The sequence below is a fragment of the Salvia splendens genome, chromosome 14, assembly GCF_004379255.2.
Source record: "Salvia splendens isolate huo1 chromosome 14, SspV2, whole genome shotgun sequence".
Classification (NCBI taxonomy): Eukaryota; Viridiplantae; Streptophyta; class Magnoliopsida; order Lamiales; family Lamiaceae; genus Salvia; species Salvia splendens.
Genome location: NC_056045.1, coordinates 2,563,854 through 2,634,586, shown reverse-complemented (window position 1 = coordinate 2,634,586; position 70,733 = coordinate 2,563,854). Strand labels below are relative to the sequence as shown.

Sequence of the window (70,733 nt, the reverse complement as noted above, 5' to 3'; positions counted from 1 at the left end):
CTCAATAATTTTCTCAGAGTTAACAATTTGCCATCCACTTAAAACTTTTTATTGACTGATTTTAGAATTTTTAGTTTGGGTTGGTTTGGAAATGTAGGATGTAAAGTGTAAACACGTCCTCAATAAATACTCATCGATATTAATTTCGTACAAATAATTATCGGGTAAAAGTCAATTTTTTGTCCCATTATAAATTAAGTTGGATATAGTCAATATTCTTTTACAAATTTGTCCCAATCACATTGGATTTTGAATCCATATAAATTTGGACGAAATCGATTCACATGTTTAACAAACTACTTTCAGTTTATAGTAGCACTGTAGCAGTACACATATAATTGCAATTAAGAAAAGGACACCCAAAATAAATATATCGAGAACTGATTAAAAATTTTAATATAAAAAGAAACCACACATTATTTTCTGTATAAAATCATCATGATATCATAATTAACAATTAAGCTTCAAGTATTAGTAATACTGCATAACTGTAATTGCATCTTGTGTTTGATAATTTATTTTCAAACCAAAAACACTTAGTAGGATTGTTTTCGATTCAAATTAGTTGTTATTGTTTATGAGCAATATTATTTGTTTAAAAAATCATTGTGACCAAGAATTTCAATTGTAATACTAATATACGACGGAGTTAATGGGCATAATTTAATAATGCTTATAAAAATGTAACATAAAAAAAAGTTTTGAGATCATATCTTGATACGTATAAATTATAATGTAAGAAGGTCCATTCCCTAATTATTTTCGCCATTTAATTAATTGAATTTAATTGATTGCCCGACAGCCGCTGATGTTGATTAAATGTGCAACATACTGGAGGAGTATTATTTATTCTGATGGTGATCCTCGTAGGTTGGTTGTTAAATTCATCTGAATTTCTCTCTTTTTGCCATAAAGATTAAGATTTATGTCCCATAATCAAAGCAACTACATTAATGGAGTATACAACAATTAATGTAGACGACAATTCTTGGAAAATACTTCCATAATAAGTACTAAATCTTAAAACAAAAAATTAAAAAAATTAGACGACAATTCTTGGAACGAACAAGACGAACAAATAATGTAGATATATATTATTGTAATTAAATTTTAAAAGAATAAAAATCTAAAAATTAGTAACTAAATTAGATCAAAATTAAAATGCGATGAAATAGAATAGATACCATATATATGAGTTTACTAGCTAATTGTTTTAAGAAAAATAGATAGTGTAATTATCAAACAAATAAAATCAAATAAAAAACCTTACTAGTTATAAAACCATACTCCAGGATTCTGTCTCCCCAAATTTTATATGAAATCAATATTGGCTTATGAAAGCGCTCCAACTCCTCTTACCATAACACCCAAAATTAAAATTTATATAAAGAAAATATATTGATAATTGTATAAACCAATATTGCCTTATTGAAAGCCCTACAACTCCTCTCTCTATAAATACATAGCCATGCCATAATCTCTCGAGAATGGAATCGGAAATCAAATTCTCGGCGAGAAAACCGCCGCTCCATCCCGGCCTACGGTGGTCAGCCGACCGGCATTGGATCGCCGATCAACTCAGCCACGAGGCTCAAAATATAAAATCGTATCTAAGGCGTTTGTAACGGTTGTCAACATTGAGCACAAGCTGCCGCAAGAGTGGTCCTACGACCACGAGTGCATATGGCTCGGTTCGTGCTCACCAAGTTTCGTTCCGACAAACGAGACCGATATGATTCTTCTTTACTACCAAAGGATAGAAAATCTCCTTACTATTTCACCTATGCCGCTTCTAAAATCTTTGCACTGATGCCTGCAAAGTCAAGAATGCGTGGTGGACTTATGATTTTAGCGATGATCTTGTTCGATTGGTTAAAACCAAGCTTCGGGAGACAACTGCACCCTCCAAGAAGAAACGCGAGAGGCTGCGACCCATATTTGGCCTGAAGCGGATTAATGCTGCACCCTCCTAGAAGAAACGCAAGAGGCCGTGCGTTTGCGTTGATCATGGCCCGTTAGTATTAATCTTGTGTACTACCTTCTATCCACAAACACCATTGATCGAAGTTCACAATTGTTGAATCTGCACAAGTAAATTGGTTTTCTCTTCTTTGATCAGTTTCATATCAAACTTCAACTTTTGATGCATATTGAAACAACATAACAAGAGGCTGGCAAAAGACAATACAACATAACTTCCTACATTAGCTTTATTTGATATAAATATGTGATTTTATGATTGGACACCCCAGTTACCAGAAGATGTGCATTGATTTAGGAACAAAATAACGAAAAAAGAAGACCTTCGGTCTGCAGATCTCTTCCTTCACAGGGGGCAGGCAGTCATCTCCATATGCAGAAAGGGTATGAATTAAGAATCCACTGTGATCTCAGACTCCTCCCGCGTCCACAACCTGCATCATGTTCGAGAATTAGTCATATATCGTTTCTCATTCTTTTAGAAACTTAATAAACTAGTCCTGGAAACTTGATTAAGAATCAAAAGGTTTACCAGTTCAAGAATTTCTGACCCCTCTCTGCCACTTCTTCATTAGCTTCTCGAACATCTACAGTCCAGAGAGTATCCTCATCAGTTTCTATCTGAAGATAAGCAGAAGGTATACAATAAGTGAAATGATGATATATACGAAAACATGGGATAATTTAACTCTTTTCTGGCTCATTTGATGATGAAGAAGAAGAAAGAAGACAAGGACCATTTACTTGCCAGTGAAAAATCAATAGCAGGAAAGAGAGGCTTATACTCAGTTATGTTCTTTCTCTTGTCACACCAGTGAACTCCCTGCATCAGTTCAATACAAACGAAAAGATTAATGTGATGTGTTCATCATGAACCAGAGAACGGTTAGATGCCCCTCACTTGCATTTCAAAAAATTGCCTAAGATGAAATGTGGGGAGAACTATCCATTTTTTCTCAGCAAATTTCTATGTGCAGCTCAAGACTTTCATTATACTTCAAATATACTACTGGTACTTCAGAAAGATAAATGAACATATGTAATTTTTCATTCTTTTTCCTATAAAAAGGCCTTTTTCCATTAATCAGGTAGCAGAGTGATGCAGAATTTTGTCACAAGATAGAAAATCACTCCAAATATTTTCAAAACAAAACACTTCTATTGCTTCTCAAGTATTTGAACGCATGAAGAAAACCAACTGTACTCCTTTTTAAGTATCCTGTGTGACAGAATCATATACATAGTGTCGCATGATATGCAATTATAAGAAACACTTAAAACCAAATAATACTTGTACTGGCAGGAGTTGCAGTTATGAACGTCACACTTGGATACTTAAAACGTCATTGCATACCAAACGCTCTCGACAAAGTTCCATTGCCACAAATGGCGGGGCATTGAGACTTGAAATTGCTGGATGATCACTTTCACCAGCATTTTCTGTCATCAGAGGAGCTGCTTTGATGCCATCATCAAAACCTTCTCCACCAAAAACCCCAACAGTGGTTTGCATAGTCCTGCAATCAACTTGCAATGTCAGTGTTAATTCAGATGCTGTAAATAAAGATCAACACTTACTACTGTACTAGTTCTTAACTAATAACCACTCAAAGGTCTTATTAAAAATATTTTTTTATAATGCTACACTGACAAAGTACATGATCAAGATAAATGGCATGTAATAGTGTATTTCTGGAACAAACCACTTTCTCCACTGATACAATTTTCTCCTTTCACTTTTTTTATCATTTAAGTTATTAGTGAAGACCTGATCAAATGAAACTAGCTGAAATGCCTTCCAGAATACCAAAGCTACTCACTAGAGTTATACTACAATTCTAGAATGCATATATTCAACAAACAAATCTTTAATGAAAGTCTCATATTAGTATAAAGTATAAGAGACCGGAGAAGAAACAGAACTTCAGCACACTCACCTTAATAAAGGGGAAACAACTACTAATTCAATCTTCTTTGAAATACCTTTGGAATGAACAGCTTCCTCAGATTGTCTACCTGTACAGTGTGGTACGAAAAAAGTCATTTTGATTGCTTTTCTTTTGATAAGAAAAGTAAACGTATGCCAAGACCTTTGAACTTACAAGTATGAAAGTTTCCATAGATGGAGATGGTTGAAAACATAAACACAAAGTACAGAGGTTTCATTACAAGCATATCCTTTCTAACTTTTCCTACTAAACACACAATTAACATAATATGCCATCGATTATGACCTGTTGCCAGCCAAGAGGGAGGGGTAATTGCTGCATCAAAAAACTCTGGGGCCATGTATGCACTGTGGTCCATTTCTCCAGCCACATTGTGGAAACCTTGGGCAAGTCTCACCTACATGTAAGAATGCGGAGTGAATCCAAATTGTGACTCTCTAGTCTCCAAAGTTCAGAATTTATCTTAATGAAAACAGCAAGAGAAAGGAATCACCAACCAAATGGATAGTCTTACAACGGTGCAAAGGATACATGCCTTGGCCTCTTACAGCATCCATATCTACAATGATTAAAAAATTATATACATAATGACAAAAATATTCTTGAAGAAACTTAAAAGATAGGAGTATCACTTTTCATAATAAATCTGTCCTCTGGTTTCCTGAAAAGATTAATATCCAAATGGTATGGCTTGAGCCTCCTTGACTTATTCAAGTAACAACTATTCTTCTTCTCTTACTTGGACACTATTCATTAAACCACCTTACAGTGCATTGCTTAAGAGTCACTAACATCAACGACAACAGAATTAAAGCAACCTCCTCCTATGAGCAAATTCTCATCCATCAGATTAGGACTTTTAATTCAAAACAATTTCAGATGAATGAATAACCAAATTACAAGAGCAATCACTTCCGCATATGAAAATATCATTTAGAATACCATCTACTCTGCATATATTCCTTCCGCATACTTTTCCTAATGTTCATCTACGAGAGACAGAAGACGGAAGAATCACATAAGATTAACCACAAATTCATGATTTGATCGGCAGCTCAAACATTAATGCAAGTCACTACCATGCTTCTTCCTGCTCTAACTTCACATACAAACGCGGAATATTTCCGATCAAAGCACACGTATATATCAGATTAGCTATGCCGATCCATACAAAAGTTCTAACACGCTTCAAATCTGCAAACGAACCTCAAAATTCTACTCTAAAAGAGTAAAACCGCATCACTACTCAGAAATTATAATTGGATCGCATAAAATCAAAATTGAAAACGGAAAGCATAGGCATACACATTCAAATGGTGTGCGAATGAGAGAGAGATACCGGAGAGAGAAGATGAAGCGAGAATTGAAAACAGTGAGTAGAGTGTGATGAGGAGCAACGGCGCCTTGTTTGTTTGTATTTATTTATTTTTATTAGTATTTTTCTGAGAGCATGCGTTCAGTGACGAAGCCACTATGGCCAGCATATGTAATTATTACTATGTATAATGTACTGTATCCTAGTATTAATTTATATTGCAATCGAGTAGTGCTGATGGTTTGGCCCCAAGACAATACACATATTGGAACTCAAGTTCAATTCCTCTCAAGTTATTTGTTTTCACTGTTTTTATGTCCAATTGTTATGTCTACTTCTTCAATTTTTTTCTATTCATTGTTTTATGTCCAATAGTTTTATAATTTAAAATATGAATGCATTTGTATGTCCATCATTAATTTGTCCTTTGTAGTTTAATACCTAATCTTTAGGATCATTACAACTTTAGCAATCTTTGCAATTAATTAGATCCTTCTGATTGATTTCTATATGAAATTACATTTGAGTCTTCGTTTTATTCTTACACTCTTATGTTTAAGAGGTTTAATAGGACTGCTATTTATTTACATAATATCTGATTTTTAGTCTTATTTTCTTATTTACTTGCACCTTATTTTCTAAGCATGACTAACATATCTATATATAGTTTCTTAGTACGCATTCATTAATTTATTTCCTCTCATTATTCATTTATATTTCTTACAACTCTCCATTGCCGATGCTGCAACAAGTTTCGACTGTACCGATACCTAAAACTTGGACCCCCCAATATAAAATTCCTGGCTTCGTCCCTGCATGCGTTAGTTACAGCTATTGTTTATTCGACGTCGGTTGGTTACTTCCTCTCTCGTGTATGGCATAGGATCACGAGTCTTTTATATAGCCCAGTGTCAGGGCTAAATTCGTCATTGCGCTTCTCATTTTTTGAACTTTATGCCATCACATAGGATCTTGACTTTCATAAGTCTAGACCACAATGGGTAGTTCTTCCCATTGAGTTTGAATGCCACAACAACATTCTTGCTATTCTTCAGGTTCGTCAATTGTTCCGGATCGGGTTTGACATCTTCCTTGTCTGTCATGTTTTCGGTTTTGCAGGTTGGGATATTTTGGCTATTTGATTCAGGTCGAAAGGTCGGGATTGGTTTGGTCGAAAGGTCGGGATTGGTATATTAGGCTATGATGAAATAATTTCTGAGCCAATGAGCAACTCGAGCCTCCTGCTCTGATGCCATGTCGCATTGGGGTATAAACTGTATTTCATTGATATATTAAACTTTGTACATCAAGCTCTATTATATAGAGACTACCGTGTGATTATACAAGGTAAACCTAGCAATTACATTTATTATAATTGATCCCATATCTTCTATACTAGGCAAGAGACAATCACTCCAATCTTGTATGATATTACGTGATTTCCTTCTAACAAAATCTGATTTATACAATTAAAATCTGATATTACATGATAAAACAAAATACTCACAATTAAAACATGATATAATGATATCACATTATTAAAATATAATATTACCCGGATAAAAAAATGATTTTAAACCTAATTTAAACATGATTTACACAAACTTATAGAATAAAACTAAAGTAATTTTTTTTTAAAAAGAATAAAAATCATTAAATAATAATGATGTTTTTAATAGGTTACCCGAACTCAATCCGAAATTATCGGGTTCCTAACGATCAAGTTAATGACACCAACCTAATAAGACTTGACTCAAACCTAGACCTATTAATTTTATACGTGTCCGTGTCGTGTCAAAACTTCAAATGCTACTTCAGACTTTGAAGCATCGAACTTCCTAGTATCATCCGGACTTTAGAAAGATCATAACTAATTTATGATAAACATCATCTAACATCTTGTCTACTATAATGAGTTTTGAGCATTATCTCATTTGGTAGCAAATTTATAAACATCATCTCATCTTGATCTTGATATAGCATCCGGGAGCTAGAAAATGGCAGATGTTGATCCTTGATTTAAATCAAGGAGATGGTGGCATTCTGATGTGAATCATTGAGATAATATATAATGGATACTGTGTTCAACAATAAAATTAAATCAAGAAGAGAATTCATAATATTCAAGTGACCAAAAATTTCAATATTATTGCATCAAATAAGTGGGTTAAGTGTTCATGAATTAGTGGACTGATGTATTTAAAGATTGATAGTTTTTCAATGGGCTTCGTGTAATGGGCCAAACTAAAGGTGATCTTATAATGACATAAATTTGGATCATGAAATTTAAATGTTTGAAATTTAATTTGGGGCTATATGTTAAAATAGTAAGCCTATTACTATTTTGAATTTGATGCTATTAGTGATTAAATGAAGACATGTTTAACCCATCCAGTAGTTGAGCTTATAGTAAATGGTACACAATAAAAATAAGATGTGTTTAAAGCCATTGCTCTCATATCTATGTCAATTTATGTATCATTTGACATAATTGAGCGATAGTATATTGTGAGTTAGCTTATCGAATTGTTAGGTAGATAACGAAAAAGTTAACCTTCATGATTAATCCCCAAAATGTCCATCTCAATTAAACTATATAGTACACCTAAAAAATCGATGAACTGACTCACTATAAATCCAATCATCATATTGTGTCAAGAGAATATAAATAAAACTTTGCATTAAGAATAATGTAATTGTGATAAGATCAGGGATTCAAAATAATGATTAATTCTAGAAAAAAGAGCAAAGCAGCACCAACAATAGTTTGCTTATGAATTGATAAAAGATAATAATAGTATTATTTTATTTTCTACAATATTAGTTTAGATGGTGTAATGATTTGGTTTGTATACGACAGATTATATGCCTTTGAACTTTGATAAACATCAATTTTAAGTTTTAAGTATTCAAACAAGACCCACCACCTTTTTAACTATGAATTAAGGTGAGTGGAAGTTGTCGTTTTGCAATCAAATATAGGACGTGTTTTAGTTCCATCATTAAAATTGTTATAGTATTATATTATCTTTATACTTTATTATAATAGGAGTAGTATATTATAGCAAGCTGTACTTTATTACAATGTGAAAGCTTTTTTATCGAAAAGTTTCAATAACGTTTGATTTTGGGATGTTTTTAGGAAAATAGCAAATAATTAGTAGTTCAAGTGTGTATTTAGTTTATGCATACTTTGACAATGATTGCTTGTGCAATCATTGAGGTATATGATGGCAATAAAATTATGTTTAATGTTGCCTTCAATAAAAAGGTGAGCACAAAAATTTGTTTAGAGTGTCCACGATGGCCCTCAAGGGCCATTATCATTGGTCCCGGCCATCAAATGTGGCTCTCCTGGATTCTCTACAATGGTAAATAACAAGGGCCACGAAATGTAGTCCTCTTCAAAATAAAAATTAATTTGTTTGCTTTTTTTAATGATATTTTTTAATTTAACTACAATAAATTTTATTAGACTATAATTTATGATATTTATAATTTTAATTAAAATAAAACAATTTGGATTGTAAATAAAAAAATTTGCACAACCTAACCAAAAAAAAGTTCGCTCAACATCCTTCCTAGCACCCTCTTGTTTTTTCGCGAAGTAGGTTTGCCTCTGCCTAACGAGTTGTTGGATCGACTTCACAAACACGGGCCAGCGAGGGTATATCCCATCGGCCAAATAGTATCCCATGTTGTACTGCGTGCCGTTGGCCATGAATCTAACTTGCGGACCCTCACCCTGGCACTCGTCATTGAACAGGTGGGACAATCGTAGAACGTTGATGTCGTTGTTTGACCCAGCGACACCAAAATACGCATGCCAGATTCGAAAGCGGTAGTCAGCAACGGCTTCCAGGATCATCGTGGGATGTCGGCCTTTGAAACCAGAAGTGAACTGCCCCTTCCAAGCCACCGGGCAGTTCCTCCACTCCCAGTGCATGCAATCGATGCTCCCCAACATCCCTGGAAAATGATGTGCAGTCCCGTGCAAATCAATCAGTCTTTGGCAATCATCGGTCGTTGGCTTCCGTAGATACTCCCCTTTGAAGATATACTTAATGCCCCTACAAAACTGCCTCAACGTCTGTAGGGCAGTCGTTTCGCCCATTTGTAGGTATCCGTTGAACATGTCAGCGGGCCAGGCATAGGCAAGCTGCCTAATTGCCACCGTACACTTCTGATATGTCGACAAGCCGGGTCGACCGGTGGCATCATATCACAAGTTGAAGCACTTGAACCGCTGCGCCAAACAGGTCGCTATATGGACGAAGAGTTGTTGCGACTAGGGCTGGGGAAAAATATCGAAAAAATGATATATCGCTCGTATCGTATTGAAAAATATCGAAAAATTATCGGATTTTCGATATATCGTAATTTTCGATACGAAACGATACCGTATCGTAAGTTTTCGATACGATAACAATATGAATTTCCTTATATCGTGATATATCGTTTTATATCGAATATACGATATATATCGATATTTTCGATATATCATTTTATATCGAATATTCGAATATATCGTATATATCGAAACATATTTGAAATTATAATTTTCGATATACATGTATTCGATACGATATCGATATTTCGATATATCGTACCGAAATTCGATATATCGAATTTCGGTACAATATATCGATACGATAACGATATTGATATTATCCATATCGAAAGTTCGATATATCGAAACTTTCGATACGATAACGATATGAAATTCTTTCATATGGATATTTTCGATACGATATACGATACAACGCTTTCGATACGATATCTCGTATCGACCCACCCCTAGTTGCGACATTCTGAATCGCCGACGGAAAATCTCTGGCGGATAACGGGCGTTCTCGCTGAAGTAGTCTTCCATCAACCGGCGGTCAGCCCCGGCATGGTCACGGTCGATATACCGCAGATGATAGAACGGTTGAGCCGCGTGAGGGCCACGGCCGCGGCTCCCTCTCGGCTCTCGGCTCCTAGCCGCCCGTCGTGGCTCTCTGCAGTGGGGGCCGCGCACCCGAGCCACGGGTCGCGGCTCCCCCACTGTGGACACTCTTAAAGAGTAATGATTTTAATCAATGCATATTTAAATTTTTAACCAAACTAGATCCACATTATATTGGTGTTGTCTACTTAATTTCATTGGAGCAAGAATTTATAGTTCTTTAATTTCTATCTCAAGTCTCAGCCATTTATATACAGTACATAACTTGGACGTCGATCTTAAATCTTTCTTATTATGAAGATACATCGATATGTAATACTACTGGTGAGAAGTTATGAAAAAAATTGAGTTATCAAAGTAGAATGTTCATCGTGTCGTAATTGTTTGTTCATAATATGATTTAAAAATGTACTAGTACTTAATATAAAGTTGTCCTAGCTACTACGTTGAGCCATTTTTTTTTACGGATATGATGTGGGAGTGTTTGAATTTTGGACTTAATTTGTTTGAATATGTTGTGTTGCGAGATCAGTATATTTGCTAAATGAGATACTATATTGGAAAGCTTTGAGCTTTTATGCATTCATAATAAAACCAGACAAATCTCAGTACATTATGTCCAGTATTAAAGAAGTCGCCGCATTAATTTAAGGAAAATTACTGCTAAAATTATAAAATTTGATCAAATTTAAATATATCATCATGCTTCTTTCAAAATTTGAATACAATTAAGAAATTGTAGTATTTTCCAATTGTCCCATAAAATTAAAATCGAAATTGATGTAGCAAAAATAATGCTCATACGACTAAACCAAAATTATGATAAGCAAACAAAAGAACGCAATTTAATTAGTCTAAAAAATCTAACAAAACTGACTTTGAAATTGTAAATCTATCACATGAACCTTATAAATATACCATGTGAACATGTACATTGAGTGACTGCCAATCAAACAATAAAGTAGCAACTAATTCAACATTTAAATGTAACTATTAATAATGTTGTAAATATTTTACAAGAACATATAAAACTGAATAAATAACGAATATCCCCATCACTCACTAATCATAAAAATATAAATTGAACTTTGAATTAAGAGTTCTTTATTTTTTCAGTTAGTTCATATCGATATAATACCAAAATTTAGCACATTATAATTTGATCCGATTTATGTACATCCACCTTTATTAAACGATATCGAATAAACTTATATCAAGGTGAAAAACAAGTAGCTTAGCTTTTGGTCACAATCATTTCTCTCTTTTTTTATTCTTTTTCTTTTGATAACGACTTATTGTTCTCTTTAAATTCCAACCCAGCAGATTCAATAGTTACAATCAATATATAAATATTCTCCTAAATACTACCCTTCCTTTCTCAACTTAATTACTACCCTACCAATTTTTATCTTATTTTTGTCGCAAATTGCAATGAAATTCTGCAATTGCTGATATAAATACATACACCCCTAGTTTAAGGGGATTTTTTTTCTTTTGTTCTAAGCTACATTTAACATTCCTAAAAGTGTATTGGACTTTTTTTTTATTCCGCTTTTGGAAGAGACGCATGACCCTCATGCGTCTCCTTTTAATGAGACGCACATCCTTTTAATGAAACGCATGACAGAGATGTGTCTTTTATAGAGACGCATGAGGGACATGCGTCGTTAAATTATTAAATTTTTTTCTTTATTTTTTTTGAAAGGCGCATAAGCGTCATGCGTCACAGGCAAAGATGCATAAGGGTCATGCGTTTCATTAAAAGGAGACGCATGAGGGTCATGCGTCTCTCCCAAAGGCGGAATAAAAAAAAGTTCAGTACACTTGAGGAATGTTAAGTGTATTCTAGAATAAAAGAAGAAAAAACCTCTAGTTTAAGCTGCTAGGTTCCCATATTTCGTATCTTATTACGTTACAACGTCATTACAATTATGTGTTTTAAGTAATCATAATTAGCTCACAACCAACATGAGTATGACTAAAGTAATGCACACTTTTTGGTTAATTACGGAACCACAGTATGTATGTGACATAACTAATAAATTATAAGTATGACATTAGATATTAGTGTAGTGAAGTAGTATTATTAAATAAGCCACTATCGATTTACTATAATAGAAGTACCATCGACTATACTATTACTCAATCCTAATAAGCCAAGTGCAACTCAATTTCAATTGTTAAGACATCCAATTAGTAGAGTTTATATTTAGTCACCTAATATATTCATTTAACTGATACGACTATCCTTCCATAATTATGCTGTACTCTATTTTTGTCCACGATTTTGAATCATATTTTAAATCAATGGAGTTTCAAAACAAACAGAGAAAAGTTTGCATTCCACTCACTTTTATAATGAAATATGATGAGTCCACTTACTAATTTTTCCACATTAACAATAAAATTAACGGCTAAAAATGCTCTAATCAGATAGGAATAATATCCCCCGACAGCCCCTCACCTTTTCCAAAAAGCAAAGGACTCACCCGCCGTTTATCTCTCCCATAAGGGCAAATTCGTCCCATCAGTTTCAACTCCTTTTCTCCCTCTCTCTCTCTCTCTCGCCACCTTCACTCTCTCTTTACGCCTTCCCTCCACCACCGCCACCCTCCTCGCCGGCGGAGCACCCCTCCCCCACCATTTCTCCCTCCAACAACTAAAAAAAAATTACAAAAAAAAACATCACCAATCATGCCGAGGCCAACTCCAAGCCAAAACACGCCGCTTCTCCGCGGCCCGCCCCCTGCCCGGCCGGCGAGAGTGAAACTTCGGACCCTGCTCCGCGTGGCGTCGGTCTCGTGCGGAATTCAGTTCGGGTGGGCGCTGCAGCTGTCGCTATTGACGCCCTACGTGCAGGAGCTGGGGATACCGCACGCGTGGGCCAGCATCATCTGGCTCTGCGGCCCGATCTCCGGCCTCTTCGTGCAGCCGCTCGTCGGCCAGTTCAGCGACCGCTGCACCAGCCGCTTCGGCCGCCGCCGCCCCTTCATAGTCGCCGGCGCCCTCTCCATCGTCTTCTCCGTCCTCGTCATCGGCTTCGCCGCCGACATCGGCTGGTGGCTCGGCGATCGCGCCGATACCGGCGAGGTCAAAATTAGGGCGGTGGCGGCGTTCGTCATCGGTTTCTGGATTCTCGACGTCGCTAATAATATGACTCAGGGCCCCTGCCGCGCTCTCCTCGCTGACCTAACCGGTTAATTTCCATTTCTAAATCCAAAATCCCCCTTTTTTTGGTGTTTTTGCTTAATGTGAGATTAGTTGATCGATTAATTTTTAGGATTGTTGTCGATTAGCATGTGATGGAAAACAGTGTAGAGGAAAGATCTATGATTTGGCTTGGTTGCAGTTACAATCAATGATATTTTAGAAAGGTGGTGAAGTTGAGGAAGATGGGTTTTTTTTGGTCTTATTATGGGTGGAATGGAAGATTGACTTTCTAATTTCTTCTGTGGGGAAGAGTCTGAGGTTTGGTTATACTAAAATAGGTCGCTATAGAGTTGATGAAAGCCGTGTATTATGAAGTTGGGATGTACTTATAAGGTTAGTTGAAGATGGTGAAGAGCATTTCGTATCAAAATTGGATTTTGTTGAGTGATTGCAATCAAAATAGGTTTAAGAAACAAAACCTCTTTTAACTATTCGAGCATGCCAACTAGTTATGAAATTGCACTATCAGTCTTGACTCTTGACAATTGTCCTAGCTGGCCAGGGAGCTAGGTTTGCCTCGATTTTTTGTCTCCTTTCTTCAGCTTTTCTCAAACTTGCTTTATGCTCTTTCAGACTTTCCTGAGCTTCTTGTGGATCAATGTTAGTACCCTTTTCCGCATCATTCACTAGCCAAGTAAATGTAAGAAGCTTGAAGTAGCATTGTTGTTTTGGGTTTTGGTGAATGGATTTGATGCCTTGTGAGATTGCCATATTTTTCGTAAAGGCTGATCTGTGATGTTGGTGTAGTTGTTTGCTTCCTGCCCTTTTCTGGGATGCACCCTTCATTTTCCTTGTCATGTTACGGGTCTGCTGAAACGAGCACAGAGCACCCGGTTCTCTGGTTGACCTATGGCTAGTGGAGAAGGCTAGTATTCATATAAACAAATTGCTACTCATCGTAATAGGATGGCTATATTTTGGAGAAAAAAGACATTCCTGTTTTAGACCTGTTTATCTTTACGAAGTTTAGCTTCTTCTGTGAGCATCGTCTTTCATTACTTAGTACTTTCTGAATTAGGACGTCCGTCAATTATTAATGGTTTTCTTTTGTTACATTTCATGATAGGAAAGGATCACAGGAGAACTCGTGTTGCAAATGCGTATTTCTCCCTATTTATGGCTATTGGCAATATACTTGGATATGCGGCTGGTTCCTTCAGTGGCTGGTTCAAGATATTCCCTTTTACACTCACTTCAGCTTGCAACGTCAGCTGTGCTAATCTGAAGGCAGCATTCATTATTGATGTTATATTTATTGTAGTAACTACATGCATAAGCCTGACAGCTGCTCAAGAACAGCCCTTGTCGTCTCTCAATGGCTCTGCGCAAGAAGGTTCTCACGAGCGTGAAGCTTTACTCTGGGAACTCTTTGGAACATTTAGATATCTACCTGGTACTGTTTGGGTCATCCTTCTTGTTACTGCTCTAACCTGGATCGGGTGGTTTCCATTTATTCTTTTCGATACGGATTGGATGGGTCGTGAGATATATGGTGGGGAGCCTAATGATGGGAAGAATTATGACCAGGGAGTTAGAATGGGTTCGCTTGGCTTGATGTTGAACTCAGTGGTCCTTGGGATAACATCTGTGTTTATGGAAAAGCTTTGCCGTAGATGGGGTGCCGGATTCACATGGGGACTTTCAAACGTCCTCATGGCTCTTATATTTGTTGCAATGCTTATCATCGGTGCCATCAGGAGTAATATGGATCTCAACGGTGGTCTTCCTCCAGATGGTATTGTGGTAGCTGCCCTACTAGCTTTTACATTTCTTGGTGCTCCGTTGGCAGTAAGTTACTATATTCTTTCTGAAGTTTCTGCAATAAATTTTTTTTTTCTGTCAAAGTATCTGTATGATTATGTAACTAATATATCTAGTTCAAATGTTCCCGAATGCTTATCTGCCTTACAATTGATCTCATTATTCTGACGTGAGATTAATACACACTACTCCTCATATGCATCATCTAAGTTCTTTCTATTGCTTTACTTGTGGAAATTGGGGCCCGAATTTTTTTTAACCTAAGATATTTGCTATATTAATTTCTGATGTGTAATTTAATTGCAGATGACATATAGTGTTCCATATGCATTGGTATCTGCACGAATTGAAGCACTAGGCCTTGGTCAAGGTTGGTAAATCATGATCTAGATGACTGGATCTTGCTAGTTGGATGTCACTTTTGAGAAATGATTTCGATCTTGCAGGGTTATCCATGGGTGTTCTGAACATGGCAATTGTAATCCCACAGGTATAGACTGCTCCCGTGTAGTTCAATAATTAAAATTTTATCGTCGTGCCTGCTGCTGGCTTTTGTCAAAGTTGACTGTGATCACATTAATAGAGATAACCATACAAAAACAAATGGTTATTCCTTTTTCGTTTGAAACCATACCTCTTCAGTGATTTTGCCGTTTCATTCTATGTTTTCGACTATGGAATATCTGTTTCTGTTTAATTTTTTCATGTGGCAATTACAATGAGAAGTGCATACACTTGATATTTCTCTATCTGTAGAAACTCACTAGTTCCAATTTTGAGAACAGATGGTTGTGTCCCTGGGATCCGGTCCATGGGATCAACTCTTTGGTGGCGGCAACGCCCCAGCCATAGCTGTTGGAGCCATCGCTGCATTAACTGGAGGGCTTATAGCAATCTTGGCGATTCCCAGAACAAGAGTTGAAAAACCGAGGATCCACCTCTAGGTATCAGCCACTCTCGAGTTTAGAACGTGTTCTGGTTTTGAATGATTCTGCAGATGCGAATGCATGGTTTTGGATTCATACTGTATAGGAGACATGTCTTACACTTTGTCTAAGAATCGGATGATCTACCGTGGATTCAAGAAATAGCTTCTGCAGAAAATGCCCTTAGGGGTATGGGTGAAGCTTCTACCGTAGCGAGCACTGAACACTCTTATTTGGATTTACGTTTCCCACGTTTTGAATTATGAAGGCACAGAGGGACACTCGTATTAGTGAAGTTTTGTTGCCGTGTAACATATATATATATATATGTCTGGCGAGACCGGTATCAGAACATCATTGTTCTTAGCCTCGACCGATGTAAATAGCAGCCGAGGAACCTGGTGTCGTTGGAGTACAGAACTGAATATGTAATTGTGAAGAATAAATTTCTTCAGTGATCTCCTTATTATGTTCATGTCTTTGGTGTTTATGGAGAAGTCGTGTGTTTGATGTTATTACCATGGCTGCAATTGTAGTCAGTGAATAAAGAGGAGTAAAATGTGTGATGTATGATCCAGAATTGCAATAAAATATGATTTGTGTAGGGTTTTATTGGAATTTATGCATCACTGAAACCGTTTTTTGAAACTTATTTGCTGTTTCTTTCTATACAAAATAAAATTACCAATTTTCGATTTTTTCTGTTTATTGACGTGGTGAATACAACTATGAAGACAAGACACCAACATGACCTTGGTTGTTCAAACTCTTTGGAAAAAAACGCCTTACTAAAAACTTCATTGATATAAGTACATCAATACAAAATACGTACTTAGTAATTGGAAAATTGTATAAAATGATGGCGAATTGAAAATCACTATTAATCGGAAAATTGTATAAAGATGGCGAATAGAAAATCACTATTAATACTCTTTTCTAGACGTCACCACGGTTCGTGAACCGCCGGTTCACGGTTCGGAACCGGCGGTTCCGGTTCAAGATTTGTTGGAACCGGAACCGGCCCGTCGAAGACCGCACGGTTCCGGTTTATGAACCGTGAACCGCCGGTTCACTTGAACCGGCCTAACCGTCGGTTGTTACCCGGTTCCGGGCCGGTTCGGCGGTTCGGCGGTTTATCCGATTTTTTTTTTTTTTTTTGCATTTTGTAAATTGTAATTCAAGTTTAAAATGTAAAAAAACTTGCGTAAATAACATTAGAATGAAGCGATGTACAAATGTAATTTTATTGATACAAATTACAACTTCAAAATTACAAATTACAACTTTAAAATTACAAATTACAAGTTAAAATTTACAAATTACAACATAAAAATTAGAAATTACAACTTCAAAATTATAAATTACAAAAGACTTAAAGTCTTCATTACAATTTACAAAATTACATATTCGAAATAAAGGGGAGAAAAAAGAAATAAAGGAAAAGGACTTGAGCTCAACTTAAATTTAAACTTAAATTTAAAATTTAAGTTGAAATATAAGTTGAGATGCCTACGTATCCTCAATGCTCAATTGCATTTTGGAATCAAAGTCCACGTAGTTCTCTTACCTTGCTTACCTATTTGGCTTGATCGGAAGTATTGGCGCCTACTCTTCTTCGTCGGGGAAGTAGTCTTGGTCGGGTTGTACTACTAGTTTGTCCCAATCCGGTTCTTGGTCTCTAATTTCGGCGGAGCACCAATCATCAAGTAACATGGTGGCTTCCATGTTTTGTCCGGTGAGCCTACTTCTTCGGTCGTCCAAGACGTTGCCTCCAACACTAAAGGCGGACTCGACGGCGACAATGGAAGCCGGAACCGAAAAGATCTCCTTGGCCATTGATGCAAGGATGGGAAAATCTTTCTCGTGTGAAGACCACCAATCTAGGACGTTGATTTGTTGGGGAACGGGACCTCCTTCTTCCTCATTGAATGAAAAGTGTGAGTCTAAATATAAATCTAACTCACTTACCGAATGAAAAGTGTGAGTCTAAAACATATTAAAACATACTAACATATAAATCAAAGGAAGGACCACGCTGAGGCATTCCACAATAGGCCATCTTGCACAAGCATATAAGAAAAGGCGGTAGTCCGCACATAATCTTTTTCCGAGCAAGTATACCAAATGGTGCTCTCAAATTAAAGACTTATCATATAACATATTAAAACATACTAACATATAAATCAAAGGAAGGACCACGCTGAGGCATTCCACAATAGGCCATCTTGCACAAGGATATAAGAAAAGGCGGTAGTCCGCACATAATCTTTTTCCGAGCAAGTATACCAAATGGTGCTCTCAAATTAAAGACTTATCATATAACATATTAAAACATATTAAAACTTACTAACATATTAAAACTTATATCATATAACATAATAAAACATATTAAAAAACTACTAACATATTAAAACTTATTATAACATATTAACATAGTAAAACATTTAATTTAGAAGTTTAGAACTTACTTGTAATCGAATAGCGGCTCGCCTTCCCACCTCCTCCGCAACTTGTGCTCTAGAAGGGGCACGACGACGCCGAGAGTCACTTTGATCTTGAGCAATGCCCTTGCCCCGATCACCACCACGACGAGATGAAGACATGATATTATGGAAATTGGAAGTAGAGAATAGATAGTAGTGTTTATGTGAATATGACTATATGATAACGTGAACAAGAACAACGTGAGTAAATTATGAGCGCAAACAACGTACACAACTTGAGAGAATGAGGATGGAGAATAGAGAAATTGAGATTGAGAGAGAAATTCTTATTAACACAAGAATGGGGTGAGTAGAAATGGAAGAGAAGGGGGTATTTATAGGGGAAAATTGTGATTAAAAATTTAAAAAAAAAATCAAATTTTGAAAAATAACGCCGAAACCGCCGGTTTTCGGTGGAACTGCGGTTTACGGACCGTTTGAATTTTCAAATTTTGAAAATTGCGGTGGGAAACCGCCGGTTTAGGCCCGGAACCGCCGGTTTAACCCTGAAATTGTGAAAAGGCTAGGGAGTAGGCCTGAAATTGTGTCGGAAACCGCCGAACCGCCGGTTCGGAACCGCCGGTTCCGGTTTGCATAAAATGAGGAACCGGAACCGGCCCGGCGGTTCCGGCGGTTCCGGTGCCGGTTCGAACCGCCGGTGACGGTTCCGGTTCCGGTTCGGAACCGCCGGCGACGGTTCCGGGCCGGTTCGGTTTGGAGACGTCTACTCTTTTCATTAAAAGGAGTACTATTAAACAGGAAATAAAAAGAAAAGAAAAATAAATTCTCTCTTAGTATTAAACAATGCCGAAAATAAACTGTTTTTCCAACCGGGTTTGAACCGGTGACCTATTGATCTGCAGTCAATTGCTCTACCAGTGAGATATGGACCCTACATGCACAAGGTTTCAAATAAATTAAATATAATATATTCATTCATCGTAATGAAATATGAATAATTCAATAGTTACTTAGAGCATCCGCAGCAGCGGATGTCGGACCGGCGTGCCGGACGTCCGCCTTTAGGCGAGCGACCGGTGGGCGCGGACGTCGCTAGCGGACACTGGAGTTCCGCGGATTTCTGACGATGTCCGTCGGGACATCCGTCATTCGGATTCCCGACGGACGTCCCGATTTTTAATATTTTTTTTTTAAAAAAGAAACTCTATATATACAACTCGCTGAACTTCATTTCATTCGCACTATTTATTTTAACAAGTTTTTCTCTCTATACTTTCATTTCTTTTGAAGATAAATGGAGCACCATGATAATGATTCCCCCTCCACGAGCGAGTCATAAACGCCGACGTTTCCCGTTAGAGTTGGGGAAAACGCCGACAGAAGTGCACCGATGTCCGGGATGATGCCCGGAATTACGCCGATGATGCCCCAACCCCAAATGGCGGGGATAATGCAGGGGTACTACAATATGTACCCCCTTGTTGTGCAGGGATGAGTGGGATGATGCCTCAAATGCCCGGGGTGAGTGCCGCGTTGACGGGGATGATGCCCTAAATGCCCGGGGATGATGCTCCAAATGTCCAGGATGATGATGCCCGGATGATGCAGGGCATGCCTGCCTCTGCGGGGTAGCAGGCAAGGGGTCCCCCAATCACCTGGGGACAATGTCTATCGTCCCTACATGGATTTATTGTCAAGTGATTCCCCCCAGAGTACTCCTCTGGAGACTCAGTTCACCGGCATCGAGACTTTCTCTTTTGAGGAGTTGAGACTATCTCCGGTCAAGGAGTCTCCCATTGAGATGCAACGTGCGGCAGGGAAGGGCAAGGGCACTACCTCCTCCTCGCGTGCGGAGAACGAGGGTGGGGCGGGGGCCGAGGGGGTGGGGGAGGAAGCCGGCGGGAGAAAGAGGACCATCTGAAACATAGGGGAGTGCGTCGCGCTGGCGAAGGCCTGGGTCGGTGTAGTCAAGGATCCCTACGTCGGGGCTAACCAGCACATCGGTAGAATGTGGTGGCGCATTAGCCAAAGATACCTCCAATTCAAACCGCCAGGTGGGAAGCCTCACAATGAAGAGCAATGCAGGAAACAGTGGGAGCGGCTGATGAGGCAGCTTAGCTTGGGGTTGTTTTTTTTTAACTATGTATTTTTAAAAAAAATAATTATGTCTGCTTTTTGTTTTAAATAAAGTGGTTACATTTTCTCCGTATTCGTGTTGAAATTTTAATTCCATAAATTGTTTAATTCCGTAAATTATTTAATTTGGTGAATTTGTGAATTTTTATTATTGTGGATGTCCGCCATTGTGCAGTGGGATGTCATAAGGTGTTTTTGGGAAGTCCATCGGGATGTCTGCCGGGACATCCGTCCCACTGTGGATGCTCTTACATTGGATACATTATAATTTATATCACTTGTGTTCGTTAGTTCGTATAATCTTGTGTTGATTAACAGATCACGAAATATAAAACATCTTAAACTTGGATCTTGTTATCAAATGTGTTGAGATTCTGTTATGAAAGTTGTTGAAAACTTCCACAGTTCGAAGCATTGTATTGCACCTTACAATAATTTCATTGCATTGTATTGCACCTAAACCATTGGCAATTCTTGACCACAGTTGAAATCATTTGCATACAATGGAATGGAATATGATGATTCCAGTGATGATGATTCATTCTAGTGAAGGATTCAGTCAGAATGATCTTGCAATCGGATTATAAATGAAAAGGAAAAATAGTTTATTACTAATAATTTAGTGGAGTGTGTGGTTCACTCATCTAAAATGGGATTTTAAATCTTGGACATCCTAAAATAATAAATACATATGATTAAAATCATACTTTGGTAATTCACCAAGAAAAGCAATGCATATAGTTGTTAACCGTAACTTGTCATCTATTGGCAAGAACATTAAGTATGGCAATATCTTCTACATACAAACTATGAGAGCAACATAAGCGCTTTTGTCCCATTCCCTTCTCTAATAATGGCATGTCCACTTCGATTAGCTCTGTGATTAAGTTTAGAGTTTGAGAAGACAACATGTCGATAACTCTTCCAAAATGGTCACATAACCATTGGAAAGTCATGATTTGTAGGGGCGAGATCATGAATGTCGGTACAGCAGCTCCCTAGGTCCCGTCTTATGGCATAGACAGCGATATCAGTAGATCACGCGACCTTGGTGATTTCCATGGCATGACTGACCGTCCACTTGCAAAGTATGCATCCAGCCCTGCGAAAAATGTGTTAAAAAAGAAGAATCAGTATAAATGTTCACTCTGGCTCCTCATGTATACTGACGACACAAGTCACACAATATTTCGATATATGCACCCAACTTATTCACCAATGCTTTTTTACAATATTTCGATATATGCACCCAACTTATTCACCAATGTTTTTTTGCTGATTCAATATAAAACGCATACCAACAGCTAGGTCCAAATTGATATTTGTTTCATTAAAACCTAGATTATCAACTTTATTGTAGGCACTTGATAGTAACGACCGAAGATGATGCCTATAATTAATTACCTGGACATTGTTTGACGAATTTCGTTCTATGTTTCTCCATCATCAGATCCATTGAGTTCGTCATCATCATCTATATCGTCAATTGGAATATCTTCACTACCAAAGGATTCTGCAGTAGTACTGGATTAAATTAGAACTGTTGAAAGCATTTATTCACTGTAGTTTGTCACAGTTGTTCATATGCAAGTCAAGTAGATTGACGAGAAAATTTAAACTAAGCATCATTTTTAGAAGTTACTTACCTTTCGAAACAAGTGATCCAGAACTTTGAGGTAGCTCCCGTGATTCAGAATAAGCGTCGAGGCAATATTGAAGTCCTAGCAACTCTAAGAAAGCTTCTGTTTGAGGGTTCCGACAATGTCCTGCATTAAAAAGAAAATCAAAACACCATATACAAAACCATTCCAATGTACAGAACTCTTCTGCGCCTAAAATATAATTTGGAAATAGTAGAATTTAGCCATTTGAGACATGTTCAATCTTCATTCTGTGGTTGTAGAAAATACTCGATTACTTAGTTTTCTCATAAGTAAAGTCATATCAAAGGAAAGCCGAGAAAACTAGGGTTGACATGATGTCAATAGTGTCACTAAAAATAAGATTGCCCTATTTTTGACCTGGTATCTAAATAATTGCGTCGATTATATAATATATTCTGAATCAAAACACATCTCTGAGGTATAGTTAAATGATGCCCTGATTGTCACTATCAACTATCATATAATATATTCTGAATCAAAACACATGGCTGAGGTATAGTTAAATGATGCCCTGATTGTCACTATCAACTATCAACGTATTGTTGTTCTAACCAATAATATGAAACTTAATTGAGAGAGAAGTGGCAGCAGGCCTTTCTTGTAGTGGCAACACTCACCAGAGGGGAAATTGCTAGCAACAGACTGATGTGGATTATGGCAAGGTGCAGTTAGAACAAATTCAAAGGGTCTGCTGCCTCGCATTTGCAGCTTATTCTTAACAAACTGACGGCACTCTTCCATGTTGAGTTTAGCATCACTATGGAGTTAAGATGACCAATTTTAAATAAAAAAACTGGCTAAAGTATGTTTTTATGAGGAAACTAATGTACTAACCTAAAATTTGCACGCCTTCTAGTCCTAGGGAAGATTGGGTTGAACTTCTTTGTGATTGCAAGCCATTCTTCATCATAGTGGAGTTCATAAGGCCCTGGCTCTGATTCTATTTCAAAAATCTGTAACATTTAAAGTTAGCTGAGCAAATACTTACATCAATAATTTTCGTGAGAATAAAAAAGGGACAAGTAACAACCTGCAAAAAGTTTCTTCCAGGGAGGCACTTATCAAGGGCAAGAAATTTTGTTATAGAGCCACCATCGCCATGTTGAACAAGAGCAGGAAATTTGCAGTGTAGATGCGCGGAGAACCAGTAAGAAGGCCTCAATTTAGCCATCACATCTGCAGCAGGTTGACTTCCCAATGTCCCTTCCGCAATCTGGATAACAAGTTTTAGATTTTAAGTAGAAATGATTTTGCAGATAAAGATGATCCTAGTCCTAACTCCTAAGTCACTCCTATACAAAGCACACCAATTTGGGAACAGAAAGAATCTTAGAAAAAGTTTCCAAAGGACATAATGCATTTTGTAAGTTCGGCCACCACCATCAAAAACATACTTGACTATAGCTATAAGTCGAATCTAAACTGCAGTACAAAAGACAATCATCCCTTCTTATTCAGAACCCAAGAAGGATCCAGTACAAATTGAGATTTATAGTTGACAACATGAGAAAACCTAATGATTGAGGGGGGAAAATATTACATCCAACCTTAGAAATTTGAAGTCATTTACAAGCACTGGGTAGTACTCGTGAAACAGGTTAGCTACACATGGACAAAGACACAGCTCTCCAGATGAACAGATATGAATCACAAAAAGGCAATTTGGAGTGAGTGAGCACAACAGTCTCAGTAGGTGACATTGGAACGTTAAAACATGAATTTCCAACAAGAGTTTACAGGGGTATGTGCAGTCCTAGTAATTAAGTGTTAAAAAAAGAATTACTACATAAGAATTACTCCAATAGAATGGTCTAACTTAGGACTCAGATCTTGATCATATTTCACACTGTGATTTCTTCACCCCAGTATAAATTTTGAAAACTAAAGCATTAACACAAGGCAGAAAAACATAACATCTTCACCTTACCTCTTTCTCGAAAAAGGGTTTATGACGTATAAGTTTTTTCACATTCCCATGGTCAGTAATTCCACAAGGCCAATCATGAGAAAGAAATATATCAATGGGCTCCTGCACTTGCACGAGCTTATGTACGTCGTACTCGCGCACGTGATATATAGACCTGATGTCTTGTTCATTGTAAGGCAGCTTCTCATAATGTCCTGTTCAGAAGACCAAGTCAGCCTTATGCAATAAATGAATTTAGGAAATTATAGGCATTAAATAAAAGTTGTCAGGCAATCTCTACAATGTTCTTAATTCTTAAAACAACTTTCCAAAATAGTGCAAATCATGTAACTTTGATTAAATGATAGCACAACAATCATAAATAGAAATATATGAACCTTTTCAAAAGATTGCAGACATCACACCGCCTACATCATTGAAAAGTGATCAGTGATGCAGATGCTATTACCTGAATAATAGTGATTTGCCTTATAAATTCCAGAAAGTCCGCCAATGCGAACATTTCCAAACTTGACCACTCCAGCAAATCCAAGAAAGTAGATTTGCGGTGCAGCCCATCCACCATAGTACCTGACACAACAAATAAATATAGTTGGAATCTGCACGAGATTGTGAGAAATGTATAATCTGAACTGGTTGACCCTATACATAAGGATATACAAATTTTAATAATGAACCTAGTTACATGTGGAAGTACAGGAACTGTGCACTAACAAAAGTGGAATGCAAAATTTATGTGAACATGTCAATAGGGACAGAAGTAAATTAACTTAATGGATGGTGGTATAAGAAAATACCCCTCACCTCCCCAGCAAACAAACCAAAAGAAAAAAAAAACTTAAGTTTACTCAAAGTAGTCAATCATAAAACATTCACTGGTTTGTTTTCCCCCCTAATGCCCCATTCTCATCATATGAATTATTGTTTTGAATTTTAACAAGAAACAATTTATGCAAAAATAGTACCCAACATGTTTTCCACATAAATAAATCGCATTTATTTTAAGAGTTAACCACCCATACACATTGCCCATGCATAATCTGTTCGTCTATCAAAATAAATATAAATTGCACTGCTTTAAAGAGCCAACAAGTGGCTATGGGTAAAACTTAACCAGAATCTGATATTTATTATATTTCCTGCAAAAGTAAAGTGGCATAATCATTGGGATACAGGAATTATTCTGTGGCTTCTCCTTTCAGCTGCTTGCTCTAAATTCTTTAATGAGAAATATATGAGGATAAAGTGTTTAACCAAAAACGCCATTCATCAGATCAAACATAACATTCTAATGAAACGAATAAATACAAAACTAGCAACTTATGCTAGCATTTCCAAGGTATTAATGCTACACAATAAATATATTTACTCACAATTCCCAAAGGTAGTTCGATGCTTCATGATTCCCACCAATGAATATAGTTGGAATGGGTGCAACTTTCTCGCCCGAGTAATACTTCCAGAAAGTTTTCATTGTCCGGTACTTGGGTGGAACATTTAAGCTGTCCAGATCTTTCTCATTCCGAACAGCCTGATAAAACAAAAATCATCGAAATGAATGCACTCCAAGGAAACTTCATTCCTTGCTATAAAACCAAATAACTATAGTATTGTCTAACTTTACAAATAGTGTTCTAATTCTAAACAATAACATGTAGTTGACATTAACAAGTGAGGAGACCACTACGTGTGTGTTTCTCAGTTTAAAAGGGCAATGTTAGAAGTCATTTCAGATCAAACATAGGGAAAAAAGCAGAGAAATGTGTAGGATGGTTTCAGAATTTGAAATACATTGACAGCCAAAATTATTCATGTCCCTCGAGCAGAAAGAATGAACAAAACTTTCAGTCCTATGCATCGACATCTATTCAATAAAAGTAACAAAATAGGAGCAAATTTCCCATGCTGGCTGTATCTGAAAAAGTATAGGAATATTCGTAAGAAACTACTTATTTAAATTCAGTTTCAAAGCAATTCCTAGAAGTGTTGTGCAACATCTAAGACTGCTACGAATCTCTAAAGAATAATTCTTAGAAATAATCAGGAAGCATCTACTGTAGTTAATAAACAGAGATCACAGTGAAACAAACTGACTCTGAAGATGCATCAGTTTATACTATCTCTGAAACCCTTAAGCTAGCATGAGAGTATATGACAGGCAGAAGATTCCCCAACTTGTGTGGCAAAGAAAATGTTGTCTAGTATTGAGTCATGTTCACAGTGCACAAAATCGTGTTAACATGATCGTAGTTGACTATTTTTATATCATGATAAGCATCCTGATATTCCCGGATGCACTCAATTTTTATGAGAACGGGAGGCTTCAAGAATCAAGATTCAAAGCTATGATATGAACCTAACATCGTGAATAATAGTATCTGAGAACCATTGACTGTCAAGGTTTCCACATTCAATATCCTGCATATCTGACATAGAGTTCATGCCCAATACTAGTAACGGACACTTCAGTAAAAAAACAACCAAATCATAGCACAAGCTATAGGAACCCTGGACGAATATTAAGGGCAATACTCATAGTAGTTACCTGAAAGTCCCCGCAGCAAATGAGAAGATCAATTTTGGTTTTTTCGACTTCTTGCAGGTGTAAAAGAGTAGCATATACATTATCCAAATCTCCGTGCATGCATCCTTCTACTGCTATCTTCATCTACAGTGATAGATACTGGTCATCAGGAAATAAAAACAACAACAACAATAAAAATAAAAATAAGAACACTACACTAACAGTAACAACAGCTTGAGAAGCAAGGATTAGAATTTCAAGTGAAAATATTAGATGCATTGGTTGTATTCATTATTCAATGCTACACTTGAGCTCGGGTAATAAACTAGTTAAGACAAATAAAAATTCAGTAAAGCTCAAACTGATTAGTTACCACTGGAACGTGGGGGAGGCCGACCGCCTTGGACGGTGGAAGGCGTGATTTTGCGGCTGGAGAAGGTAGTGCTTCAGCTATTTGGCGGTTTAATTTTGAGAGAAATTATACATTTCGATTATGTTCTCACGCAGTAGTCCTCAAACCCTAAACCCCAAATTTTTGTCATTTCAGTTTTACTAGTCACCGTTATCTTTTTTCCCCAACCAAGCTTGTAGTATTCGATTTCAAAATTGAAAAGTTAAATTTTAAAAAACCTAAAAATAAGCTAGTACTACTATAATTTTGGCACATTTGGAAACAATAAAAATAGAAAATACAACTTTATATTATCAACTTGCTTTAAAAATCAATATAGAGTTTTTAAGCTGATTCTCATATGTACAAATACATCATACATATTTTATTCATCCACCATAATTTTTTTAAATATTAAAGATAAAGGTAAAAAAGAGTCATGATATTTAAATTGCTCACATTTTTTATATGCTAATTTTATAATCTTAAGTAAAATTTGAGACATAATATTACTTATTAAATGTATAATAAAAATTAAATGAGAATATAATAAAGAAAATCATGATTTACAAAATTTGTTGTGAGATATAACATATAAGGAGTACTTTGCTATTTTAATATTCATAAAAAAAATTAAATTGATTAAAAATAATCTATATCTATATCTATATATATACACTAATATAAAAGTTGAGTTCTAGGCATATTTTTGAATATTTATAAATTTTGGGTATCATTGCAATTACTTAAACTCTATAATTATATAATATAAGTGTAAATGATATGACTATCTAAATATTCTAACCGTATTTCATTAAACGCTTGGCTAAGATATTGAGGCCATGCTAATTAGTTAATACTAATTAATTATGACAATGAATACTCCTACACCATAGCTAATTAATTATGAATTAATTGTGAGAAAGAATACTAATTATGTGTACTAATATTTGTGTATGACGACCTTTTCATTGTTGAGGCCATGATATGTCAATAACTATATGCTCATACGTTTCATATTATTGTAAATGTAAATGAATTCACGTGATTAATGATTTCTTATTGTGATCAAATTAATTCCAAAATAATTAAATTAATATGCAATTGATTATCAATTTGACCTCCATGTCTTAATTTTATAATTTATCATGTTTTAATTTTATGATCTCTCATGTCCTTTTTTTTGCCCATAAAAGGCATTGTGTGGTGAATGAATTCCACACCAACAAAAGCATTTTCTATTCTCTCTCAAGCTATCAACATTTTATTGTACGTTTTAGGACCATTGTATTGTTCAATTTTTTGAGCTCCATCAAGTTCATCGGTGCCTAGCAGATTTGAGATGCAATATACGTTAGGAGGAAGTCGTTTCATCTTTGAGGATAATATGTCAATCCGAGAGCACTAATCGTGATGTAATTTATCTTGCGGAAATAGGGTTTTTCTCGACTAGACTTAATAGTTCTGTTCATTTTATAATTTTTACTGTAATTTTCATTTCATTCATTGTTTTTTTTTCTTTATTAGCAATAGTTAGAGTACCGCATGTATATATGGTTTAAGAATCTTATCCCAATATTTCTTACTACAATTCTTGGAGAGGTAGGAACTGTAACATCCTAAAATCGAAATATGCATAATAAGTATATTCATCTTTATATAATTTTTTATTTTTGTGTATTTATATTGTAACTGGCGCTATAATTATATTAAGTGGTGTCACAAAAATATATTTGATCACTTATGATGAATTAATAAATTCATGTCTTAATAAAATATATTTGATCACTTATAAATTCATGTCTGTATATTTGGAATGAGATAATTAAACCTAGCAAAATCGAGTCGATCAAAATTTGAGTTGTTCAAACAAAATAAAATAATTTTAGCTGACACGACAGCGCACTTTAGCTAAGCGGTGCATGTTATCGTCTCCCTCCCATTCTTCATTCCCCACACGCAAAATATTTCCACCTGAAAATCAAGTTTCTCTCTCTAATTTCAATTAAAGCTGTTAAATTCCCTCTATTTTTCTTCCCATTTCAGCTCGATTGCGTCTTAGGGTTTCCAATTCAGGTCATTGAACTGTTATTAAGCTGGATTTGATCCGCCATAACTTTCTCATCGCATCGCAGAGTCTTAATCCGACGTTGTTCTGGATGCGATTTGGACGGGATAAATGGCTTCGATTCGGAGAACTCTTTCGCCGTACAACGACCGATCGCACCATAACGGTCTCAATACTACATTCTCGCCGCAATCTCCTTCGCAGAAGCTGTTTTCCCAAGGCAGGACGACTCTCTCTCCTATCCGTAGATTTGTCGCCGGAGTCTTCTTCCGGAAGCACCAGCCTCGGAAGAGTTTCCAGTTTTCCTGGAGAAAACCGTTTTTCCGCTGCTTCATGTGCTTCTTCTTAGGGTTTTTGCTCGGCATGGCGCCCTTCAATAGCGATTTTAACGAATTGAGGGGTGATTTCAGGCCGAGCGATTTCTCGTTAGAAATGAAGCCGGAGGTGGTGAGTGTTCAGAGGAGCGCAGGCGATTTAGCTTCTGTTGAGAAGCCGAAGGAGGATGATTTGTTGATCGGTGCTGTTGAATTAGGAGAGGTTGAGAGGGCTGATAAAACTGATATGAAGAAGGTTTTGGATTTTGTGCCAGGGAAACACTTGATTGTGGTCACTCCAACTTATAGTAGGGCGATTCAGGCATACTATTTGACTAGGTTAGGACAGGTCTTGAGGCTGGTCAAACCGCCAGTGTTGTGGATTGTGGTGGAGCTAAACGAGGCATCGAAGGAGACTGCTGAGATTTTGAGAAATATGGGAATCCTGTATAGACATTTGGTTTGTGTGAAAAACAATACAGATGTAAAGGATAGGGGTGTGCACCAGCGGAATACTGCACTTGAACATATAGAGAAGCATAAGCTCGATGGGATGGTGTATTTTGCTGATGATGATAACATCTACTCGCTTGAGCTATTTGAGAGCATGAGAGAAATCAGGTTGGATATTAGAAGCTGCATTTTTATCTGCTTTTAACAACTATGTGGTATTACCTGAAATATAGTTCTTTTCACTATAGGTGAATCATAGTATAGGAATATGATTGCCAGGGTAGTGACCATAGAATTATGAGGGTAATATCCAGACACTATAATACTGTATAAAATATGCACAGGAAGAATCTACAAGGTTGATTTTAATTTGGCTATTGTAGAACATTTTTGTTACAAGTCAATGGTGTGATGCTTTAGTGATGACTAGGCTATAACACAATGTAGTTACTCTTCTTTGCTGTGTGCATTACTCATTGTTCTGACTGCTGTTTTTCATTGTCATATGTTAGTATTCTGTGTCATCAAGGAATAGTATAGAAAAGCGTATGGAACTTTATTTAGTTTGCTGTGATCATTGACTCTGTTAATGTGGTTTGAATGTATTTGGTCTAGTTGTGAACTGTAAGTAAATATGTTGGTTTACCTTAAGTTTCTTATGCTGTTCTATGTCAGAGCAGATCAGTTTCTAATTTATGTTTTAAGAATGTGGTTCTTATTCCTCTGATTTGCCTTATGTTTAGTTCAAATGTTATAAAATTTAATCAACGGCTTCTTCCTAAAGAAATTGTACATGTACTTTAGAACAGCCAGGCTAGATGGTTTTCAACCAATTTTTATTTTCTTTTTGATAGCTTATGGATCTTAGGAAACTTTGGATGTGGCTTAAGCATTCACTTTAAGTATTAATTTCATTTTTATGCAGAAATTTTTGGGAATAGGGAATAGAGTAGCTTTCTCATATCTCTCCTCTATTTATCTGATATTGTACAACAAGATGTTGAAACCAATGTTCTATATTGTAGTTAGGATCTGGTCAAATTTCTCTCCTTGTGTATCAAATCTGCAAAACCATAATGAGTTACATAGGGATAGATTACATGCCAAGTCCAAGTAGGCTCTTTTCAAAGAACTAGCACACATTCTATAAATGACGAGATTAAGTTAGGGGCTGGGATAAAATACATAGGAGTAGACAGTTACTACTATAGAAGCTCCTCTATCTATGAGGGAAAAAAATCTTTTTATTCAATTTATATGTAATTGTCTGACAGATGAATATACTCTCTTCTGGCATTACTTATTATGGTAGTAATGTGTTATTATTGACACTTTGACCTTAACACATTTGCCTGGAAATAGTAATGCATGTTTTCTTATCGAGTAATGGAAGGATGGGTTAACTCGGGTTATAAACATTGTCACTTTACGGAATATTATGGCTTATACAGTCTTGTCCCATTCCATTTGGAAGTTGATAAGCATTTGAAATAATTGTGATAGGGATAGTTAGGCTCAGAAGTCAAAACAAACCCTTCCATATTATGTCAAGTATGAATTTGTACTTCCATACGTTGCTGTACTAGCTGTTAGTTCCTTTAGCTTCATTTCCAGCTTCAAGTTTGTTTTTTTCTGTATCATTTAGGCTGAAGATGTTTTTAATAGGTTCTTTATGTGTAAATAGAGAAATTTTTAATAAACTTACACAAATAAAAAACTATAAGTATATGTTTCATGATTGTTACCCCCATCAAGTGATGGAATTTTTTGTACATATCACTATGTGTTTGGTATCCGCGTGAACAGGCGTGATGCTCTTGACTGTTTCAAAATGAAAAGCATTGATTGATCTATACAAAATTACAAATCCATAATTTGAGTTTAAGAAATGAAAAGTTTCCCATTGGAATTGAAAATAAATTGTATAGTATTATTTTATATTGCTTCGGTATGTGGCTTTCTGATTCTTTTGAATAAATGAATTATATCTATAAGAAAAGGGCAGTATTAATTTTCTTCACTTTAATTATGGAGAAGTATACAGCTCTTTGGTCCAAGGGAAACGTGTGAGTTGAAGACATCATATAAGATCTTTTTGTCTGACCATGACCAAGTTTTCAATCTCACTACTCTTCACTCAATCTCTCTGCTGTAGCATGAGAATGCTTTTTCTTCATTTCTCATAACTCCTTTGTTGTCCTGGTGCTATTCAGTCGATTTGGCACTTGGCCTGTTGGCATGCTGGCTCAAAGCAAAAATAAAGCAATATTGGAAGGCCCTGTATGCAATGGAAGTCAAGTAATAGGATGGCACACAAATGAGAAGAGCAAAAGACTCCGCAGATTCCATGTGGATATGTCAGGGTTTGCCTTCAATAGCAGCATATTGTGGGATCCCAAGAGATGGCATCGACCAACTTCAGATCCTATCAGGCAGTTAGACACAGTAAAGGAGGGTTTCCAAGTATGTATTGTTTCATTTATATTTGCTGTCATTTTATATCATATCCAGTTCAAAGATAATTCAAACTCTAATGGGAAATTATTACTGCTTTCAGGAAACAACTTTCATAGAACAGATTTTGGAAGATGAAAGTCAGATGGAAGGTATTCCTCTAGGTTGTAACAAGATAATGAATTGGCACCTCCATCTAGAAGCACGCGGACTTGCATATCCTAAGGGCTGGGTTCTACCAAAGAATCTTGATGTAGTTATTCCTTCCAAGTGATATAATTTGACCTGATGGGAATTACACGTCTCATGTTTGGTCTGTGAGGTATGCCTCATGTCCTAAGCTTATTTTGCTTTGATCCATGACCATGAGATGTACTTCCGATCCCATGCTTATTTATTTTTTATTTACAAATCCTAAGAGTTATTCTGAACTTTTGATGGTAAATATAATGTCTTAGTCAAAAAAGTCTGGCGATGCATTAACTGATGCTACTACTCCCCCGTGCTGTTCAAATTGATTATTAATATTTTTATGCGATTGCTGCCTTCCACCTTCTAGAACCTAGGGAATTTCCCTGGGATAAGTGGGTCGTTTTTGCTTGGGGTATAGTAAACGAGCCAATCTCACAGATCTGTTATGGATACTAGCTAAAGGGCATGCATCATATGTAGAATTTTGAATGTGTAGTTTATATAATTGTAATGAAAATTCTAATTGTACAATGCTGCTAGGATAGTTGTTACTAGACTATGTAACTCCCAACAAATTATTAAAACCTTCATGATTATGATGTATGGCAGTGCTTTATTACTTCAAAAGGGATGCTAGCCTTTCAGGCGTATTTTCTTTTGGTTATCAAGCGTGTATGCTCTACGAAGACAAATTTCGTCAACGCTCTTCTAGAAATAAGTATATAAAAGGGATAAAATAGGCAGAAACCAATTTGAAAAAATAAGCTCTTTTATACATGTATTCATTCAGAATTGCAGAAAATTGGAAGATGTATAGTTGATTAGATATAACGTGTTTTACATCAATGCATATAGTACAGGCACCTCGTTTCTCCTTTATCTTCCTTTCCTTCAGTAACGTAATTATTGAATTTTGGAATTCTAAAGCTGGTGTCAACCACGAACGACCCTGATAGAAACTCAGTAATTAACAAAGAACATAGAGTAGACAAGGAGATCCTTCACGACCACTTGCCAGCACGATGATTTGATTTGGCCATAGTCAGCTACTTGCTAACACTAGTTTTATACAGTTGCAGTGCATCATCATCAGTTGGAGGTGATTGTTGACTTGAAGCCAAAACCAATTCAGCACGTCCCGCTTTTGAGCAGGAGACTTGTAGAGGGAACAGCAGCGGCCCCTACTTTCATTTATAATTTTTTCATTTCTTTGAGAATTGTTTGCTGAAACAACACTCATTTTTGTGGTATAGTTTGTATACGTGTTAAGAGGGCCTGTCGCTGTGTCCATCCGGTGTTGTGGGTTTGTATGAAATTTGAGTTGATGATTGCAGTAATATAGGAATTGCCTCGCATGAGGTGACACAGTTTCTTTGTCTATATTGTAGCCCTTTTTATGGTGTTATAATACAAGTCATTATAGAGCAACTACTACCATTTTATTTGAAGGAAGAAAACCATTTACATTGATGAAATTACTTATTCTAGATCGTCTGCTTCGGGATATGCTGTTACTGTTATGAATATGATTTAGGTATTTTCCCCTTTGTTTATGAAATAATGACTCATTTTGATTTTACCTTTTCAGCTGAAATGTCTACGTTGTAGGACAAACATTCCATTATTAACTTTTTTTACATATTTGAATAATTTCTTAAAACTCACGTGATTATATTTTAGGGGGTGACTCGGTTTTCAGCAGATTGAATTTTTGTTCTGAACTACTTAGTAAATTTTTTTAATTGGGGTGTTAATATTTCATGATAATATACATAAGTGTTTTTTTATTTCATTATATGATTTCTCAAGTCCTATTCTTATCAAATGAGATCTGAATGAGACAAATTCGTTCACCTTATATAAATATGATTCGTAAAATACTTGTCAGAAAATTTGCATAGAAATGTAAAGTGAATTAACGAATTTTAGATACTTGTACTATGACGTGTCAGATATCTTCTACTATGACATTTCCACAAACTGTAGTAGTAATACTCCCTCGGTCCCGGTCCCAAGAAAGATGACACCTTTCTTGAGCGGCACATGATTTTATGTAGCTTAGGGACAAAAAGGTGATTCACTCACCCCAGGCGCCCCCATAACCCGGCCCGACATCGCTATGGAGGGGTTCAAACACGGTACCTCAGCGGCCCATTAGGTGGGAGGAACTTACACTGGTAACCAGCACACAAGGAGCCACCACAGTGGTGAAAACTCCCACACTGCGGCTGCCAGCATTCGATCCTGTCTGCTTAGGGACAATCTACCACCCAGGAACCAACTGAGTTAAGCCCGTGCGGGCTGATTTTATGTAGCTTTATTTTATGTGTTGAGTGGAGAGAATAAAGTAGAGATCCCAAGAAAGATGACCCATTTTTTGGGCGGCACATGATTTTATGTAGCTTTATTTTATGTGTTGAGTGGAGAGAATAAAGTAGAGATCCCAAGAAAGATGACCCATTTTTTGGGCGGCACATGATTTTATGTAGCTTTATTTTATGTGTTGGGTGGAGAGAATAAAGTAAGAGAGAGAATAAATTAGAGATAAAAGAGTTTCAATTTTTAATAAAGGGTCATCTCAGATGAGACAAACTAAAAAGAAAAGTAAATCATCTTTAATGGGAACTAAAAAGGAAAGTGAGTCATCTTTAACGGGAGATAATTAACAAAATTCAGTTTTCTTAATATTCCAGATTGATATGGAGTATTATTTACACAGGAGTTGACGTTGTTACAATAAACTTATTGAAATCACGTAAAAATTGACAATTGTTAAATTCGTATATTTCCGTATGGATTATTACACTTGCAAAAAAAAAACACGCAATAAAAAGGAGAAAAGGGTCTAAATTCATAGGGCAGTTGGAAGTTTTTTCGAAGACAAAAACAGCTCAATCAATCCGGGTCGGAAATCCGGGTCAGTCATGGAGACTTGGGATCCGACGACGAAATCGACGCTGACGCAGATCCCCCTGCTGTCGGTGAAGGCCGGGCCGCGAGACGGCGCCGCGTGGACGCAGCGGCTGAAGGAGGAGTACAAGGCGCTGATCGCCTACACTGCCATGAATAAATCCAAGGACAACGACTGGTTCCGGATCTCCGCCGCCAACCCGGAGGGCACCCGCTGGACCGGCAAGTGCTGGTACGTCCACAATTTGCTCAAATACGAGTTCGATTTGCAGTTCGACATACCCGTTACGTATCCCGCCACCGCCCCCGAACTCGAATTGCCCCAACTTGACGGCAAGACCCAAAAGGTTCCTTTTTTCTTTTGTTTTTTATTGCTTCGTTTAGTGTTTATGTGCTTTTGATTGTTTGTTTAAGGTCCGATCGTCAGATGGAATTGGAATTGAATTCGAATAAGAATTATACATAATTCAATTCCAAATCCTTTGTTCGTTATATGATATTCATATAAAGTGTGTGTGCGTGCTCATTGTGTGTGTGTGTGAAGGTTCAAATTGTGGAATCGGGAGGAATTGAAATTGTAATTCAATTCCAAATCTAAATATTATGCGGTACCAAACATTGGATTTGGAATTGAAGGCTCCATTTCCAATTCCGCAGACTCAATTCCATGATACCAAACGGATCCTTAGTTTGTACTAGTATTTGTATTTGTGCGTGTTTCTATCCCTCTTTGTTGATATGGTTTGTTAATTTTGTGTGTGTTGTGCAGATGTATAGAGGAGGGAAGATATGCCTGACCGTCCATTTCAAGCCGCTGTGGGCCAAAAATTGGTAATTTTTTAATGTGTTTGTGATGAATTTCTTGTCTTCGCCTGTGTTGTTGGATTGATTTGCTTGTGCATGATGTGTGTGTTTGAGTTTCTGGTGAATGGTAATGAGTGAGATAACTATTGATACTGTTTGCAAGGTCTTATTTGATCCATAGAGAATTTGTGTTTTCGATTGAAATTGTGGACCGAAGCATATTACCATGGATATTAGAAAGGTTAATTGGGAGGACTCAAAACTCTGGTATTGGTATGCTAGTGTAAAGGTGTACATGTACCAAGTACCTACCCTAATATCAATAATATTGTTGCAAATTTTTATCCACTATATCATTTGTTTCACAATTTAATCATCAACTAGCTATTGAATCAGTCTTTTTGACACTAAGGAATCATCCGGCTCAGAACCTGAATTCTGATAACAATTGTTAGTTGACCATTGGTTTCTGCCTAGTGAATGCTCAATCTGAAATACTTATAAACATTAGTTTCTGCAGAAAACATTTCTGAGCGATAATTTGTTAGTAGTCTTTTTGGGAGTTGTTTTCTGTTTACGGTCTGAGTAGTTGTGGTGCTAATTTAAGTTTTGCGATACGAGTACCCTTGATTTTATCATCCTATGTGTTCAATAAAAGAAAGTGGTAGGTTATTTGATATCTCTGTGAAAAGAATCATTTGATTTATCTGAAACACTCATCTTTCAAGAGGAGGCAGTCAGAGCTTACCTAATGATAGTATTCATAATCGTCTTATGCAGTTAATCTTAATCTCTATGTGGCTCTGCCCTATAATGAAGGTTATTGTTGCCTACTTTATGAAAAGTGGTTTTTTGTGATCAGTTAATGTTTTTGTAAATTTTTTTGGACACATATAATTTTGTTATCAGTTTAGTTTTTTGTGATTTTTTTCTTGTGGTTTCCATATAGGAAACAACATTTTGTACACAGACTGTGAGTGTTTATTCTGACTCCACTCTGTTTTGTTCTAACTTCCCAGTCCTAGGTTTGGCGTAGCACATGCACTTTGCTTGGGCCTTGCGCCATGGCTTGCTGCGGAGATTCCTATTCTCGTTGATTCTGGAATGGTCAAGCACAAAGATGATACGGCCGCATCCAGTGAGTCGTCCGATGTAAAGGCTGTGTGAGCACTAACTAGTCCATCGTTACAGTGTGGTAGTCTTAACTTTATGAGACTAAAATATCCATATCATGAAATAGATGTGAAAACCTCTTGAAATGGATGTTTTTTACTTTTCTCTTTATGGTTTATTCCACACTCAGCTCGATTTTTTCGTATTTACTCCCAGATATCTTATCGTCTAGGTCGCGTTTAAACAAAACTCTACACAATCAAATAATTTGCAGCACGTTACCGAATCTTGAATCCTTTTACTAGCATATTGCTTTAGGGGGTCACGATTATTGATGGTTTTTCTTGCGCAAAAAATTGATTTACCTTGCTAGAAATCCAAGTGGATATGTCACACTATACTCATATAAAATATGAAGTTTTCAAGTCAAAGTTAGGAGATGATTTTTTGTATGAATAAGTAAAATTATAAGTATATCCATTAAAAAGATGGAGTAGTTAAAAATGAGATGATGAAATGCTAAACTATAAAGAGACTTTATTTACATGGTGCTTCTCTAAGAGAAGGATTTACAGAAGAAATGTAACTATAAATTAGAAAAAACACATGAATAAACAAAAACTCGAACATTATTAGACAAGGACATGGAGTCGCCAACGAGATTATCGCCCTTGAAGCGATGTCGAGGATCAGAGCAAGACGGGAACAGATTTTCCATATTCTTTGCACTTCAAATGACACCATTGCTTACCACCTATGCAGGCAGCTTTGCTTTTTTCAACTGCTTGTTTTGAATCTTGTGCAGTACGAACGAGCTTTGTTTATACATCATTCGGAAATCTCTCGCCAGGTTTTCCGACTTTTTATTTGCTTTGAACAAGGCTCAAAAGGAAATCTGTAAATATATGCTCATATTCGGGCATCTTCCCATATCCTACATGTCGCAACAAACATTTAGATCCCCGAGTTGTGTTTTTCTTTTACGTTTCTGAAAGCAAGAAGATTCCTTATCCATCCAAGGGAAAGAAAAAACTAGTAGTATTAACAAGATGAATTAACTTGGGTGCGTTATATACCTGGAAAATAGTTAATGTCTATCACGTAGTAACGGTCTCGAGTTCCATGCTCACGAATAATATCCAAGTTGAACAACCGGAGACCCTATTTCAGAGGCACAAGGATTAGAGCTCAAGAAAGTAGCAGTAACTTGCATAACAGACTCAAGTACAAAATGGGCAAGAAGAATACCAGCCGGTGTCGTAGTTCTTTAGCCAGTCTCTCAAGTAACGGTTTTGGAGGGAGCTCTGCAGAGATAAAAGCACTTTTTAACCCCTTGGCATAAATTTTCATAAATTCAACCCAGGCAGAAGATGTTAACAGAACCACCAAATATTCAAAAGTGGAAAAGGGAAGATAAATGGATTTTTTCACAGATCACATTATACAATCTAATGCTAAGCTCATGCATGAATTGCAAGTCTACCTACCGGCAACATGAGGATCCAAGTCTGCTTCATCAGCAGATGCGGCAGCACAAGATACTCTAGGGAAACGATAAACACCTGCACTCGCTTTCAGCTCACGCTTACTGACATCTGGCAACGAGAAACGTCTGAGCACCTTTATTGCTTCACCAACAATATAAACTTTGAAGAGGAGTCCTCCTAAATCACAAGAAAGGAAAATAGTCAAGAGACAGTTAACACATTTCTCCATGCTAGCCACTGAACAGGTAAGGGAAACCAGAGGAGCTGTGATTTCATACCGTGATTAATAAATTCCTGCAGGACAAGTGGGGGTTCAAGCTTTTGGAGGGACAACTCGTCATACGCCAGAGATAGTTCATGCGACTTTGCAAATAACGGCTTTGCCACTAAAATATACACAGATTGATTACTATATTTAAACATTTAACATCCATGTAATATCCAAAGCACAAATATATTTCCATATCAAGGAGACATACCCAGTGGCAGCCTCAACCCAGCCGTATTCACAGAATCAGGAATTGATGATGAATCTTTTTTGATAACCAACTGTTCAGGTACACCTACTTTACCTGTAAGACAAAAGGACATGACAGATCGGTGATTTTTACAAAAGCTGGACAATCGATCTGTTTGTGGCATCCATAATAATTCTTATACCAAGAAAAGAACGAGCTTAAAATGAAAGAAAAGCCTTATGTAAAAATTGCATGCCCATAAAAGATTACCATAGGGGTCTGACAGATTCAGGTCAGCAACAACCTGGAGCATAGACTGGCGGCTGTACACATGCTGTATGGCATCAGGGGGATCAAGAACTGTGACGTCGGGATGTGTTATCCGATAATCCTTCAAAAAGTGTAAAAGGGAAGGATGAGAATTGGCCCTAGGAAATTTTGTCTTCAAATCCACAGGTATGATCCCTCATTTAAATATACACAGAATGACCAATTAGGCTACTTGGAAAAACACATTTTCTTAACATGATTGAGACACTGAATGATGAGACCAACCTCAAGTATGGATCGCCATTCTTTTCCAGATAACTGCATGACAAGAATGGAAGATCAATGTATAGATTAACCATCTCACTTTTAAAGATAAAGAATAAAAGAGTATCAATCAAGACATTGAATAGGGTGAGACAAGTAACACAGAAAACTCACCTTATGTAACACAATGTCAAAGGGACCTTGATCCGAAAGTGGTTTACTAATGTCAATAGCCACAAATAGAATTCCTTTATTCCTGCATTTTTTTTGTAATCGTTCAATTAGCTAATAGTGGTTCAAGTACTACGCTACGCAATTATAGAGCAAAAAGCAGAAGCACATGTACATTCCATGAGGGGATTCGTTATCATTGAAATTATTGATAATTTCCATATAAAAGCATAAAAGCGTTATTGTTTTTTCCTTCTCATTCGCCTAGATAGGATAATAGAGAACGTGCACTCTACGTTGAATCTCAAATCATCAAGTATGTTGGGGTTTGAGAGCAACAATTGCTAAATACTTACAATTTTCTTATGCAAGAAAAGAATGAGTTAGGAGGAAAAAGATACTCATCATTCCAAAGAACGCTTTGGATCTATCATAGATCAAGAATAGTTTAAATGTCAAGAGGAAATGATCATGATGGCTGATAGTAAAAGCTTGAGTAATCATATTGTAATAACAATATAAACCTCCACTTAAGTTACTACGCATAGAAGGACAAAATTAACACATTGTAAGACATGGAGGTGTAAAGAAAGTGAAAATAATTCAAGAGAAACTTATAATATCTGTCACTGAAAGCTAAATAAATTCATTCATGTCAAATCAAGTGTCCATTCCCTTCAAGACAGGAAAAAGGGACAGCTCATGAATAGAGTACTAGAAATTGGAAGAGTACGAAAATCAGTGAAAGGGACAAGGACCATATAATTTCCTCAATAATATCCTAGATGTAAACACCAATTGAACATACACCACAATAATATCTATGAAGATTTGACTTTATTGAGAATATATCTTCAAAAGTTATATTCCTGTTAATTATAACCAGGTTCATAATATTCTTATTAACACAATTTTCCTCCAAAACAGACTCCATTGAAGATATAAGGTAGAAAATCAAACAGAAACTTATGAACAGAAGACAATCCCATGAGATACAAATTTCTCCATAATAAAAACTATGATTTGAAAAACACGAATCAAATTGATCACGTTTCGATTCGATAGAATTTAACACAAACAGTCTCAGCATTAATCAAACAGCAGAGCTGATACCAATCATTCCCCTGAACAGTAATTACACATGTTTTTGTTTTATCTACAAACAAATATCCTCGTTTTCCAGATTTTCACCAATAATTCCAACGTTAAAATCATACCTACATATAATTAGATAGATATATATCGGAACGCTGAGATAAAAACAAATTGAATGAATGAGTTACCTAGCTAATCCTTCAAGCTTGGGCTGCAGAAAGCTCTTAATCTTCTTCGTAGTAAGGGCGTATCCGACGACGACAGCCTTCATCGTCGACGGCGGCGGAGAAAAGCCTCCACCGATCGCAGCCGCCGAATATCTCATCTTCGCCACCATTTTCTCGTCCTCGAGCTCCGTGTCTTTTATGACCTCTTCCTCCTTTTCTTCTGTGCAGTAGGCCAATTCACCACCCATCCTCATCTCCAACACCGATTGCCTAAATATAGATATATAATACAGATATATACGCGCACTATTCAAACGCACGCACCGAGATTCAATCCCCTTCCTCCAACAAAGCCAATACAAATAAAATTAATTTCGATTCGCCAAATTCGCCGCATTCGCGTTGATTTATTTCTCAATGAGGCTTATCTACAAATGTAGCAAGTGTCAGATTGTGTGTAGATTGGGAAATATGGGGTTGGAATTGGAGCGAGAGCGCGGAGATTTAGACAATAAACGGGTAGAGAGAGAGAGAGAGAGACGGCGTGTTTGCGTAGAGAGAGATGAACTGTAGAGCGAAAGCGTAGAAGTGTAGATGTTGAAATGCAACGCGTGGAGCGATGAAGACGAAGGGAAACCTACGTATATATATACATACAAAATCTGATTTCATGGATCTGTATATATATGTTGTATCTATTGACATGTGTGTTGATTGTTTGTGTGGAGAGAGAGATAGAGAGAGGCAACTGTACAACGCGCTGCGCTGCTAACGTGGAAAACACTTGCCTTTTAATTTATATTGCATTTTGTATATTCGAATTAACCACATTTTCGTAGTAATGTAATGTAACTAATGTCATCAAAAATTATTTTAATTTATATATATTGGTTTTGTTTAAAAAGTTATTCTTGGTTCAGGAATTAGATAAAAATAAAACATTTATTTGTTAAAGTTTTTTTATATCTTTCATAAAATGAATAAAATAGTAGCTTTGATTTTTATATTTATACTAATGATTCGAATTAAAAATTTTATAGTAATTCAAATGAATTGTACTCCTACTAATATTGTAATGTGGTGAAGACTAAAAATTGCAATTGACTGATCTAACTATTTGTAAATTTGACACAGGAGTAATAAATAACGAAGGTCTTTTTTCTTTGGAAATTTTATAACCATTGTCTACACGATACACGACCTAGACAAGTTGCTTTGGTACTTTTATGTTGGTATAACGGTCAAAAAATCAATAATTATTTTCATAGAGTTACCAATCATTAAAGTCATTATAATTCGGCTCCCACATGTTGGGTATCGGTGTTGCACACCCGAACTCCACATTAGTGGTATTGCACAACCGAACTCCACATTAGTATGATATTGTCCGCTTTGGACAAAGTCCTCTCGATTTTACTCTTGGGGTATTTCCCAAAAGGCCCCATATTAATGGAGTTGGGGAAACCCATTTATATATTTACAACTCTTGTCCATTCTCCGATGTGGGATATGGTTTGCTTCACCACACGATATATTTCAATTTGACGGGTCAATCTAAAAGTCAACAAAGTGAAAATTTTAATAGTCGCCCCTTTCAATTTTTATTTTCATTCACGGTTGCATATTCACATAGTATTAAATTTTAGACATTCGAAATAAAGAATATGCATTTAAATTTAGTATGGCATGAAATAATTTAGACATTCGTCACTACATATTCACATAGCATTAAATTTTACATTTGAAGAATTCGCAAATCATTATCGTTGATGTGTTTATCTATGAATGGTGTCATAGATGGACGAGCTGAAATCAGAAGCTATCAAATTTTATAAGCTCCTATTGTCGGTCGATGCTCCTTGGCCTGGTCCATTCCCAATCAGAAATCAGTTTCCCACCATTAAACAAGTTGACCGGGATCTCTTGAATGCTACTCTTTCAGATGAGGAAATCCGTTATGCTCTTTTTGATATAAAACCTCTACAAGCTCCTGGTGTGGATGGGCTTCATGCTCAATTTTTCCAGTCTCAGTGGGAAATTATAGGCCCCTCAGTTTGTAAGATGATACGTAATGTTTTTTAGGGAGGTGCGATAGACAAGGCCCTTAACAAGACAACCTTGGTTTTGATCCCTAAAGTGGATAATCCTAAAGTAATAACAGAATTCCGGCCTATTAGTTTGTGTTTAGTGGTGTATAAAGTCATTACTAAGATCATTGTTAATCGAATGACGAATCTTATGAAATATGTTGTTTCTCCCAATCAAGTGAGTTTTATCAAAGGACGGAACATCACAGACAACATTATTATTGCCCAAGAATGTGTTCACTCGATGAATAATTGTAAAACTAAGGCAGGATGGATGGCTATCAAAGTCGATTTAGAAAAGGCCTATGACAGAATTCGGTGGGAGTTTGTTGAGGATTCACTCAAAGATTTGGAGCTGCCAAAACAAATAATTCGGATAATTATGGAATGTGTGTCTACTACTATGCAAATTTCTTGGAACGAAGCTTTAATGGAAGAATTTAGACCGGGAAGAGGAATTAGATAAAGTGACCCTCTCTCTCCATATCTCTTTGTTATAGGCATGGAGAGACTAAATCACACAATAAACAAGGCGGTTGACGAAGGAAGATGGAAACCGTTGAGATTCAATAGAGGTGGTCTCCAATCTCCCATCTCTTCTTTGCGGACTACCTCGTTCTTTTTAGTAGGGCTGACTGCTCTAATGCGAAGGCTATCAAAGAGCTCCTAGATCAATTTAGCCAATATTATGGCCATCTGGTTAGCATTAACAAAACACAACTCTACTTTAGCCCAAATACTGATGTTGACACTACTACGGAAATTGAGAGCATTTTTCACTTCAAGGTTGTGGATAATCTAGGCATGTATTTGGGTATTCCTCTCCTTCATGGTAGAGTCACAGGTGCAAATTTAAGGTATATTACTGACAGGGTCCAAAAAAAGCTAAATGCATGGTCGGCGGCTTCACTTTCCATGGCAGTGAGAGTCACTTTAGCCAAGGCTGTTCTTTCTGCCATTCCAACCTATTGTATGCAAGTAGTCATGTTACCTGCTAATGTAATTGATGAAATTGAGAAGCTGATCCGACGTTTTGTATGGGGTGGTTCTGAGCAACAAACAAAACTCTCTTTGGTTAATTGGAAGACCGTTGCAGACCTACTAGCTCAGGGGGGCTAGGTATACATGATCTAAAAACACATAACCAGGCATTTATGATAAAAGCTTGGTTTTCGTTTAGTTTCAGAGGAGAAATCAGTATGGGCTCGGATTCTTAGAGAAAAATACAAAGTCAACAGTGCATGCCCAGCAGTAATCAAAAGGAGCTCAAGTTCTTTGGTGTGGTGTTCCTTATCGAGGATTTGGGACCGTGTCTATAATAGCATTTGTTGGTCTATTGGCGATGGTGTTCGTACTAACTTTTGGTATGATACTTGGATCCCGTCTCTCGGGCCTCTCGTTGCTCATAAAGTCAATGATCTTCCGGCGGTTGTTGATGCTTCTGTTTCCAATATGGTTAATCATGATGGAGAGTGAGATTGGCCTAATTTTCAAGATCTTTTCTCTCATGGCACGTGCTGTAAAATAGCGAGTATTTGTTCCCCTGCTGCAGAAGCAGGGTCTGATGTGTGCACTTGGCGTTGGGCCTCCAACAGGAAAATTTTCAGTTAGAGGCGCTTATGACCTCTTATATGCCGACACAATAACTTCTACATAATAGAAATGGGCGGCGACATGGAGCTTCAGAGGGCCCCTAAGAGTGAGACTCTTTTTGTTACTTGTTATGCATGGTCGTCTCCTTACTAATGCCTGTTAATTATGGAGCCTAATTTATCTCCTACCATGTTTAGGATTTGTTTCCTTGAAGTATTTTTTCCTTGTGATATATGTTTCCTACTTTGACTAGAATTAGGGCTCTCTAGTTGCTTATAAATAGAGGTGCTCCCTCTTATATGCCGACACAATAACTTCTACAGAATAGAAATGGGCGGCGACATGGAGCTTCAGAGGGCCCCTAAGAGTGAGACTCTTTTTGTGACTTGTTATGCATGGTCGTCTCCTTACTAATGCCTGTTAATTATGGAGCCTAATTTATCTCCTACCATGTTTAGGATTTGTTTCCTTGAAGTATTTTTTCCTTGTGATATATGTTTCCTACTTTGACTAGAATTAGGGCTCTCTAGTTGCTTATAAATAGAGGTGCTCCCTCATTGTTAAATTATGCTTATTCTGAAATTATATAGTGAAATCCCTGGCTTGGCATCGCCCCCAGACGTAGATACACTTTGTATCGAACTGGGTAAACAATTTCTAGTGTTCATTCTCTTTCATATTCGTGATTGCCTGTGTTTATTTTCCAACAACTGGTATCAAGAGCCTAGGGTTTAAGAGGCAGAAATCACGATGGGGATCGACGAGAAAATTGCTATAGAGAAGTTCGACGGATCTGATTTCGGATTTTGGAAGATGCAGATTGAGGATTATATGTACGGTAAAGATCTCTGGAAGCCTTTAAAAACCAAACCCGAAAAGATGGAACATGAGGAGTGGGAGCTGTTGGACAGAAAAACGATGAGCGCGATTAGGCTATCGTTGTCCAAGGATGTGGCTTATCACACGACTGCAGCAAAGTCGACTAAGGGGATGATGAAGATCTTGGAGGACATGTATCAGAAACCATCAACGGCAAACATGGTACATCTGATTAGACGATTGTTTAATTTTAGAATGCAAGAGGGAAAGCTGGTGCAACAACATCTCAACGAGTTCAACATGATTACTTCGCAACTGAACTCGGTTGATATAAAATTCGATGATGAAATTCGTGCCCTGATTTTGCTATCATCTCTGCCTGAGAGTTGGGCTGGCACAGTGACAGCAGTTACTGCTGCAGAGACAAACCTAACAGTTGACAGAGTAAGAGATCTGATGATTGGTGAGGAAGTTCGCCGGAGAGAATCAGAATCTTCTACTTCGGGATCAACACTGAATACAGAACAGAGAGGCAAATCGAAGGGAAAGCAAAATCGTGGAAGATCAAATTCCAGAGGAAGGAGCCAATCCAAGAAGGATTTGGATAAAGTTAAATGCTGGAATTGTGATGAGTTTGGGCATTTTAGAAATCAGTGTGAGGCACCGAAGAAGTATAAGAATAAGGATCGGAAGAACAAGAAGACAACAAACGCTACCATGTCTGATGACGATAGCGTGGCGTTGGTCTTGAGTGTCAGTAGTCCGATGGAATCGTGAGTATTGGATTCTGGAGCGTCGTTCCACTCCTGCAGCAATGTGGAGATAATGGAAGACTACGTTTCTGGCGATTTTGGGAAGGTACATCTGGCTGATGACGATCCTTAAATATCGTGGGAAAGGGAAACGTGAAGGTAGTGACGTCCAATGGATCCGTGATAAAACTGAATGGAGTCAGACACATTCCTGGATTGCATAGAAGTTTGATTTCGATTGGGCAGCTTGATGCAGAAGGGTACACCGTGACGTTTGGCTGCAACAATTGGAAGATTACCAAGGGAGCTATGATAGTAGCTCGAGGTAAGAAGGAGCGTACGTTGTATACCACAACTAACTCCAAAGATTGCATTGATATTGCAAGTGAGGCAAATAATGCAGATTTGTGGCACTGTCGTCTTGGCCACATGAGCGAGAAAGGGATGAAGATAATGTGCTCAAGAGGTTTACTGCCTGGCCTGAAAACTGTTGAAGTTGGCCTGTGCGAGGATTGCGTGATTGGGAAACAGAAAAGGGTGAGTTTCTCAAGAGGAGGCAGAAAATTGAAGACACAGAAGTTGGAGATGGTCCACACGGATCTATGGGGACCAGCACCTGTGAAGTCCCTAGGAGGCTCTGAATATTATATGACTTTCATCGACGACTCTACTCGAAAGCTATGGGTTTATTTTCTGAAGAGTAAATCCGATGCATTTGACGCTTTTAGGAAGTGGAAAGCCTTTGTTAAAACTGAAACCGGGTTGAAGGTGAAGTGTCTAAGATCCGATAATGGAGAAGAATATGAACTTGCAAAGTTCAAGGAGTTCTGCGCCGAGAATGGAATCCGCATGGAGAAAACTGTGAAAGGAACTCCACAGCAGAATGGAATCGCAGAGAGCATGAACAGAACGTTGAACGAGCGAGCAAGATGCATGAGATTGAAAAGTGGATTGCCAAAGAGTTTTTGGGCAGATGCAGTCAACACAGCTACATTCCTAAATAATAGAGGTCCATCAGTTCCCTTGGAGTTTCGGATACCCGAGGAGGTTTGGACAGGAAAAGAGGTAAATCTATCTTTCCTACGCATCTTTGGTTGTGTTGCTTATGCTCATGTTAGTTCCGTTGAGAGAAGTAAGTTGGATGCTAAATCTATTAAGTGTACGTTTATTGGTTATGGAGGTGATGAGTTCGGTTATAGACTCTGGGATGAGCAGAACCGTAAGGTTATTCGCAGTAGAGATGTCATTTTCAATGAACAAGTATTGTACAAGGATAGATTGGAGGCGTCGAGTCCCAGCAGTTCTGAGCCACAAGTGGTCGAGCTAGACATCTCAAACTCGAGTGGGAGCAAGGAGAGTCAGAATGCTGAAGAGGTGCTTGAAGAAGAACCAAGCACTCCACCACCGACTATTCCGCTGCCTAAATCGACTAGAGAGCGACGTGCACCTGATAGATACTCGCCCTCTAATTTCTATTTGTTACTTACTGATGGTGGTGAGCCCGAGTGTTATGCAGAGGCAGGAGAAGGCCCTGATAAACGAAGGTGGAAAATTGCCATGGATGACGAGTTTGTCTCTCTTCTCCTGAATGGCACATGGGAGCTTGTGGAACTTCCTAAAGGGAAAAAGGCATTGCATTGCAAGTGGGTCTATCGAATCAAATGTGAAGCTGATGGTAGTAAGCGCTACAAGGCTAGGCTGGTTGTCAAGGGATTTGAGCAACGATACGGTATTGATTATACAGATGTGTTCACTCCTGTTGTGAAACTAACTACTATTCGTTTAGTGTTGAGTATGGTAGTTGCAGAAAATCTATTGTTACATCAGATGGATGTAAAGACGACATTCCTTCATGGTGATTTGGAGGATGAGTTGTACATGACACAGCCTGAAGGATTCGTAGTAAAAGGAATGGAAAATCTTGTGCAAGTTGAAGAAGAGCTTGTATGGTTTAAAGCAAGCTCCAAAGCATTGGTACAAGAAGTTTGATGGATTCATGATGGAGATTGGCTATAAAAGATGCTACGCTGATCATTGTTGTTACTACAAGAGATTTGACAAGAGCTATCTTATCCTGTTATTATATGTTGATGATATGTTGATCGCAGTAGGTGATCAAAAGGAGATGAATAAGTTGAAAAGGCAATTGTCTGAACGATTCTCCATGAAAGATCTTGGAGAGGCTAATCAAATTTTGGGCATGAGAATCGAGCGTGACAAGGCGGCAGAAAAATTGTATCTTTCGCAAGCTGCTTACATTGGTAAGGTTTTGGAAAGATTCAACATGGATAATTCGAAGCCAGTAAGTGTGCCTTTAGGCAGTCACTTTAAGCTGTCAAAGAAGGAGTCGCCGAGTACAAAAGAAGAACGTGCTGAAATGAAGAAAATTCCTTATGCTTCAGCAATTGGCAGTATTATGTATGCAATGGTGTGTACGAGGCCTGATATTGCACAAGCAGTGGGAGTAGTGAGTCGGTTCATGGGTGATCCGGGCAAGCAACATTGGGAAGCAGTTAAATGGATCATTCGATACTTGAGAGGTACTACAGAAAGTGTCTTATGTTTCAATGGCAAGAATGTCGAGCTGGCAGGTTATGTGGATGCAGACTTGGCGTCCAATGATCTTGATGGGAGAAGAAGCACAACCGGCTATGTATTTACTTATGGTGGTACTGCTATTTCATGGACTTCTAAGTTGCAGAAGACCGTTGCTTTGTCTACTACGGAGGCTGAATATGTAGCTGCGACAGAGGCAAGCAAGGAGATGGTGTGGTTGTAGAGTTTCTTAGATGAACTTGGGAAGGAGAACAAGAGTAGCATACTCTACAGTGATAGTCAGAGTGATATTTTCTTGGCGAAGAATCCAGCGTTTCATTCTAGGACAAAGCATGTGGAGTTGAAGTATCATTACATCCGACACCTAGTGGAGATGAAAATCCTGCAACTTGTGAAGATACTTGGAAGTGAGAATCCTGCAGACATGTTTACTAAGGTGGTGACCTTAGAGAAATTGAAGCTATGCATAGCTTCAATTGGCCTTGGAACTTGAAGAGAAGGTTAGGCGATGCTAAGCGGATGAAGGGATGAGATCACGAGGAAATGGTTGTTTAGGAGTTGTTAGTCTCCAAGTGGGAGATTGTTAATTATGGAGCCTAATTTATCTCCTACCATGTTTAGGATTTGTTTCCTTGAAGTATTTTTTCCTTGTGATATATGTTTCCTAGTTTGACTAGAATTAGGGCTCTCTAGTTGCTTATAAATAGAGGTGCTCCCTCATTGTTAAATTATGCTTATTCTGAAATTATATAGTGAAATCCCTGGCTTGGCATCGCCCCCAGACGTAGATACACATTGTATCGAATTGGGTAAACAATTTCTAGTGTTCATTCTCTTTCATATTCGTGATTGCCTGTGTTTATTTCCCAACAATGCCGAGAGATGTCGTAGACATATGGCTGATGATCCATCTTGTAGCAGCTGTGGTGCTTGTGAAGAAAATATGGAACATATCTTCCATTCTTGTCCCAATGCAGTAGTAGTTTGGGGCTCTCTTGTTCCCCACAACAAACGCAATAGGTTTTTCTCCCTGCCTTTTGATATTTGGCTCATGGAAAATCTTAGTGATAAGAATAAAACTGATTATGGTGATTGGGGTTGCTTATTTGGTTTGGTGGTGCGGAAATTGTGGTCTTCTAGGAATGAGATTGTATTCCAGGATGCGAGCTTCAATGGGTCAACAATTATTGCTCAGTGCCGAGCTTGGGAAAGGGCTGTTAGATTTAATAAGATTAAGAAGTTAACTGTAAAGAATAGGGTCACTAAGCTTATTCAATGGTTCGCCCCTGCTTCGGGCTGCTGGAAATTGAACACTGATGGTGCAGTTAAACACTCGACAAAAGAAGCATCTGTTGGTGGTGTCATCAGGAACTCGAATGGAGAGTGGTTTTTGGGATATGCCCGACGCCTTGGGGAATGCTCTGTGTTGATTGCTAAGTTGTGGGCGATATACGATTGCTTTAAGTTTGCATGGGAATACAATCTTCGAAATGTTGTTGTGGAATGTGATAATATCACCGCAGTCCTCATGGTTAACTCAAGGAGAAATGAAGGTTGCAACTATAGCATTGTTAGACACATTTTGGCTTTGATTGATAAACATTGGTACGTAGAGGTTAAGCATGTCTATCGCGAAGCAAACCGAGTGGCAGACTTTATAGCTGATTGGGGTTTGAAGATGCTCGTCTTTCGACTATTAAACGACCTCCAGGAGGCATTGGTCAGCTACTTCAACTAGATAAGATAGGTGAGGTTGTTTCACGATCTGTTGCTGCCTAAGCATTTGTTCTCCTAGAGCTTTGGCTCATCTTGTAACAAAAAAAAATGTTGTGAATTCCAATTATCATATTACCGTGTGAGTGAGTTGTGAATATTTATTAATTATTGTGTGCATCCTTTTTATACAGTAGTTTCAAGATCATAAGAGATTTAATCACACTTACAATTATAAAAAAAAAATGGGAACGTAGTCACTTAGACATATCAAAAGTGTCTTTTTTTTGGACGTGGTATAAAAATGATAGATGACGAGCTATCATACAAAAATAAACTCATAGTAAAAACAACTAGAAGAAAATAATATATTATGAAAGCATTTCATATCGAACATTGCTTGTTTCTCCCTTTTGTATATATGGAATTTTGAGGTTCAAAATGCAAAATGAGAGACTTGGAGGGAGCATACATCAATTACCATTATATGCTTTAGAACGACGCATTTGTTATGTGAATGAATGAAATCTTTTTTATTCTTAATTTTCTTTTTATGGGACATTTTCATTGACATTTGCGATATATTATTCGTGCCCATTTTGGAAGGTTCTTTTTCAGCTGAATTGTATTGATGTGCCAAAAAGGGATATTTTCCTAATTATTGTTTGTTACTATATTCTGAAGCTAATTTCTTATAACAATGAAAGAATAACTTTTGCGTCCGCGTCCTAGAAAAAACAAAGGGAACCTTAACCTAACCTACATTACAATTTAAAACTATAAAATCATAAATATTCAATTTTCCTATGTAGGAATGGTGATGATATGTCAAATTTAATCTTCAAGTTGTAGTTATCTATTACTAGTAGCTACATCACCATTTTGAAAAGATTAATGATAAAATTTATCAAAACATGAATAAAGCAAAATGAAAACCTATCTAGCCCCTAATCCTATCCTACAAATTTCCTTAAATATTTTAATTGAGTTTAATAATCGTGATTAGGTTGGGTGATGCATGGCATATTGGCATGTAATGAAAAAAACACACTTAGTACAAATTTTATATATATATATCGGAACGTTATTCTCCTATTCATCCCTTAGATCCTTTATTCTTCTTAATATGGGCCGTTAGATCTCATTCATCAACGGTCCAGATGATCTGCATTATTACACTATAATGGTGCATTATTAGTCGGTGTGCATTATTCAACTGAAAATCTGCATTATTAAATGACACATGACACCAATCTAACCGTCGGATAATAAAATCATGGGGCAGAGATTAAAAAGAACAAAGAACAAAAGATAAAAAAAGGAAATGAATACATCCCTCTATATATATATATAGGATAGTGATCAAGATATAACTAATCTTAAGTGTATAACTAGAGAACAAATCTCAGCCACATATCTTAATGGAACAAATATTATTTATTTTAATAATACAAAATAGACCAAGGGTATTTTTGGAAATTACATTATGAAATTTAAATATGAAATTACGCTGCCATCGTTGATCGTGATGAGCTCCTTGATCTCCTCGATGCTGCTGTAGTAATCCTGCGGATTATCGTTGAAGCAGGCGTAATTCGAGGAGGAAGTGGAGGTGCCGGCGTCGTTGAAGAAGAGGTTTTGGTGGTGATCGTCAATTCCTTGGAAGGAGAAGCTCTGGTGGCTGATATGGCTGCCATCGGAGGAGCTGCAGCTGCCTTGATCAAGCGCCAGCACATTATTGGGGTTGGTGTAGGCATCACACAGTGGGGGTGTTTGTGCGTGGATTCTCCGATATCTTCTCCTCCGCGTCATTCTCCGATATCTTCTCCTCCACCCCCTTCTTCAGCTTCGCCGTGACGGCGGCGATGGAAAAGTACTTTTGCATCTGAAGAATCGGAATCCAATTCAACCTCCGGTGGTGAATAGCTGCGAAAGCCTATTCGTACGCCGCCCCGTCCTCCAGCTGCGTCAGGTGGCCGCAGAGCGCGTCAATAATCGTGTTCGCTGCAGCAAACTCGCCGCGGAACCAGTCGATAATGGCGTCCTTGGCTAACGCCTCTGATGTCGCCGGCAGCTGAACCTATTATTTCACTTTACTCTCTAATAACATAATTACATTAATCTATTTAGGATTAAGTCTTTTAATCCACATTCTTTCATGTAGAACTGGTAATTACTGGAGAAACGAGTGTTTAGGAAAATGAGATTTCTTTATCCATATTGCCTCAAAATTCTGATTGATAAAATGATAACACAAAGTTCGGATTTTGGAACGTGAAGAATGGATCCATAAAAACGGTTTTTCATTTGGGTATTACCCGCTGTTCTCTTTACAATAAAGTGATATAGTTCTATATTTTACTTCACTCTTGTTCACAAAACACATCACTCTTATTATGATTTTACTTCATTCTTGTTCACAAAATACATCACTCTTATTCTGATTTTACTTCACTCTTTTTCACAAAACACATCACTCTTACTCTGATTTTACTTCACCCTTGTTCACAAAACACATCACTCTTATTCTGATTTTACTTCACTCTTGTTCACAAAACACATCACTCTTACTCTGATTTTACTTCACCTTTGTTCACAAAACACATCACTCTTACTCTGATTTTACTTCACTCTTGTTCACAAAACACATCATGCTTATTCTGATTTTACTTCACTCTTGTTCACAAAACACATCACTCTTATTCTGATTTTACTTCGCTCGTGTTCACAAAACACATCACTCTTGTTCTGATTTTACTTCACTCTTGTTCACAAAAGACATCACTCTTATTTTGATTTTACTTCATTCTTGTTCACAAAACACATCACTCTTACTCTAATTTTACTTCACTCTTGTTCACAAAACACACCACTCTTATTCTGATTTTACTTCACTCTTGTTCACAAAACACATCATTCTTACTCTGATTTTACTTCACTCTTGTTCACAAAACACATCACTCTTATTCTGATTTTACTTCACTCTTATTCTGATTTTACTTCACTCTTGTTCACAAAACACATCACTCTTACTCTGATTTTACTTCACTCTTGTTCACAAAAGACATCACTCTTATTTTGATTTTATTGTTCACAAAACATTGAAGTAAAATCACATCCACAAGTACCCTTCCTTATTCATTCTGCAAATTATTCAACTTGAATGTTTTATGATCATATTAGATGAATGTTGTATGTAAATTGGATTCTAATTCAGCCTTGTAGCTTTTCATCATTCTATTTCCCCCCCCCCCCCCAAAACTTCGTTTATCGCTCTAAATTTTGACTCAAATAAACAGAAATATATGCATATTCAAAATCTATACAAATAAATATAGTACAATTTATTTTGGAAAATAGATAAAATGACCCCTGGGGTATTGTTTGGGACGCCCTTAATTTTTGGTATTGATTCAAAAACTATAAAATAAAAGGATGTCGGTAAAGGCAGTTAAATTGGCCCACGACTCCCACCTTCAGAATTCCAGAAAAATCTCTTCTTTATCAGAGAAATGGGGCAATCATCGTCGACGGAGCAGGGAACATCACCGGAGCTGCGCGAAGTGCAATCACTAGTTGCTTCAACTGGAGCCCTACCATCTCTCCAGAAATCATTTCCTCTTCTCTCCGATCCACAAACTCAATCGATTCCTCTCCCATCTCTGCGGGTATGGCTTCTTCTCCGCCGCCTGCTTCCGCTTGCTCGGATTCTCGGAGCTCAACGAAGAATTCGTTCTCAAACGAATTGAATTTGTGAATTTGCCAATGACATTATTTTGGCTGCAATGACAATTATACCCCCGCCTTGTTATTGTGGAGTAAATTTGTGATGGAGGGAATTAATTTCTCCTTAAATTAGAAAATTACATGTATTAATACTAGCCCTTGATTTTCTTGATCTTGTGGCTATGATTTGTTCTCTAGTTATTTGGTTAAGGGGTGTTTGCCATAGATCATGACCATATATATATATATATATATATATATATGGGGTGAGTGTGTGTTTGTGTGTGTGGGTGAGAGAGAGAGAAAGTGAGGGGAGGGTGTTACAATGCAAATATGACTTAAATATATACACATATAGTGAAATAGAAATAGTATTTGATGATTATGAGTAAGAGTGTGTGTTGAACCTTATCTTTTTAGCATCCTTAGATATATTTATATTCGTTTTAAGCGAATCGTGTGCTACCAATTTGGTTTTTGGGATATGGTTGTGTTTTGTTTATTACGCCTACATTATGGAACTTTCTATCGTATTCCTTTTTCTTTCTTTGTATATGGACATAGAATATATTTCTTGATGTCTACTTATTTGTATATACACACTCTCACATTGTCCACTTCTATAAGCATCCGCTGCGCTGTCCCTCCACCGTCCCTTAAACTACTATTTGAGGGCCCCACTGTACTTTATTCCTCCATCCCTTAATTAAGGGACGGAACCTGCAACGCTCCGTCCCTTAAATTTCTATTCATTCAATTTCATTTTTTATTTTTTTTCCAACCCAATTCAATTAAAACAAACACACTTTATTAAAAAACACACTTTATTAAAAAACACACAACATAAAAAAACACACAACATAATTTAAAATACAAATTTAAAGAAAATAAAAATACTACTCCGCCGGCTAATCATCCTCCGGAGGCAGTCGAGGTTGAGGGGGAGTCGGAAGGCCAAGTTGTGTTGTCATATGCACAATTGCGTTCCACCAGGCCGAGAATTGGGCGTGCGAGAAGCGGGAAGTGTCCGCCATTGTGGCGGTCATGTACGCCACCATAAGTGTGTCCGAGCCTCCCCGCGAGCCCAATCCCGAGGCCGCCTGGCTTGATTCGCCTCTGCCCTTCCTCGCTCTAGCCGCTTTCGCCGCCTTCGTCCCTTGCGGCCGACGGCGCCCACGGCTGGATCCTCCAGCATCGCCACCGTACCCGCAAACTCCTGCGATTCAGCTTCATGTGGGCTGATGCCCTCAGCGGTGTCACCACCAGACGAGTATTGGCCACTCGCCGTATGCTTCGTGCTCTTCGAGTTTGAGCCCGAGCTGGAGCGGAAACCACCGGCCCACCGTTCCTCGTCCTTCACGGCCTGCCAAACATCAACAAATCTGAATTGTTGACGGGTGTCCTGGTAGTAGGCGCGCAAAGCGGACGTCAAAATGTCGGTTGTCGTGGCGCCGCTTTGGTAGCGAACCGCTTCGGCCGAGTAGAGGCCGCATAATTTTTTGACCTGTCGGTCGACTCGGTCAAAGTGAGAGCGGAGCATTTTATATTTGCGCTTGCGGGAGCCTTTCGGCTTTATTTGGTGGTAGACCTAGCAGACCTTTTCCCAAAAACACTTCCGGGGTTGTTTATTCCCGACGATGGGATCGTACGAGACGGTGATCCAGACGTTGTACACCGCCAGCGTTTCGTGGTTGCTGTACGGATGCCGGCCTAGATCCTCTTCCTCTTCTTCCTCCTCCTCCTCCTCCTCCTCGTCCTCGCCCGCCTGGGGTTTTACACCGCCTCGTCCACCTCCACCGCCTCGCCCACATCCACCACCTCGGCCTACTCCCGGTGTTGGATCAACGGGAAAATCCTCCCGGATCTGGGATAATCCCTGCGAATACCGCGGGGCGGAGGGACGGGCATATGCATAAACGTCAAATTTGGGTGGTTGGTACCCCCCCGGCATCTCCTGCGTCGACGCACTGGAACCGCCCAGTGTGTGGATCATGGTCTCCCAATCGCCGAAGGCGTTAAGATCCCACCCACCGGAGCCGGAACAGCCGTAGTTGCCTTCGCCGGACATCTTGTGATGAGAGGAAATTTGAGAGGAAATTGAGATGATAGAAGAATAGATGTGTAGTTGTGTGTGAAATGACGATGAGTGTAGGAGTATTTATAGAGTAAAAAAATTAATTTAACAATAAAAAAACTAAAAAAACAAATAAACGGTATTATTACCGTTAGAAAAAAATTTTTATTAATTTTTTATATATATATTTTTTAAAAATTTGATTTTTTTTTAAAAAATATTTATTGCGTCAGCACGTGACGACGCCCTTTCGCGGGCCGGCGAGTGGGCGTCACGCACGACGCCGGGTCGCGCCACGTCGCATAGGCGCGTGGCGAGCCGGCCCGTCGCTTGTCTCTGCGACACGGGACGCGGGACGGGGCACGGGATGAGACGGGTGTTGCAACGCGGACCATGACAAACCCGTCTCTCCGGAACGGGTTGCAGGACGCCGACGCGCCGCGTAGTGGATGCTCTGAGTGAACCACCTGAAAAGTCCCCAACTTTTTCGTCTGTGACATTGTAGGCCTCTAACATAAAAAAATATCGTCAGGCGACCCTAACCTTAAACATAATCACATATCTTGTTTTTATTGCCAATTTTCGGATCAAAATACCCAAATGCCTTGAAGAGCATTTTAGTCAAAGTACCTGCAACCTGCAAACCTACTCTGCGCACACTTACACTGATTTGCAGATCTTACCCAGACTTTTGTCAAATCATATTTGATATTTCCCACGCGCTTATATTTCCCTTGCTATATTTGAAGGGTTTTTGTTCAATTCATTTATCTTCTTCATAAACTGGAATAGTAGTAACTAAAAGATATTTAGTCTATTCAAAAAAATATGAAAAGGCATAAAGGCGTGCATGTATGAATATGATGAATCTCCAAAGCAGTGGGGTACACACACTAAGAGGTGAGGAAGGGCTTAAGCCCCTCCCAAGAGTTTCATTTTCTTGATTTTTCTACTTTTAAATTTTTTGAAAATTCTGAAAATCATACGCCTAAATGATCAGATGTTGAAAGGTAAGGAGGGGCTGAACGAAAGTAAAGTATCGAAAATTACAGAGTTGAAAAATGTAACAACAATGGCTGTCGTGTTGTTAATGAAGAATAAGACATTTTATTAATAATATTATATTACTCCTATTAGTAAATTACCTTGTAAAATGTATAATGTGTAAAATGTTGACAATTGTTCGCTTATATGCTCTCATAGTATCATTTCAAAACATTTTGTTAAATATAGTGCTGCTTTAGATGTTGTAAACGAAATTTTAAAATGAATATCAACCAATAGAAAATCTAATTATAGGGTTTCACGGCAAAAACCATCATTTACAATATAATTTTAATTTTCTTTCCATGCAATCTATGTAAATTCAATAATTTAAAAGTATTGGACTAGCTTTATATAAAATGTTTATGTATATTAACGTTGTGTTTTCAATTTTTCCTATGACATGATTAATCTAAATAAAAAATTGATAACTTACCAGGTGCGAATAAAAATAATAATTATGCCGCCATTATTCATGAACAGGTGTGAACAGTAGATGTTGTGCAGCATGCAGGCCACCACTGTCAGCATTTTTACTGAGATGACCAGAATGCCCTTTAGGGCTCAAGGGCATTTTAGTAAGAAAAAAAAGATATGTGATTATATTTAAGGTTAAGATTATCTGACGCTATTTTTTTTGTTAGGGAGCTGTAGTGACAAACGAAAAAGTTAAAGACTTTTGAGGTAGTTCACTCTAAATTATAATACTACCTTCATAAATAAAATCGATATGTCACTCGCCATTTATGAGCGTAATTATTTCTATATATGTATGTTGGGCTTTAGAGTATCCCCAACGGTGGTGGAATGCTGCTCGTCCGTCCTTGCCACTGGCAAGGACGCGCTCCGCCGCCGCTGCGCTCTTGCCGCTGGCACGGACGTGCTCTTAGCTAAGAGCACGGCCGTGCCAGCGGCAAGAGCACAAGGCGTCGACATGGCATGCTCTGATTAGCCCGTTGATTTATCATTTTTTATTATTTTTTTATAAAAAAAATCGAAAAAATCTAAAATTTTCAAAATTAATTAAAAAAATATTGTCTCACTTCCTAATAAAATATATCCATTTTTTTCACACTTTTAATTTTTTTCCATCATTTTTACCCAAAAATTCATACTTTCATCTATAAATACTCTCATTTCAAACACAAAAAATGACACTATACTAAACAACTCTCTCAATCTCAATTTTTAGGATTTTAATTATGTAATTTTAAATTTTTAGGAGTTTAATTATGTAATTTTTAATTTTTAGTATTTTAATTATGTAATTTTTAATTTTTAGGATTTTAATTATGTCTTTTTTATTTTATTTGTAATTTGTATTATTTATTGTGGTTTTTTAATGAATTTTAATATTATGGAAATATTTTTGTTTAATTGAATTTTAAATTGAATTGTGCTCGTACTTGCGGAAGAGCACAGCTGTGGGTGTTGTGCTCTTGCCAGAGAGCAGGCAGAAAAAGTGGGGTCGGGCCCACAACCGTGCCGCTGGCAAGAGCACGGTTGTGGATGCTATACTCTCATAAATAAAATTGAAATGTCATCATAAATAAAATCGATACGTCACTCACCTTTCGTGAGCGTAACTACGCCGTAGTCCGTGTCAAGTTTATAAAGTATAATTATATTTTTATTCTAAAAATGTCTAGCCCATCAATAAAGCTCTAATCTCAATTATACCTTCTTGTATTAAAAATGACATCCTTTCATTGATAGTTCGATACATCGAATCTGTCACATTGACACTTCCGAACAACTAAGCTTTAATTCAGAGAAAATTTAATTTCATGGAGAAATTTATATCATGTATTTAGATTGAGAAATTTTAATTTCATGGAAAAATTTATATCATGTATTTAGATTCAAAAATTATTCGTTGGGGAATATAAAATATTGAAAATTTATGTATTTACATGCAAATCATCTTCTCTGTTAAAAACATTTGTTTTAATGACAGTCGAGTCAATCACTCTGGTAATTCCGATAAACCTGCCTACGATCAATTTGGAGAGAAATTAATTTTGGATAAAAGCCAAAAGAGGTCAACTTTCATATTAAAAATAGTTTGAGGCAACAATAAAAATTAGTATTAACAAGAAAATATTTTGAAATTTATAGATATTCATATATATCCAAAATGCATAGATTGGTCATTTGGTATCGAATATAAAATTGTCGATTCGACGACTATCTGCAACTAGTGTTATTAATTAGTTGTTGTTGTGTAAGAAAAGAATGGAGTATTATATAATTAGTTGATGTTGTTGTAGTGGGCACGATGCATGATAATATCTTAGGAAAATGCTGGTCCATATCTAAGGGAACTTAATTATTTATTTGTGAAAGTTTTGGACCTACACCCCACTCCCATATATAGTAGACTTATTTATTTATTACTTCTTGGTTCGGACATATTTAGGATAATATAAATGAATAGCCAACTTGACCAAACAAAACTGATTTTGTCATGTACAGTTGACCCATGGCACATTTCATATTTTATTGGAAGTCTTTTTTTATTCGGGAGAAAAAGGATTACTTTAGGTAATTTTCTAAGAGGGCTTATATCTTATAAGTCTATATATGCTGTTTTTTATAATTATAAAGCATGCTCAAGTCATGACTTGATTCGATAGTGAGTCAAAAGTTCAAAAGTTCAAACAAATTAGAGTTATAATAAAAATAGAAACAAAATAAAGTAACGAAGAATAGAGACCAGGGATTGCTACAACCACCTCGCAATCCTTATAAAATATATGATTTTCGAGAATATAAATGAGATTACCATAATAATAGTGTATCTCAATGATATTCTTTTGAAAATAATTTCAAGAAAACTAATCATATTTGACAAGACGAATGGCGAGGGAGGTGTTAAAGGGTCATTTTCTATTATGCTTTTATGTTTGATTCATACCCATTCCTCACCTCAACATGTCATATGTTAATGTCAACAACAATGGTTCCTAGTATTTTCTCTCTTTTATTTTTTTAAAAAAATAGTTTTTAGAAATAGAGCAGAACAAGAATCCATAATAGTTAATTCTTCAACAATTATTGCCACCTTACATTTTCATTTGATTTATATGAAATTTTATACCACAACACAAACTTCTTTGCTTTTTAACTTAAAGCCTCAAAATTGTAAGAGAGTGTACGATTTGGTAACCAATAATTTGTCATATTCAATAAATGTATCAAACAGTTCATTTATAAATTTTTAATTGTTGAAATATCGAAAATGACATAAATTTTGTATTTATTCATTAAACTCTTATTCATTGATTATATGCTTGCTCATCATCCTTAGTGCTCACCAAAAATCCAATTCTCAGTATAAAATTTTGAATTTTACCAAATTAATCAGATTCTTATTTGCATAAAGAAACTTATTCCTCTCCTTTATCTCGCTCACATCTCCTCTAATTTTTTCTAAACATGTCACTAATTACCTAAAAAGCACATACGGCTGAGTGTTTAGCATATGAATTACATGTTCATATGTCTCAAGCAATATGATAGTATATAATAAAATAATGATATTCAGTGACCTTTTTCTTGACAACAAACGCCATCGATTTTAATTCTTTTTAAAGTAAATATTACCAAACAATTAAAATATACCTATACTTTTCCCTACATAGTTTGGTAGATATATGTCCTGTGCTTATGATGCATTTCTCTGCACTTTAAATGTGTGCATAATATTTTAATTGGACTAACATTGGTAAGATTTGGAACTCACGAATCACGATACTATCAAAAATTGAGGTAATTAAATAATCTTGTTAACATATATGCATGTTTCACATGAACTGTATAGTTTATATACTCCTATTTGAAATATTAATTATACACTGGCATGAAACTATATATAATTAAGGGTGTAAGTAAGTGAGGATTAAATTTAAAATAGAAGTATAGAACAAAACCAATATTTAATTATTTCCCTTTTTATTTTGGAATATAATGGTTTCAAACTTAATTATATCACATGACAATCTTTTCTGATTACTTTTTAACTAAAAGGAATGCAATATTTATTTATTTCTTGCTATTGGAACCTACGATGAGCCTTATATTGGATTATGGTGAAATCATATTATGTGGCAAAATTCTCAATCGTCACTCAACCAAAATGAATGAAACGTACATACACCAACCTTTCCTCTTTTAAAAAACATTCGACCCAAATATCAATCGCATAAATCACATACTATTTTTTGCAAAATAAAAAAAAAACAAAAATATAAGAGGTATAGCAGCTTATATCACTACTTAGGATACTTTCTGATTTTTTCCGTGGAAAAATTATATAAAATCCAAAAGATCGTGATTTAATTGACTATTTTTGAAATTCACTGGAAAAATCTAAGTCAGTAATATTAGTGATTATTACGTAGAATATGAATACATATCGAACTTTAACTTATATGCGGAAAATAACATCAAGTAGTTGTTTTCTATCTTTGAATGTATATAAATCGAACTCAACTTGCATGTTATATCATTCGTTAGTTGTTTTCTACATTTGATACTATTCCCTTTGTGAGGTTGTAAGAATGTCGAATATAAGAATTCAAAAGGCAAAAAAATCCATGACCCCAAAGGCCAGTCACAAATTGTGGTTGCGTTTCAATTGTAAAAAAAAATGATGTTGAAATTTGCAAATTGGTGATAGTTGGTAATCATGACGTATTTGGCTATTTAATTCCCTCAATTAAAACATATTGCAAATATTAGATTAAAGTGTAGAGCAAATTCAGGAGAGAGACAAGCTAAAATATCTATGTAAACACCAACCAATCCCCTCTATTCCCAACTAAAACAAAAAATGAAGAAAATGTATGCATCATAATCCATATAAATTTGTCCTTACACTCATATTATGAAATTGAAAATGTTGGAAATTTGTCCTTGGTGATAATAATATAATCAGAGTGGTTCATTTTGTAATAAAATAAGATATAAGTCGCTTTGCAATAAAGCAAATATATAGTCTTAGTGCTCCACTCAGAACAAGACATGCATGACTTATTTTTCTAAATAGGTAGAAGTCTTAGAAAAAAGTTTGTTAAAAAAAATAGATAAGATGCAAAGAATTCCAATGCTTACCTTTACGTCGAGATGCATGTTCCTAATCTATTTATTTGTAGAAAAAAAATCTCAATAAAACGTTTTTCCAGTGAACGAAGAATACACCTTTTAGTCAGTTGCGGATGCAGAAAATTATAGTATTAGTATTATAATTAATATGTAGTAGTATATTAAATGGGTATTGGGCCTAATATCACGAAACTTATATAATTGTCATATTTTTATTATCGGTGACAAAATTCTACTACATTAAAATGAACAGAAAATATAAATGAAAAACTTTGAAATAAAAAGAATATATAAATTGAAAAAATAAATAGAATTAGCTTAAGTGGTGTGTATAAAAAAAACTAATTGAAGAAAGTACTCCATATCTAGTGATTTGCAAAGGAAAACATCATTTGTGGTTCATGTGACCATTCCTCTCGGATGAAAGATGGGTACAATAATACCAATTGCTCTTGGACTACTTATGTGTTATACTAATTCATATATATACATATATAATAATCTTAACGCAACGATGGCCGATGGCCCCCGAGGCCCCAATATAGGTTTGGCAATGGCCAAAACAACTCACTATATCGAAACGACAGTATTTCAGATATAAATACTAAAAAAGGAAATAAATCAACTCAGCCAAATAAGTGAAACAATGTTGCTTCCTTCTTTCTTCTATCTGGAATTCCTTTCGGCTTCGCCCCCTCTCTCGAAATTCTTGCATTGGCTGGTGTGCATTCTAGCTACCGACATCGACAACCTCCCCGCCTCCGGCAGAGGTCAAGGTGGCTCCATTAAATGCGACCCTTCTTGGCAGACGAAGGAAGTACTCCTACATTATTCTTATTTTTAAAAGGGCCGACTGGCCCAATAACAAAACAATTACTGCTACTTTCCATTCGCGTTGTAAATGGATAATTAGCACTAATGGGCCGGGCCGGACCTGAGAATTTAATGAATTCAATACATTCTCAAAATAAAATGATTTTACAGGAAAATAAATAAATCTTAAAAAAATTAATAATATTAAACTCCCTCTCTCACTCACTCGCGTCTACTGCACCTTCAATTGTACTCGCCGCGCTCGCCGCCGCCGACTGCAACCAACCGCCCCTCACCAGCACCATCACGATTCCGTCCGTCCTTTTCACAAGACCAGCTCGTGAGCAGTCGCGTTGCCTCAGCATTCGCCGTCGCTCATCGTCGACAGCCACCGGGCCGCCGTCGCCCTTTGTTTGTTCAAATTAAGGTCAAATCCGAATTCCCCCAATTTCTAAATCCCTAAATCTTGGATCAAATTTGCTTCTATGTTCAAAGCATGAGTGATCACCCAACATAAGGGGCTAATTAATGTGGAATCTTCAAAACACAAAATAAGAAAATGCATTTGTGAACAGCTTGCGTTTCAGGTGTTGAGAATCTGAATATGAATCCTAAAATGCGTTTGCCTTAGTGTTTAGCTGGAGCATAATGCCGTTGGGTTTGAGATGCCCTTACTAATTTTTTTTTTGGGAATTTTTTAATCAAATTGGAAAATGTATTTTTCATGCATGTTCGTTAATCTGTGGGCCTTTGATGTAATTGATGCGGTTTAACTCGTAATTGAAGTTTAATTACGTGATCTCGTGGGAATTCAAGAGAAATTCAAATATGAGTGAATGAAGTATGGAATTTTCTTGAGACATGGAAGGATACATTTGATGCTGAAAGCTGAATGCATGTTGTGTTCTTATTTCCTTTTTATATGGAAATTCAATTTTTTATTAGATGTTTTGGACTTAGGATTTAGGATTTTCTGTTTCTTGTGTGTGTTGATTTAATTGTTTATGCTAGGTCTGAATTATGGCCATGCCCTAAAGAGGTCATTTAAGCGCGATGAGTCACACATTATCCTGAAGTTTATCGTGTGTGGTTGAAAGTAGTGGAACACGTTTCTTTTTACACGTGTATGTGGATCATTAAGTCGTTTAGAATGAAAAATGGTTGATGTATATGGCGTGCTGTTTCAGTTTGCCAGTTGTCATGGTAATTGTGAATGATCAAATCCCTATAGTGCGAGTATGTGTAGTATATAGTGAGATTGTAATAATGTTTGCCATACATCTTGGGACTTCATTGAACTTGTCGAATATTAGAACCATATGATATTGTTTTACATTATGATTCTTTTGTCATGTGCAGATCTATCAAATCATAGCCCGATTTTTCCAACTAGGATCTTACCTTAATATGGAATGGACCATCTAATTTAATTTACTTTACATTTCAGAGCTTGTCTTTGCAATATTTCAGTGTTCTGAGATTCATGTTATAAAAATTCTTGACAGAAGCTGTCATTTTATTGGAGGGATCTTGAGGGATGTCGGCTCAAGTTACACCTGCTAAGAGGCCACTCGACCAAAGTCCTACAGATGGAAGTGGTAGAAGGAAGTGGCAAAAATCAGCAGCTTTGGGTTCTGGTGTTGCACCATTTAATGCAACACCTAGCAAGGTTATACGAGTACTTTGCCCAGCTTCCAAGATTGGTGGCATTATTGGAAAAGGTGGCAGCAACATATCTCAAATACGCCAAGAGACTGGAGCAAAAGTCCGCGTTGAGGAAACAGTCCCTGGTTGTGATGAAAGAGTCATAATTATAGTAGCTCTAGATAAAGCTAAGGAAATGACGAGTGAGCAGGTTAAGGATGATAACGAGGAGACGGAAATCCCTGAGTCCAATGAGAACCGTGAAGAAGATGGGGAAGGAAACAAAGAGCAGGATGGTGCAGTTGATGACTCTAAATCAGATAAGGACAAAGAAAATTCAGCTGTTCAGAAAGCTTTGCTAGTTGTGTTTGATAAAATGGTTGATGTGTTTGCTGAGACTAAGGAAGGAGAAGAAGAAAGTAAAAGGCCATCTTCATCTGTTGTTAGGCTACTTGTTTTCTCTGGTCAAGTAGGCTGTTTGTTAGGAAAAGCTGGCAGTGTGATAAAACAAATGTCATCTGAAAGTGGAGCGCAGATACGAATTCTTCCAAAGGATAAACTGCCTCCTTGTGCATCTTCTTCTGATGAACTGGTTCAGGTACTTCCATCTTCTTGTATTTGGCGCATTATTTAACACACAGCTAACTGCATTTCAGACTGCTTCCACACTCGGTACCATGTGTTACGTATATGTGCAAAATGTACTTAAATATATTTGTCGGGGACATCATGTAGGGATGATTGTTATTTTGACAAATTTGAGATATAAATCCATGACTAAGATCAAGATCTTAAAATGCAGCAAGAATATCGATCATTCCTGAATTTTAAGTCCACCCAAAATAGTCATGTTTTTCATTTTGGTCTGTCCACCAAATTTATTCTCTGTCTATTCACCAGTAAGTTTTTTCTCTGATGAGGTGGGTCCCATTTTTTCCACTAAGAACACTTATACCTCTATTTTCTCTATCCCTCTTACTTTAGCAATTTTGTGTTAAAACTCGTGCCATCCACTACCAAGACTATTTTTCGTGGACGGAGGTAGTACATGTTTAAGTACGAAAAGCTTTAAAAACATGTAGCAATTATAGTTTGATGAATCGAGTATAGTTTGACATTGCATTCTCTTTTGCAGATATCTGGTACTCTTGATGCCATCAAGAAAGCTCTTCTATCTGTTTCCCAACAGCTGCTTGAGCATATTCCTAAGTATCAGGATAAGCCTGTTGGCTTGCCATCTCATTCCTTTGATACTCCTAGGCAGGATAGGTTCCCACCTCCGAATCGTCCATTCCATGGACATGGACCACCCTATCCATCTGGATTTCATGATGGTGACAATGGTATTCCTGGTAGAATGAATTTTCCTCCTGAAGTTATAACTTACCGGGTACTGTGTAATGAGGAAAAGGTGGGTGGTGTAATTGGAAAGGGTGGTTCTATCGTCAAAGCTCTTCAACATGAATCTGGCTGTGATATCAAGGTTCTAGAGGGTACAGGTGACGCGGAAGATCGCATAATTATCATATCTGGTCCTGCTGTATGTTTTTTATTCTTCGCTTTGTTTACATCTCTTAAATTTCTCATACTCCTTCCTTCCACTTGTGAACTAATAAATGTAAGAGGCCAAAAATGATGACTGATTTCCATTTAATGTAGCACCCTGATGATGGAATATCTCCCCCACAAGATGCGGTGCTTCGAGTGCAAGCAAGAATATTTAGGTCTGCTCCTGAAAGCAAGGATAACACCATGCTTGCGAAACTCCTTGTCTCATCTCATCAAATCGGATGTCTTCTTGGTAAGGGTGGTTCAGTCATTGCTGAAATGAGAAAGTCAACCGGAGCTTACATCCGTATTCTTGGTAAAGACCAGGTTCCAAAGAATGCTTCAGAAAATGAGGAAGTTGTTCAGGTATGCATGACACTAAACCATCAAATGTCCTTGGTACTTGCATATGATTAATCTGAATAAAGGGGGTGAAAAAATTGCAGGACTTTTAGCTGACCTTAATTTTTGCTTCTGTTGTATGAAATTGTAGGTTAGTGGAGACTTTGAAGTAGTTCAAGAGGCTCTTATGCAGATAACAACAAGGTTGAAGAACCATTTCTTTCGTGATGCATTTCCAACTATGGTTCACCATCCAAACCCAGCATTTATGGAGCAAATGCCCCCGTTTCCCTCATACATGGGAAGAAGAGAGTTTTCGCCTCCCGGAACATTCTCTAATCGAGGTCCACCATTTAACAATTTTGATGGTCCTGGGGGCCGTCCTCCAGTTGGTGGCTTCCATCCACATGATGATCGCCCTCATTTCGCTCATGATTTTCCAAGGCCAGGGATCCCTCCTCATATGTCTGAAAGAATGCCTCCAGGAGCACCATGGGGAACCCAGGTACAAACCTATGAGGTCTACAATTGAACTACATAGGAAACTTGCAGGATATAGATTTACCCTGATAGCTATTATGTGGGGCAGTTTTTATTGAGTGTGATGCATTTTAAATCTTCTAGCCCTTGGGAGCATTTGTATGTATGCCTATTGCTAAATGTGGTGGAAAACCATATAACATCAAGCTAATTCTGTACTCATTTCGTAAAATGGCGAGTTGCAGGGTCCAATGGAAGGACCTGGTGGTATGGGATTTCCAGACTATCCAGGTGGTCCTCAAAGAAGACTTGGTGGATTTGCAGGGTTTGTACTTCTGGAGTGTCAACGATATTGTGTTTGAATTTACTTTCTAGGTTTTGTATTCAGTTGTTAAGCTTGTCATTGCAGTGGAAATCAACCTGTTATCACAAGCACAACTGTTGAGGTTGTTGTTCCTCGCTTCGTTATTCCTGCTATTTACGGAGAGGAAGGTGGATGCCTTAGACAAATTCGCGAGGTATGCATCTGATGAAGGCTTAGTTTGATTTTGCTTTCCAATTTGTTAACTGTGACTAAAACATTACTGCTGTACGTAAAATGCATTATTTTATTATGTGCATAAAGAAGCATAAACATAGAAAAAGCATTGCTTTATGGTTAAAAAAGCATATCATAGAGAAATAGTAATTGTTTTGTTAGTAAAAAGAATAATCCCCCCTTTAAAATTTCAATCTTGATCATCCAACAATCAAGATCTATGGAAATAGACTGGTCTCGGTTAGTAGAATAAGGATGTTTTTATTTGATCATTCTGCTATATATGTACACGTATATTTGAATAGATGATGGATATTTATATCAATATATTTCATTTTCTCATTATATGAAGTCAAAGTTCAGAACCGTCAAATTTTCTTGTGTTTTCCCTTATCAGATTTCAGACGCAAAAGTTACCATCACCGATCCTAAACCTGGGGCTTTAGAAACCGTGATCATAATTTCTGGGACTCCCGAGCAGACCAATGCTGCACAGAGTCTAATTCAAGCATTTGTAATTTGCGAGACTGAAGCAGCCTGAATCGTTGATATCATGGTATTACAAAGGTATTCCATTTTGTAATACACATACACAGTTCTAAGCTTTTGCCAGATTATGGCCTTGCCACTAATCTGTAGTTGTTTTTCAGGTTGTAGGAATCTACTGCATGGATGGTGCAAAGCAAATGCGGTGATACTTGCCAATTTTCGAAAACGTTAGAACAGAAACCAACCTCTGTTGCTTCAGTAGAATAGGATACTACCTATCTGTGCATGCTCGTTTATCTTTACTCTCTAACATGCTGAGCAGTTTTAGCTTCTTTATGCGTTTTTCTAATATTTTCTATTGTTTATTTATCGCGTTACAGTATGCACATAACGTAGTTGAAATCGATGTATTGATGCTCATATTGTAGCCTTTACTGGTTTAAAACTAAGCTTACTTCATTCAAATGGGCATACAGTTCTCATATGGTTGATAATTGATCTCTTCAGAAACACTAAATGCTGAAATGCAGGTAAAAAATGTTTTGGATATTGAACTCATAGATTGAACAGGATCTAGCTCTACATGTGCTCTATTCATGAGCTTGACTCTGGAAAGGCTTGTACGTCTTCACGTCGTCGGCGAGCCCTCGTACGGATCCGGCTGCCGCGACGAGCGACACGATCAGGCAAGCCCAGCTGAGGATCTTCAACCACACCCATCTGCTGGAGTACTTGGGCAGTTTGGCCTGCGCAATGTGCATCTCTATGGGGAAGTATACAGTCAATGGGTAGAACGAGGCTGCTCCGATGAGGCCGAGGAAGTGGTTGAAGAAGGGGAAGATCATTGCAATCACTGCTGTTACTATCACATACACTGATCTCCACACCAATCTGAACACATTGAAGTTTGTAACTCCGCACAGAGGAACCCGGACCGCGTATTCTTTGGTGATCGTCTTGCTTTCCGGCCACTTCTGCCTGCAACGACTCTCCACGAACCCGAATAAAGGCTGCGCGAACACCTGTTTTGCAAATGATATGGTCAAAAATTGATGAGATGAAATACAATATGATGTAGTTTATGGTTTCTAAGGGTTCCGGTTTCTTTTATTCGTGCTACCTGATAAGCTCCGATGAGATGGACGGCGATGCACACATTGGCGAAGTCGATCAGCCAGAAGGGCTCGTAGAAGCCAAACCCAGTAAGGAAGTTTCCGGGAGCGTTGTTTCCAAAGGCGGCATAGCCGAGGCAGCCGCAGAGGACGTAGAATAGGGTGGTGGTTGCCACACCTATTAAAGAAGCCTTCTTCATCACCACATTTTCCGGTGGTGGAGATTTTAGCGTGTCCTGTTAAATACAATAAATCTCAATATAAAAGGTCTTAGAACCTCTGATTTTATTAAAATCATAGTAATAATTCATGTAGGAACGTTAGATGAATTCTATTTGGATTCAAGCTATAGTATCAAATGAGATAACGAAGTGCAATTGGCAAGACGCTTCTCTTTGAATTAATAGATTGGAGATTTGATTCAGTATGATGATTTCATGATGTGGATTTCAAATTTAGGGGATAATAATCACATATCAAAATTGATATTTTGATGTTTGTCTGGTTACAGCAACAACAATACATGTACTAGTATTAATTTGTAATTTTGGAATACATTTTTCAGATATAAAATTGTATTTTCAAAATGAAAATAATAGAAAATTCCTTAAAAGAAAGATATGATATCTCAAAGTGGTGGGGCTTTTTAATACCAAACAAAACAAAAGAAGAAAGATATGGTCCATTTGGGATGAAGGTAACACACGCTATAAAAGTAGAATATGAAAAACTTGTGAGTGTATGTATCCTTAATTTGATTTTATTCCAATCGTTTTTATATATTCTATGGTCATTATTCATTCTTGTGTTTTTGGTGCCAGAGATTTCACATGCACATTACCAAACCAACTTATAAAGCTGGACCATAGATCACATTGTTATTATTAGTACCATTATAAGAA

At 37.2% G+C, this 70,733-nt stretch overlaps 8 protein-coding genes and 1 pseudogene across 9 annotated transcripts in view; 5 read left to right on the top strand and 4 right to left on the bottom strand.

Annotated features, from left to right (window-relative positions):
• The window catches only part of LOC121765528 (protein odr-4 homolog), a 10,086-nt gene extending 10,081 nt beyond the window's left edge, over positions 1-5 (top strand). For both annotated transcript variants that reach the window (XM_042161715.1, XM_042161714.1), the window contains one exon: positions 1-5. This exon is cut by the window's left edge and continues 420 nt beyond it. The gene's annotated coding sequence lies outside the window, so the exon portion shown is untranslated.
• A 2,180-nt stretch (positions 6-2,185) lies between these two features.
• On the bottom strand, positions 2,186-5,401 carry LOC121764969 (annotated as a pseudogene).
• A 7,212-nt stretch (positions 5,402-12,613) lies between these two features.
• On the top strand, positions 12,614-16,707 carry LOC121765712 (sucrose transport protein SUC4-like). The gene is made up of 5 exons (XM_042161918.1): positions 12,614-13,388; positions 14,469-15,190; positions 15,470-15,533; positions 15,610-15,653; positions 15,949-16,707. The coding sequence occupies exons 1-5, from the start codon at positions 12,887-12,889 to the stop codon at positions 16,105-16,107; spliced, it is 1,491 nt and encodes a 496-aa protein (XP_042017852.1). The 5' UTR covers positions 12,614-12,886; the 3' UTR covers positions 16,108-16,707.
• A 4,677-nt stretch (positions 16,708-21,384) lies between these two features.
• Positions 21,385-27,329, bottom strand: LOC121766032 (lariat debranching enzyme-like). The gene is made up of 11 exons (XM_042162360.1): positions 27,158-27,329; positions 26,806-26,928; positions 25,634-25,791; positions 24,709-24,830; positions 24,261-24,454; positions 23,364-23,546; positions 23,168-23,286; positions 22,951-23,090; positions 22,316-22,435; positions 22,074-22,182; positions 21,385-21,771 (listed from the first exon to the last, which is right to left on the bottom strand). The coding sequence occupies exons 2-10, from the start codon at positions 26,926-26,928 to the stop codon at positions 22,100-22,102; spliced, it is 1,242 nt and encodes a 413-aa protein (XP_042018294.1). The 5' UTR covers positions 27,158-27,329; the 3' UTR covers positions 21,385-21,771; positions 22,074-22,099.
• A 1,776-nt stretch (positions 27,330-29,105) lies between these two features.
• On the top strand, positions 29,106-34,084 carry LOC121763819 (probable beta-1,4-xylosyltransferase IRX9H). Its single transcript, XM_042159904.1, has 4 exons — positions 29,106-30,178; positions 32,224-32,473; positions 32,568-32,786; positions 33,730-34,084. The coding sequence occupies exons 1-3, from the start codon at positions 29,355-29,357 to the stop codon at positions 32,736-32,738; spliced, it is 1,245 nt and encodes a 414-aa protein (XP_042015838.1). The 5' UTR covers positions 29,106-29,354; the 3' UTR covers positions 32,739-32,786; positions 33,730-34,084.
• A 1,382-nt stretch (positions 34,085-35,466) lies between these two features.
• Positions 35,467-37,654, top strand: LOC121763241 (ubiquitin-fold modifier-conjugating enzyme 1). The gene is made up of 3 exons (XM_042159195.1): positions 35,467-35,913; positions 36,336-36,397; positions 37,390-37,654. Exons 1-3 carry the CDS (start codon positions 35,581-35,583, stop codon positions 37,535-37,537), a joined length of 543 nt encoding a protein of 180 aa, XP_042015129.1. The 5' UTR covers positions 35,467-35,580; the 3' UTR covers positions 37,538-37,654.
• A 346-nt stretch (positions 37,655-38,000) lies between these two features.
• On the bottom strand, positions 38,001-42,035 carry LOC121763585 (inositol-tetrakisphosphate 1-kinase 3-like). The gene is made up of 10 exons (XM_042159636.1): positions 41,417-42,035; positions 40,137-40,218; positions 39,984-40,016; positions 39,699-39,819; positions 39,450-39,542; positions 39,249-39,356; positions 38,971-39,147; positions 38,732-38,787; positions 38,560-38,644; positions 38,001-38,417 (listed from the first exon to the last, which is right to left on the bottom strand). The coding sequence occupies exons 1-10, from the start codon at positions 41,647-41,649 to the stop codon at positions 38,347-38,349; spliced, it is 1,059 nt and encodes a 352-aa protein (XP_042015570.1). The 5' UTR covers positions 41,650-42,035; the 3' UTR covers positions 38,001-38,346.
• Positions 42,036-63,901: 21,866 nt separating this feature from the next.
• Positions 63,902-69,184, top strand: LOC121764869 (KH domain-containing protein HEN4-like). Its single transcript, XM_042160892.1, has 9 exons — positions 63,902-64,105; positions 65,184-65,920; positions 66,458-66,862; positions 66,982-67,236; positions 67,364-67,717; positions 67,938-68,017; positions 68,102-68,210; positions 68,628-68,797; positions 68,881-69,184. Exons 2-8 carry the CDS (start codon positions 65,216-65,218, stop codon positions 68,769-68,771), a joined length of 2,052 nt encoding a protein of 683 aa, XP_042016826.1. The 5' UTR covers positions 63,902-64,105; positions 65,184-65,215; the 3' UTR covers positions 68,772-68,797; positions 68,881-69,184.
• LOC121764870 (amino acid permease 6-like) overlaps positions 69,155-70,733 on the bottom strand; it is a 5,177-nt gene continuing 3,598 nt past the window's right edge. The window contains exons 6-7 of the mRNA XM_042160893.1: positions 69,840-70,067; positions 69,155-69,741 (exon numbers count right to left, since the gene is read on the bottom strand). Coding sequence (XP_042016827.1) covers positions 69,310-69,741; positions 69,840-70,067 — 660 coding nt within the window. The 3' untranslated portion in view covers positions 69,155-69,309. The remainder of the gene's footprint in view (positions 69,742-69,839; positions 70,068-70,733) is intronic.

Bases quoted from the DNA above. Each gene is read 5' to 3' on its own strand.
- LOC121765712 (XM_042161918.1), top strand. From the start codon at position 12,887: ATGCCGAGGCCAACTCCAAGCCAAAACACGCCGCTTCTCCGCGGCCCG. The intron at 13,389-14,468 runs GTTAATTTCCAT...ATTTCATGATAG, and splicing joins TCTCCTCGCTGACCTAACCG to GAAAGGATCACAGGAGAACT. The intron at 15,534-15,609 runs GTTGGTAAATCA...TCGATCTTGCAG, and splicing joins AGCACTAGGCCTTGGTCAAG to GGTTATCCATGGGTGTTCTG.
- LOC121766032 (XM_042162360.1), bottom strand. From the start codon at position 26,928: ATGAAGATAGCAGTAGAAGGATGCATGCACGGAGATTTGGATAATGTA. The intron at 23,547-24,260 runs GTAAGGTGAAGA...CTTGTTATCCAG, and splicing joins AACCCTTTTTCGAGAAAGAG to ATTGCGGAAGGGACATTGGG. The intron at 23,287-23,363 runs GTTGTTACTTGT...TAAATGTTACAG, and splicing joins CTGGAAGAAACTTTTTGCAG to ATTTTTGAAATAGAATCAGA.
- LOC121763819 (XM_042159904.1), top strand. From the start codon at position 29,355: ATGGCTTCGATTCGGAGAACTCTTTCGCCGTACAACGACCGATCGCAC. The intron at 30,179-32,223 runs GTTGGATATTAG...GGTGCTATTCAG, and splicing joins GAGAGCATGAGAGAAATCAG to TCGATTTGGCACTTGGCCTG. The intron at 32,474-32,567 runs GTATGTATTGTT...TACTGCTTTCAG, and splicing joins CAGTAAAGGAGGGTTTCCAA to GAAACAACTTTCATAGAACA.
- LOC121763241 (XM_042159195.1), top strand. From the start codon at position 35,581: ATGGAGACTTGGGATCCGACGACGAAATCGACGCTGACGCAGATCCCC. The intron at 35,914-36,335 runs GTTCCTTTTTTC...TGTGTTGTGCAG, and splicing joins TTGACGGCAAGACCCAAAAG to ATGTATAGAGGAGGGAAGAT. The intron at 36,398-37,389 runs GTAATTTTTTAA...CTAACTTCCCAG, and splicing joins CCGCTGTGGGCCAAAAATTG to TCCTAGGTTTGGCGTAGCAC.
- LOC121763585 (XM_042159636.1), bottom strand. From the start codon at position 41,649: ATGAGGATGGGTGGTGAATTGGCCTACTGCACAGAAGAAAAGGAGGAA. The intron at 40,017-40,136 runs GTGAGTTTTCTG...CTTGTCATGCAG, and splicing joins TTGACATTGTGTTACATAAG to TTATCTGGAAAAGAATGGCG. The intron at 39,357-39,449 runs GTATGTCTCCTT...TGTATATTTTAG, and splicing joins TGGGTTGAGGCTGCCACTGG to TGGCAAAGCCGTTATTTGCA.
- LOC121764869 (XM_042160892.1), top strand. From the start codon at position 65,216: ATGTCGGCTCAAGTTACACCTGCTAAGAGGCCACTCGACCAAAGTCCT. The intron at 65,921-66,457 runs GTACTTCCATCT...TCTCTTTTGCAG, and splicing joins CTTCTGATGAACTGGTTCAG to ATATCTGGTACTCTTGATGC. The intron at 68,211-68,627 runs GTATGCATCTGA...TTCCCTTATCAG, and splicing joins GCCTTAGACAAATTCGCGAG to ATTTCAGACGCAAAAGTTAC.